The sequence below is a fragment of the Anolis sagrei genome, chromosome 4, assembly GCF_037176765.1.
Source record: "Anolis sagrei isolate rAnoSag1 chromosome 4, rAnoSag1.mat, whole genome shotgun sequence".
In the NCBI taxonomy this organism is placed as follows: domain Eukaryota; kingdom Metazoa; phylum Chordata; class Lepidosauria; order Squamata; family Dactyloidae; genus Anolis; species Anolis sagrei.
Window position 1 is genome coordinate 211,003,652 of NC_090024.1, and position 52,869 is coordinate 211,056,520.

Consider the following 52,869-nt stretch of genomic DNA (forward strand, 5'->3'; position numbering starts at 1 on the left):
AAATAGACAAATTTAACTAAAAGTAGCACAATTTCACTGTAATATAAAACTGATTTTATTTTATTATAACATTGATTTTTATTTTTATTTAATGTATTATTTCTTTGATTTTTTTTGCCAGTCGCTTGCAAATTATGGTTAACTGAGAGTCTACTGAAAAAATTAGGGCAAGGGACATAATCTACATCTTTCTGAAGCCTAATACATTTCTTATGTTGCACTCTGTGCTGAATCTGAAGAAGTGTGCTGAATCCACTTAATCTCATGATAATTTTTTTTAAAAATAGTCTTAAAAGTGCTGCAGCATTACTTTGTCTCCTTTCTTTCTATACCAGAAGAGTGTGTTTGATAAATTGGCAACGGAGATCTTCAACAGCAGTCACTACTATGATTTTTAGCAACAATTGTGCTTCAGCCTTCCCTGTGCTGCAGAATTCTTCTCTAATGTTAGGTCCCCATAGTAATGGGGGAAAAAAAAGATAAAATGGTGTTCAAGATACCATATAGAAAACTACCTTGGGAATTCCAAATATGTCAACATTTTAGATTAGGAAAGAGGCAAGGGAATTCAGAATCCATCCAGTTAAAACTCAAGCAAGGTTCTCTCCATAAGGCAGTTTTACTGCAAAGTTCCTCTTTCATGTTAGATTAAGATTTTAAAAACAGTCTATTCCAAGAAGATGTCAGTCCTAAGCATACCCATGTAGACAAAAATGAATATATAAAATTTTATTTAGACAACATCTATATTTATGATTCATAAGTGTGCTAAACTAGCGTACAGTCAATGTCATTATCTTTGATATCATTATTTAATAATCACAAAGATCAAAACTGAAACTCTAGGTCAACGTACTCTCAGCTCTGGAAGAGTCATAGAAGACAATAGCTGCCTCAATTAATCTATGCTATGTTTCAGTTTCAGAAACCTATCAAGGTCCCCAAATAACTGAGTTCTGAAATACATTTTAAATTAGTTTGTGCATTTAGACTATTGAACTCTGAGGTAGGCACTGAATTAGTTGGCTGTTAAGGTGTTTCTAAATCACTGTGACTGTTCTGCAAGTTCAACAGTCAAGCCAGGTAAGACTAGCATTTTTCATTAAGAAGTCAACATCCCAAGTTTCAGAAACAATCGGATTATGTTTGTAATACTGTACACAACCCAAATCTGAGAAATCCTCAAGGAACCCATTAAAATATTAATACTTAATACAATCAATTAAATCAGATCAATTCTTTAATTTTCTTAAAACAGAGACAACCATCAAACCTATGCTAGATAATAAATTCTGTGGATTTATTTTCCTCCCAAAGGTCCCATGATGTTACAGTTTTTAAAACTGTATCTAGCAAATGGAAGACAAGTCAAAATTTAAATACAGCTCATTCAGAGGACGGTATGACGGGCTCAAATTAATTGACATGGTCACCTTTTTAGGACATCAAATTTTGTTGTTGCCATACTGGATAGTCACAGAAAGGACCAAAAGATTGAATAGTCTTGTATTGTCTGCAAAATATTTGATGGCTTTTTGTGTTCTGGAAAAGCAACATTTTTTAAAATAATCAAGACTGACTCAATTTCTCTTCTCAGAAGGCATATGACTTGACCCATATCCTTGGACCGCAGGTATAAAAGCCATCATATTTTACCTCCCCCCAGTTCAAAGGCTGCATCTTAAAGTGTTCTTCAATCTATTAAGACAATTGATTTGGCTGACTCGGTCAATCATAATGGATGGCAGTGTAGAAGATTATCCAGACGACCTAAAAAAGAACACACAAGAAAGGACATCAACAAGAGACTAGACGTACTAGCTACTAAATCCAGACTGAGAAAATATTTTGTTTTCCTCTTTTTGAATACTAACATACTCAATAGCTATAATCAACTTTTAAGAAGAGTCTATTTGAAACCCACATTTTAGTTAGAAAGAGTGGGACAGTGTAGACTTGTCCCTCTCCACCAGTTTCTGTAATATGAAGTACATACAACAACTCAGGGTAAAAGAGATGGGGTACCAGAAATGTGCTGTTTTATGTATGAAAAAAGTAAAAGGGTATATTTAAAGCTACACAGAGCCACCCGAGTTTAGGGATTAGCTTCTGTTTTAATAAGTGTGAAAAAACATCTAGTTTCAATTATCTTACTAATTTTGTATTTCTGCAGACCAAGAATGGCATTTTGAAAGCAATGCTGGTCCCAATAGGAAACCAAAAGGGAAAAAATGTCAGGGAGCAGACTAAGCCAGGTTTTTCATATGTAGGTAGATTTCGTTATTGGGGGATAGTAATGGCAGTAGAGGAATATTCAGTCTCAAGTCTCTCTCACACACATCATCTTCAATAAGATGCAGTACAGAGAATTAAAGATCTTACTATTTGATCAGTGAGAAAGACACTTCAGTACTCCAATAATAAATGTTTTCAATTTCCAATCTCCATTGTTCCCTGCCATTGACCATTCTCGTTGAAAATGGGAAATGAAGCATTTAGCGGACAAGTTACCACTACCTTTGGGATGGCAGCAGGGACCACAAAAATCACCTTGTAGCATTTTCCCAGATAAAGATTTGTCTATATCTTGAACCTCTTAATGTATGGTAACAACACTCTATAAACAATTAGGATAAATACCAAAAACAGTGCAAAAGATGTCATGAATCCTTCCTTTGTTAGCTCCCATGTTCCGCCATATTCTTCTTCATCTATCTGCTGAAAGCTGCTAAAATAAAGATACAGCACTCCAGCATTTATAAGACAGAATCTGTGGAGGTGAGGAAGAAATAGTATCAGAATGTGTTATCATCATGCCTTTCTCCAAAGATGGGGTTTAAGGCAGTTTACAAAATTTTAAACTGTTCAAGCTTAATAATAATAATAATAATAATAATAATAATAATAATATAAAACTTTATTTATACCCCACCATCTCTCCCCAAGGGACTCGGAACGGCTTATGTGAGGCCAAGACCAACAACACATCAGTAAAAACAACAAGCAATAAGCAAATAGACAATGCAATTAATATAACTCATATATAGATAATAATACACAAAGATTTAAAGGATTTAAAGCATTTACAAAAGCTGAAAAAGAACAACAACGTTATTTTTAACATATCCAAAACAGTTGAAAACACTTCAAAAGAATTTCAAAACCACAATTTCCAGTAAGGACTACACAAAAAGTCTTCAACTACCAATAAAAAGAAAGCAACAAGGGGGCCAACTGGAAACAAGTCCTCACCAATCATAACTGTGAAGGTTGTGAGATTGAGAAAAAGTCCTCCCTACTGATCTTAAAGCTCACACTGGCTTATATGAGGAAATAATGTCTTTCAGATAGTCTGAACCAAGCCATGTTAAGGTTTTAAAGGTTAAAAGTAGTACAGTACTTTGAATTATGTATGGAAACAAACTGGGAACCAACAGACATGTTTCAACAGGTGAGACACATGAACTCAGTTCCAGTCAGCAGCAGCATTTTGGACCTAATGATATTTTAAACTACTTTTCGTTTTAAATCAAAAGCTCTTCTTTTGCTCTAGAAAGTTTCAGAGTATTTGTGAGTACGTCTGTCTGTTTGCATTATTTTACTCCCTCTCCACAGAAACCAAGAGATAAGTCTCTCTTTTTACCACAAATTGTACTTCTGCAGCACCGCAGATTCACAATTTAAAATCTGCTGACACACATCAATGTATAATGCAAATTACATGAGGACTTAATGTCAATATTGAGACACACTCAACTTATGACAACTATTTCAACTTCAACCTGCACCAACTTTTCAGTGTTCAATAGAAGACAAGGAGAAGGAGAACAACAAAAACAACTTACATTGCTATGCCCACAAATCCCTTCAATGGAACAATGCCCCAGATCACTCCCAAAATAACAGCAATGATCTGCCGGAACCAGTAAATCACATCTAGAAATTCATCCTGCAGAAAGGAGGCAAAATCAAAGTTCATAAGATCCATAAATCTAATTCAACATATTTAGCAAAATGCCATTTGTGATCATAGGAAATCTGGACTCGGTTGCTTTGTTCAATAGGAACTTGGAAGCGTTTGAGAGAATAGCCCAAAAAATTGAAAGAAGCAAAAAAGGGAACAGAAGCAGGGAGTGAAAGGTATCACTACTGCAAACTGAGCTGTAATTTTGTACTTTCAAAATGTGAATGTGTATTTCAATATTGTTATGTGTCTTCAATTTGTTTCTGAGTTATGATGACTCTATCACAGGTTTTTCTAGGCAAGACTTGTTCAGAAGGCTGAGACTGTGACTTGCCCAAGGTCACCCAGTGGTGTTCAGTGGCCGAGCAGGGATTTGAACACCAGCCTTCAGAGTTGTAGTCCAAGACTCGACAAACTACATCTTGTTGGCTCTTGTGTACTTTAAGACTTCTGTCCAAAGCTCCCTCAAGAAGCTATTTTCAATCTTCGAGGCTGACATTCAGACAGTCCAATACGGCCTCTCTCTCAGATTGAGAGCCAATACTGGATTCTGCTATCCAGGTTCAAAACTAATCACTGTACCACACTGCATTTCATAGATAACTAGACATAATGTAAAGGGAAAACTTTACCTTTACCTTTTATTGCTTATATATTATGTCTTGTCTTTTTGGTTTCTGCTTATGTATTGTAATTTGATTCTGTTGTGAGCCACCTGAGTCCTTGTGGAGAGGGGCGAGATATAAATTAAGTTGTTTATAGTTGTCATTGTTATTATTATGAGCCCCGGTAGTAAAGTGGGTTAAACCCTTGTGCTGGCAGGACTACTGACTGACAGATCAGTGGTTTGAATCCAGGGAGAGCGGGTTGAGCTCCCTCTGTCAGCTCTAGTTCCCCATGCGGGGACATGAGAAAAGCCTCCCACAAAAGTGGTAAAAAATCAAACATCCAGGTGTCTCCTGGACAATGTCCTTGAACAGCTAACTCTCTCACACCAGAAGTGACTTGCAGTTTCTCAAGATGCTCCTGACACACACACAAAATTATTATTATCATTAATAATACTGCCTGGTGGTACAGTAGGTTAAAATGCTGAGCTGCTGAACTTGCTGATTGAAAAGTCGCAGGTTTGAATCTGGGTAGCGGCATGAGCTCCCACTGTTAGCCCCAGCTTCTGCCAACCTAGCAGTTCAAAAACATGCAAATGTGAGATCAATAGGTACTGCTCCGGCAGGAAGGTAAGGATGCTCCATGCAGTCATGTCAGCCACATGACCTTGGAGGTGTCTACAGACAATGCCGGCTCTTCGGCTTTGAAATGGAGATGAGCACCAACCCCCAGAGTCGGACACGACTGGACTTAACCTTTACCTTTACCTACCTATTATTGTTATTATTATTATTTGTTGTGTTAAAAGCGTCTTGAGAAACTGCAAGTCGCTTCTGGTGTGAGAGAATTGGCCATCTGCAAGGATGCTGCTCAGGCATGTAGCTGGGGGGGGGGCTTGAGGGGCTTCAGCCCCCCCCCCCCTGAAATTCTTATGGTGGTTCGCGAAAAGGCCTTATTGGTGCATTATGTAAACTGTTATGTTTATTCATATCATGATCTGATCAGCATACTCAATATATCCCATATGCATGGGGGTATTGGGGTAATGATATAAAAGGTTTGCTAAGGTAGACCCTCTTTCACTCAGACTCAGCCCCCCCCCCCCGAAACTCACCCCCGCCTGAAAAAACTCAGCCCCCCCCCCCCAAAACGAAATCCTGGCTACGGGCCTGACTCAGATGTTTTGATGTTTTTACCATCCTTTTGGGAGGCTTCTCTCATGTCCCTGCATGAGGAGCTGGAGCTGATAGAGGGAGCTCATCCGCACTCTCCCCAGATTTGAACCTGCGACCTGTCGGTCTTCAGTCCTGCTAGCACAGGGATTATTATTATTATTACTGACACAAAAACACAGTATGTCACAGCTAACGAGATACATATGCTGGATTCCGTATCACAAAATCGAACACGTCCCAAGTGTCTAGGACTGTGTGATGTATTTTCGAAAGATGCGCGCAGATTCAAGTAAGGTGGCCTTTTGATGTTGACAGATTGTGATGATGATGATGATGATTATTATTAAGGCAGCCACAAGTAGGTCTAGCTCAGTCATTCCCAAACTTTGGTCTTGGCGCTGTTTTGGACTTCAGCTCCCAGAATCCTTCATCATTGGCCCAAAAAGCAGAGGCTGCTTGGAGTTGAAGTTCAGAACTTAGCCCAGCGTTTCCCTCTTTGGTCTCCCAGGTTTTTTGGACTTCACTTCCCAGAATCCCTCGTCATTGGCAGAGGCAGCTGGGAATTGGGAGTCCAATAATAATAATAATAATAAAAAATAAACCCAGAGAGAATCGTGGGGGGGGGGGGGGGGGTGGGCGCCTCGCCACTCCTTCATGACCTTTATGACAGTGGGCCTGATGGCGATGTGGCGCTCGGCCTTACCTTGTCCTCCCAGGAGGAGTCGCTCCGCAGCGCTTTGCTCCACAGCGAGGCCCGCAAGGCGCCGCCGCCGCCGCCCCCACCGTTGGCCACCGGGTGATGGTGCTGGTGCGGCTGCGAGGGCGACGTCGGCTCGTCCTTCCGCCGGTGGCCGCCGCTCATCGTCCCCGCAACCAGGCCGCCCACCAGCCGAGCGCGCCGTCGCCACTGGGCACGCGGGCACGCACGCACGCACGCGCCCACCTGAGCCGCTCGGCCAATGGCCTCGCCGCCGCCAGATGCTCTACGGAGCGCGGAAAGAGACAATCCGGAAACGCGTCGCGGATTTTTTCTCCCTGTTTTCTTTTCCAACAGCGCAGACTAGAGGTTGGCAGAGGAGAGACTCCAGAGAGAGAAAAAGAAAGAGAGACACACACACACATACACACAGAGAAAGGATTTTTTTTTTTTTGGGGGGGGGGGGGGGGAACACGGGACTGGATGCTCCTTTCCTATTTGGAGTCAAGGGATACCTCTATACCAGGCCTGGGCAAACTTGGGCCCTCCAGGTGTTTTGGACTTCAACTCCCACAATTCCTAACAGCCTCAAGCCCCAGTTTCCATTCCTCTTGGAGGGCCGGTATATAAATGTAGTAAATAAATAAATAAAATAAATAATAGTATGATAACTGGGTCTGGAAGCTCCGAGTGTTACAGAGATGCCGCATCGCTCCTTCGGGAGCACAGTTTACACAAGAGAAACATAGCTAATGTAGGCCAGGCCGGAGACAGATAATATAGAAGGAATGTAAGAGTTCTTTAATGGTGAAACCCTAACCTAAACTGTAAGCCTAAGCCTAACCCCTTACCCTAACCCAAATCCTAAACCTTACCCAAACCCTAACCATAACCTCTAACCCAAAATGAAACCCTAAACTTTGCCCTTACCCTAACCCTTACCCTAACCGTGAACCGTATCGTAAGCCTAAGCCTAACCCCTTACCCTAACCCAAAGCCTAAACCTTACCCTTACGCTAACCCAAACCGAAACCCTAAACCTTACCCTAACCCTAAACTATACCCTAACCGTAACCCCTAACCCAAATCGAAACCCTAAACCTTGCCCTAACCATTACCCTAACCCTGAACCATACCATAAGCCTAAGCCTAACCCCTTACCCAAACCCTTACCCTAACCCTTATGCTAACCCAAACCGAAACCCTAAACCTTACCCTAAATCATACCCTAACTGTAACCCCTAACCCTTACCCTAACCCTGAACTGTACCATAAGCCTATGCCTAACCCCTTACCCAAACCCTTACCCTAACCCTGAACCGTACCATAAGCTTAAGCCTAACTCCTTACCCTAACCCTTACACTAACCCAAACCGAAACCCTAAACCATACCCTACCCGTAACCCCTAACCCAAACTGAAACCCTAAACCTTGCCCTAACCCTTACCCTAACCCTTACCCTTACCCTGAACCATAAGCCTAAGCCTAACTCCTTACCCAAACCCTCAACTTTGCCCTAATCCTTACCCTAAGCATCCTCTCCTCTCTATCCTTCCTTCGCTCTCACTCTGCTCCCTCTCTTCCCTTATTCACAGCCGCCTTTGCGGCATCTCCGTTACGCTCGGAGCTTCTGGACCCAGCTATCATACTATCACCTTCCTCTTCGTGATTTCCCCATTTTCAGTTCTTGTACAAAGTACATGTCCCTTTTAAATCTTAGCTCAGTTGAAAATTCTTTTGACACTTACTTACTTACTTTGCTTAGATGATCCCTCATTGTCTGAGTAAGATTGTCCTCCACGTTCGGTGTCCTGGCGGTGGGTATGTAGGTAACTGTGGAGCCCTATTCAGTGATGCCCCGTTTTAAAGGTTGGCTTTGAGCCCATCTTTAAAACTCTTTTCCTGTCCTCCAGCATTCTATGTTCCATTCTTGAGTTTGGAGTAGAGCAACAGCTTTGGGAGACAGTGGTTAGGCATTTGGACAATGTGGCCGGTCCAGCTAAGTTGATTGCAGAGGATCATTGCTTCAATGCTGGTGGTCTTTGCTTCTCCCAGCACGCTCACATTTGTCTGCCTGTCTTCCCAAAGATTTGCAGGATTTTTCGGAAGCAACGCTGATGGAATTGTTCCAGGAGTTGCATGTGACATCTGTAGATAGTCCATGTTTCACAGGCATATAGCAGGGTTGGGTAGACAATAGCTTTATAAACAAGAACCTTGGTATCTCTACAGATGTCCCGGTCCTCAAACACTCTGCTTCATTCAGAAAAATGTTTAAACACATAACCCTCTTGTTTAAGATATTTCCCATTTCCCTTCTTCATTGGAAGTTTGAAATTGTGCTTTCAATGTCTCACTTTGAAGAAACTCCCATCTGTAATTAACTCTTTCCTCTTTGAGCATTTCTGACCACAGGATCACCACTGAGATCGAAATTCTTAAAGTCTAGAACATGTATTCTAGCCTTTAAGGAGCCCTTGGTGGTGCAGTGGGTTAAAGTGCTGAGCTGCTGAGCTGCTGACCGAAAGGTTGGCGGTTCAAATCCAGAGAGTGGGGTGAGCTCTCGCTGTTTGCCCCAGCTTCTGCCAACCTAGCAGTTCAAAAACATGCAAATGTGAGTAGATCAATAGATACTGCTCAGGTGGGGAGGTAACGGGCACTCCATGCAGTCATGCTGGCCTCATGACCTTGGAGGTGTCTACAGACAACGTCAGACCTTCAGCTTAGAAATGGACATGAGCACCAACCCCCAGAGTTGGACACAACTAGACTTAATGTTAGGGGAAACCTTTACCTTTAGAACATGTATCTGACTATGCTTGGCTTTCCTTTCTACTGTATAGAACGCACACCAGGGAAACATGGTCATGCCTACCTAAGGTTCCTGTCACTTTCATCCCATTGACCAAATCAGATCTAAAATAACTGACCCCTTGCTGCCTCTTCTACCTTCTGGAGAATGAAACTGTTTGCAAGACAAGTCAGGACTTTGTCAGCTAACAACAACAACCCCCACTTTTGTCCTTGAGTGGCCTGAAGCCAGAACAGAATGGCAAGGGAGAGAAAATGTAACAGAATTTGAAAAATGTGATAAATGCTACCTTATCGTTCTACTAGGGCTTACAGTGTGGGAATGTAGACCTTGTACTCCAAAACATCTAGGCAGACAAAATTCCCATACCTCTGGCCAATTTTATGCACAAATGCTTAAAAGTAATTCTGGTAATAATTTAGGACAGGATGGGAATGGTACATTCTATAGAGGGCCTATTTGACAAAAGTATCCCATGTATCAATATAAAACCTTGTTTAGTATAACCAATTTAAGGAGTTTTACTCTGTCCTTTAGTTCTATTCCAAGGTGATTTACCAAAATAGTTTTAGTACAACATAACCAGCTGATAGCCATAGTATCATAAAAAAGGAACACAAACCAGTCAGCAAGATTAAAATTTTGTCTTTAAAGCAAATAAAATAAAATAAACAGGGAAGCTTTTATCTGACACTAAAACATCCATATCTCCATCACTGCATTTGCAATACTGAGAATCTCCAGTAGTCTGTGCTTCAAAGAAAAAGAAGGCTTTGTATTCTGTCCTTCAAAGTAACAAAGACTAAACCATTTCTGATTTTTGTATGTTACATTTGTTATAAATAGATACTAGAACCAAAACTGTAGATCCGACAAAAGATGTTTTGAAACAATTGTATCATATTGGCACAGAGTTGCAGACTGTGTACAGTTTCCTGCTGAGCATACTGTCAATCTACATTGGTGGGTGATGCATAACGGACTTTAGGCTATTGCCAGAGTCTGGGTATACAAGTATGTTGTATTGATGTAGACGTTTCCAAAGCAGATAGTTTAGTACAAGAAGCAGAAGTACATAGAAGGAAGAGAAATAGATCTTTAAACCACTATAAAAGAGAACAGTAGTTCAAAATGTTTGAGCAGGCTTCTTCCCAAAAACCAATATGCCACATAAAATGAAACAGCCAAGCCATGTAAGGAAAAAATTATGAATCTTCTAGGGACCATTTGAAAACTTCTTCCACAAGTGTTGATTTTTCTTCCTTTTCCAAGACTCCACTTTTCTTATAATTTCCATTTTAGTGATGTACATGTGAACTAAGCTTATTTATTTGCCCTATTTCTGTTTGCTTGTTCAGTCATACTCAGTAAAGGATCATGGAGGCAGCTGCTGTTTATCTTGCCCGTTGAAGGTGAGATGCTCACCACTACAGTAAGATTGGCTAGAATTCTATTCTTTCCAAGCCCAATAGTTATTGTATTTTTTTATTACAGACATCCTACTGTGTTTCTCTAATACTTGTTGAGCATTCTTTTAAAATCTTTCTAAAAACATTTCAGCTAGACAGAAGACAAAAATTAAAGGGCACAGCTGGTCAGACTTTAAAAATGACTGTCTTTGTCAGAGGATCCATGGAACCAGGAACACCACAGTTTATATGACTCCACAAGAGTTTTTGGGTTTTTTTTAGCTCCTTAGATGTTTCCTGGACCCCGTGTCCACTCTCCTCTCTGTAGAACAAAGCCATGTTTTCCATAACATCTTGTCCTGCACCCCCATCCCACTGGCATTGCTAAAGCGAGTTTGACAATTTAACAGGAAAAGTTCTGATTAATCTTTTCCAGCTGCTTTTAAAATGGCCCAGTTTTTTCCCCTCCCCACTCCATTGTCCTCAGCTTCCTTCAGTTGCTGCCAACGGAGTTCAGAAGTCTCGTTTGCACTCAACTAATTCTGTAAGGAGGAAATTAGAGGAGGTGGAAAAATCTTGGTCATCTCAGTGGGCTCAAAAAAAAAACCCCAAAACAAACAAACTTCTCCATCTGTGCCTAGCTTGAATGTTTAATTATTTTTGCCATCTTGACCATATTGTGATGTTGTTTGGCCATACCTGTTCCAGTTTGTATCTCTGAAATGCAGTCAACTTCTGCTAATGGAATGAAGTATCTTGTTTCAGATAGCAAATGTCTTAGCCCTGTTTGCCGCTATTAAAAAAGGATGGGAAAATATGGGAGTTGCATCTCCCAGCAGCTTTCCAAATTGTTTTGGGCCAGCTATCACTGCTGGTAGTTGCGAGTCAATAACATCTGAAGAGCCACAAGATTCCCACTCTGCATTAAGCCTAGAAATCTGTTTCCTACTGAATGTAGGCAGTTCCCTAATTCTGAATGGGGCTCTTCCATTATGTTCCTTTACCACAAGATGGCAGAAAGGTCTCATCTTCTGCTGCATTTACAGTAGTCTGTTTATCCTGTCTTACTCTGACTGGGAGGCTGTCTAAGGACTGCAAATACTGCCATTAGGAATATAAGAAAAAGCACTGGTGGTTTACAATAGTTGCTTGATCCACTTCTCTCTCAGTGGAAACATCACTCCAAAAATTCTCAATGTGTTTCAGCCCTGATCTGTAGTGAAATATGAAAGCTATGAAACTTGTAACTGTAATTACAAAGGGCCAAAGTCAAAACTTCATGGGGGGTTCAACACAAAAGTAATGACACAAAAAATCTGGGCTGTGGATTGTTTTCTCCACATTTGGGGTGGGGGGGACACACCTGAAAAATCAGTTACTGCTAACTGCCACCAAGTCAATTTTGAAAGATCTCCAAGTCACCAGGAGTGCATCTTCGCTGCAAAATTAATGCAATTTGACATAACTTTAACTGCCATGAAAACAAAACTATGGAATTCTGAGGTTAATCATTTGTAATTAGACAGAAAAGGCTAAAAGTTCTTTTAAAACAACAACTTCCATAGCATTGATCCATGGCAGTTAATGAGATGTTTGTTGTTGTTGTTGTTCCTTCGTTCAGTCATTTCCGACTCTTTGTGACCTCATGGACCAGCCCACGCCAGAGCTCCCTGTCAGCCGTCACTACCCCCAGCTCCTTCAAGGTCAATCCAGTCACTTCAAGGATCCCATCCATCCATCTTGTCCTTGGTCGGCCCCTCTTCCTTCCTCCTTCCATTTTCCCCAGCATAATTGTCTTCAGCCGAATCTCTTTCTCTGCTATTTTAAAACCATTGCTCTCTTGCGCTCTGGTCTCTAGACCAGCAGAAAGTCAGCCCCCCACCCCCTGCTTCCTCCTCAATGGGACACCCTTTTAAATCTTGAAACATGGTTTTTGTGTTCCCTCTCTACCTTCTATTCTCCCAGCTAAACATCCCTGAGGAGGAAAGAAGGGAGAAAAGGGGGAGGAGAGAGGGAAGGGGGAACAAAAGAAGGAAGGAAGGAAGGATGAAAGGGTGGAAGGGAAGGAAGGGTGAAAGGAGAATGAAAGAGATAAGGAAGGATGGGGAGGAAGGAGGAAGGAAAGAGAGAAGGAAGAAAGGATAGGATGGCGTGAGAAAGGGGGGTGTGTGTGAAAAAAGAGCCCAAGGGGCCACATCTGGGCCCTGGTTTCCCTATCATTAGCAGTCCTGTTCAGATCTTGCAGACTTGGGACCATAGGACTGCCCCCTTCCCCAAAATCAGCTTTCTTCACTGTTTTGCTTCTATTCATAGAAATTAGAAATATGATGGCACAATAATTACTTTGGTAAATAGTTTTACACTTCAGGATCATGATTTCTATATTGACCATTGGGTGATATTTTTATACTGGTGATTATGGGCAAAATCTTTATTGACTTAACATGATGAATTTATATTCGATGTCAAGTGAGATCTAAATTGGTCCTCAGGTGATTTCTCATAAAAATTTATAAAGAAAGTAAGAGTGACTACTCTTAATGGTTATTTAGATATGAATTACACAAAGCATCCCTGTTGAAAAGAGGTAGTTTCTCAGTGGGTTTACGAACTGATACCTAGTGAATTCTATATAATGGTACTTATGACTGCCATAAGTTGGAAACAATTTAAAGGTATACAACCACAGTAATAGCAGCTCAAAAATAATCACAAACTCATTTTCAGTCCTACAGCTTCAGTTAGACTAATAGCCCAATTCCCATGCATTTTCTCCCATTATTGACATTCTGAATAGAAAGTTGGTGGTATCATAATTTTTAGGAGATTCAGGAAGTGACTGGAGAAGAAGAGGAAACAATCTACACCTTTACCCCTTAGCAGTGTGAAGGGTCTGGAGCAATGGCTGCACGTGAGCCTATCTGGATGAACAAGTTTAAAGTTTTACACAAAGAGCTCAAGCAGAGCAGCGTTATTTTTGAAACTTGATATAATTTGCCCTTTGTCTGGGTTCTGATGAAGCACACTGTTTCTTTAGATTCAAGGCTGCAGAGTTCAGACTAGGAGCTTAAAGATAAGGTGTCTTTGATCCCACCCACCACTGGTATGCGCCCCCAACCCCACCTCTTAGCCAGGAGGGAACGCAACCCTCCTACTGAAAAATGATCCCACCATCCTGTTGAAGCTCTAATAAATAAGTTGTGAATGGATGAGACAACCCAGGCAAACCTACAGAAACAAGAAAACATATCCTCCCACATTGCACAGAAGAAAACTGGAACTTAAGTGACCGAGCAGCATCAAAGTGTAGTCAAGATGGAAAAAGTTATAGTTAAGTATTGGCTTTATAGACATAACAAATAAACCAAATAATTAACATGACACAGGTAAACAAGGAAGACAATAACAAATCAGGCTTCCTGTGGCTGTGTCCTGCTTGAAAAATTAACATGCAAAGTAAGATTAATGAGAGGAGAAACAAAAGAGAATTTATTTGAAACTAAATGGAACCCATTTATTAGTTTTATAGGTCATTGGCATTGGTGCAACTGAGATTCTGGGTAAATGAGTAGGGGAAGATATGACTATTAAAATAGACAATTAAGTAGAGGAAAATGTGTAAGTAAAAGAATAGACAAAGGATTGACAGGGAAGAATTCTGTATAAGTTTCTGATTGGGGGAAGGGGAGGGCAAATGAGATAGAAGCAAGATTTGAGATCATGGTTTATTTTTACACTGTTGTATTGAAAATATTCCTGGAAATGGCAAAAATTGTTAATGAGGAAGAACACGCAAATGAGCACCGGTTTGCTTTCACCTGGGAAGGGCAAAATGCTGCCCCCTTCTTTCCTCTTCCCCTGAATTAATTGATGTGAAGCACTTTTGCACTTCAAACTCCATTTGCAGTAAGGAAAGTAGACAAAGAAGAAATGGGGACATTTTAAAAACAGCTGAAAAAAGTGGGATAATAGAGGATTAATTTGGGACAGTTAGAGGATATGAAAAAGATGACACAGAGCTTCTCTTTGATTTAATTCACACTTTCTGAAATTTAATGTTTTGGCTACCTGCCGACTATCCAGCCAACATGGCCAATGCTACCTGGGGATCTGGACCTTCCAAAACAAATGTCATGGGATACTGATGACAGGAGTCAGTCTCCTTCATGACAATGCGCGTCCGCACACCACTCATGCAACATAAGAGTTGTTGACTTCATTTGGTTGGGATGTTTTAAGCTACCACTCTCGCACCCAGTGACTATCATCTGTTCACTAAATTGAAGGAACATCTTGGTGAAAAACACTTTTCTGATGACGATAGGGTGAAAATCACAGTGTCAAATTTGCTGAAAAAGGCAGAGGGAAACTTCTATGACACAGGCATCAAAAACTCATCCCATGGATGACAAAATGTATTGAAACAAATGGTGATTATGTGGAAAAATAATGTAAAACCTATGCTACAATCTTGGTAAGTTTTATTAAAATATATTCATTCTTTGTATTAAAAAAAATTGTAACCTTCCTTTCTGGATAACCCTCGTACTTGTAAGTTTGTGATGTTTAAAGATGTTCTTCATTTTAAATATTGGATTGTTCTTTTATTTATTTATTGCATTACAAATAAGATCAGTGCAGGAATACAGGGAACATACCACCCCTCTGTTATGTGAGCTCCACTGGCTGCCAGTCCACTTCTGAGGACAATTCAAAGTGCTGGTCTTGGCCTATAAAGCCCTATATAGTTCTGGCCCAGCTTACCTGTCTGAATGTACCCCCCTCTACATCCTGTCTCTGCATCTAAGATTGTCCAGGGAGGCCCTGCTCTCAGCCCCACCCTCTTTGCAAGCGCATTTGGTGGGGATGAGAGACAGGGCCTTCTCGGTGGTGGTCCCCCACCTATGGAAAGCTCTCCTTAGCGAAATTAGGTCAACTTCATCCCTCCTCTCTTTTAGAAAGAAGCTCAAAACATGGTTTTGGGTCCAGGCTTTGGACAGTAGGTTTGGCAGTATTCACAATGCTTGAACTCTGACAATGAAACGCTTTGGTCTGAGTCATCAGTTGCTAAATCAGATTTGGACTTGGCTATATGATGAATAATAATGCTTTAATGTATTTTAATCCAATGGATTTTAACGTATTTTAATCTAATGCTTTTTCTCATTTATAATGTTGTTGTGATGTGTTTTATATGTTGTCGGCATCGAATTGCTGCTGTGGTAAGCCACCCTGAGTCCCCCTATGGGGGTTGAGAAAGATGGGGTAAAAATGTTGGAAATAAATAAATAAAAAATTCAAACTATTGTCTGACCCATCAACAGTCTTAGGAATTGTGAACCTGCTCTCTGCTTAAAAAGTTTGAGTACTCCTGAGCTAAGAATTTAAAAGCAGTGCTATTGGACAGGCATGGGCAAACTTTGGCCCTCCGGGTGACCACCAATTACAATGCAGCCTGAGCCCTGCCACATGCACAATGGAGGACCTTCTTATAGCAACACCAGAGGCACTCCCAGTGGCCAGCTACTGGTCAAAGGACATTTAATATAATGCCAAGTTTTCAAACTGTGTTTTGTTGTTGTTGTTGTTGTTTGCTTTTTAAATACACTACACTGTAGTAGTAGTAATAATAATAATAATAATAACAACAACAACTTTATTTTTATACCCCACCACTATCTCCCCTAAGAGCCGCCGCAAACTAGGTTCCTGCGGGAGAAAACCTTGCTAGGTCGTCCCTGACGTCATGAGCCTGCGCCTCTCGCCCCGCCCCTTTCTCCGCCCCTTTCTCTTTGCCAGCGTGGTTTTTCCTTTGCTAGGGCAGCATTGCCCGCATTTTCTCTCAGTTGAATTCTGCCAACTGAGAGAGTATGCTGGCAATGCTGCCCTAGCAAAGGAAAAACCACACTCGCACGGAGAAAGGGGCGGAGAAAGGGGCGTGGTGAGAGACGGAGTCTCGTGATGTCAGGGACGTGCTAGCAAGGTTTTCTCCCACAGGAACCTAGTTTGCGACGGGTCTTAGGGACTTGGGGCGGCTTACAAGGGCAAGTCCAACAGTGAGTGCCTGTCTGATCTCCCTAGGGAGTGAGTTCCAGAGCCAGGGGGCCACCACCGAGAAGGCCTTCTCCCTCGACCCCACCAACCGCACTTGGGACGGTGGCAGAAGAGAAAGCAGAGCCTCCCCAGATGATCTCAGGGTGCACATTGTTTTGTAAGGGAAGATGGGATCACGAAGATAGGTTCACTCCTGATATGGCTGTTAGGAATTGTAAGAGTTTAAGTCCAAAAAACCTGGAGGACCGAAGTTTGCCCATACCTGCTATAGATGGTTGACTCCATGGATATGGAGACCCAGTTATAATACAAAAAAATAAAAGATTCCCTGATACTTGCAGTACCTCTCCCCGCCAGAAGGGGAGCCCCGTGCGATGGGTGCAAAGATGGTCCCAGCTGGCTCTTGTGAAACAAAAACAAAACTTTGGCCAACTATAGTTGTATCTTATACCAGGGAACTGCGGGGAAGGCAATAGTGTTAGGAATTGGAAGATATTTCTGTTAGGAATGAAATGCAAAGATACAGAATGGGGGGATGCATGGCTTGAGAGCAGTAAGTGTGAAAAAGATCTTGGGGTCGTTGTGGACAACAAGTTAAACATGAGCCAACAATGTGATGCGGTGGCAAAAAAGCCAATGGGATTTTAGCCTGCATCAATAGGAGTATAGTGTCTAGATCCAGGGAAATCATGCTACCCCCCTATTCTGCCTTGGTTAGACCACACCTGGAATATTGTGTCCAATTCTGGGCAACACAGTTGAAGAGAGATGCTGACAAGCTGGAATGTGTCCAGAGGAGAGTGACTAAAATGATCAAGGGTTTGGAGAACAAGCCCTATGAGGAGCGGCTTAAAGATCTGGGCATGTTTAGCCTGTAGAAGAGAAGGCTGAGAGGAGATATGATAGCCATGTATAAATATGTGAGAGGAAGTCATAGGGAGGAGGGAGCAAGCTTGTTTTCCGCTGCCCTGGAGACTAGGACGCTAAACAATGGCTTCAAACTACAATAAAGGAGATTCCATCTGAACATTAGGAAGAACTTGCTGACTGTGAGAGCTGTTCAGCAGTGGAACTCTCTGCCCTGGAGTGTGGTGGAGGCTCCTTCTTTGGAAGCTTTTAAACAGAGGCTGGATGGCCATCTGTCGGGGGTGCTTTGAATGCAATTTTCCTGCTTCTTGGCAGGGGGTTGGACTGGATGGCCCATGAGGTCTCTTCCAACTCTTTGATTCTATGAATTGTACGAGTTGAACTCCAAAAGACCTGGAGGGCCAAAGTTTGTCTATGCCTGCTATAGATGTTTGAATCCATGGATATGGAGGCCCAACTATAATACAAAAAGTAAGAGTCCCGGATACTTGCAGTACCTCTCCCCGCCAGAAGGGGAGCCCGTGCGATGGGTGCAAAGATGGTCCCAGCTGGCTCTTGTGAAACAAAAACAAAACTTTGGCCAACTATAGCTATACACCAGGGAACTGCAGGGAAGGCAATAGCGGGTGGGTTGGGGGAAAAATGCCACCCATGCCATTGCCCTCCCTGTTTTTCCCTGTTTCCAAATGCCATGGTTGGAACTCCATCGGGAGGGAGCTTGGCCCTTGGCTTGTAGCCTTATAAAGGAAGGGGCCGGGGCCGTGGGCTTGGGATGCTTCCTGGGCTCTGCTCTCGCAAGCCCTCCCCGGAGACCTTTGCATCTATATAAGGCCAAAGCCGCTCTCCCCGCCTCCCGCGGGCTTGTTCCTGGGCGCGGATGCTCTCGGCTCCATCCTCCCGCATCCGACGCGCCACAGCTGGGCTGCTGCCACCACCGCCGGGCTCCGCATTCCTTCGCCTTCTATGGCCAAATCCTTCGGGGTGGGAGGGATCCGCTCGCTCGGGGAGAAGCGCTCCTCTCCATTGGCCGCTCCTGCCCAAACTCCGGGAGGCTCAGCCCGCTCTTGGTGCCTCGTCCTCTCTCCGACGCTCCTTCTCGGCTCCCCGAGGGATCCCCCCAGTTTGCCTCTGGCTCAGGTAAGAGGGTCTCCTTTCCCCTTAAGACGCTCCAAACCTTCTTGGGCTAAAGGAAGCGAGGATGGAGGTCAGAACCTCTTGTTGCCCCAGCACAGTGGGTCTCAACTCTCCTAATGCCGCCACCCCTTCCTACAGCTCCTCATGTTGTGGTGACGCACAACCATAACATTGGGTTGTTGTAGGTTTTTTGGGCTATATGGCCATATTCTGGAAGCATTCTCTCCTGACGCTTCGCCTGCAACTATAGCAAGCATCCTCACAACCTCTGAGGATGCTTGCCATAGATGCAGGCGAAACGTCAGGAGAGAATGCTTCTAGAACATGGCCATATAGCCCGAAAAACCTACAACAACCCAGTGATTCCAGCCATGAAAGCCTTCGACTACCATTATTTTTGTTGCTACTTCACAACTGTAATTTTTGCTATTATTATGAATCATAATGTAAATATCTGATATGCAAGATGTATTTTCACCCACTGGGAATTGTAGTTGCGCACAGTGAATGCAAACAGTGATGGATCTGGACCAAACTTAGCATGTGTACTTGATATGCCCAAATTTGAATACTGGTGGGTTTTGAGGGGAATTAGCCTGGATATTTTGGAGTTGTAGGTACTGGGATTTATAGTTCATCTACAAACAAAGAGCATTCTGAACTCCACCAATGGTGGAACTGAACCAAACTTCGCACACACAGCTCCCATGGCCAACAGAAAATACTGGAAGGGTTTGGTGGGCACTGACCTTGACTTTTGGAGTTGTAGTTCACCTACATCCAGAGAGCACTGTGGACTCAAACAATGATGGATCTGGACCAAACTTTGCACAAATCCTCAATATGTCCAAATGTGAACACTGGTGGAGTTTGGGGAAAATAGATGTTGACATTTGGGAGTTGTCGTTGCTGGGAATTATCATTCACTTATAATCAAAGAGCATTCTGAACCCCACCAATGATAGAATTGGGCCAAATTTCCCACACAGAACCCCTAAGACCAGCAGAAAATACTGTGTTTTCTGATGGTCTTTGGCAACCCCTCTGACACTTCCTCATGACCCCCCCCCCCCAGGGTCCCAACCCCCAGATTGATAAACACTGCCCTAGCAGATCTTTCAGTCTAAAAGATGCTCTCCACCCTGGCTTGTATGACCTATTGCTTTCATTAGTCCCCAACATAGGAAACTCCCTTATACTAAGCTTCCCTTCCTTTATTTCTAACTTAAGGCACATCCACACTGTGGAATTAACACAGTTTGATACCACTTGAAACTGCAGTGGCTCAAGGCTATGGAATCCTGGGAGTTCTAATCTTCCACAAAACCTTTTGCCTTCTCTTTCAAAGAGTGTTGGTGCCTCACTACAACTCTCAGGATTCCATAGCATTGAGGCACTGAAGTTAAAGTGGTGTCAAAGTGCATTAATTCTGCGCTGTAGATGCACCCCATAGTGTTGTTTACAGTAGAGTTTTTGGAGCGCACATCTCATCACCATTCATCATATGGTCTGTGCCTCATGGGAACATTGGTCTAAAATGGGCCTGGGCAAACTGTGGCCCTCCAAGTGATTTGGATGCCAACTCCCATGATTCGTAACAGCCTCGGGCCCTTTCCTTTCCCCCCTTGACTGTTTAAGGTCGTTTTAGACCAGGCCTGGGCAAACTTGGGCCCTCCAGGTGTTTTGGATTCCCAACTCCCACAATTCCCAACAGCCTCAGTCCCTTTCCTTAAGCAGCTGAGCAGGGAAAGGAAAGGGTCTGAGGCTGTTAGGAATTGTGGGAGTTGGAGTCCAAAACACCTGGAGGGCCCAAGTTTGCCCAGGCCTAGTCTAAAACATTGAAAATGCAATCTGGTGTTCTTTGCATGTTTTTAATTATGGTTGCTGTTATTGTTGCCAGTCATACGCAGCGTGGGCTAAGCTGATAGGAACTGTAGTCCAAAGGATCTGCTGGGTGTCACACTACCTACTTTTCAGTTTCTGACTTGCTGGAATATCCACAACTGGGCTGAAGCTTTAGAAACAGGACTACAATTAGGATCAAAACAATGATGTGTATCTCTGGTTTGAGAACAGTGGGTCTTTTAAAAGGGGACATAATCTGTCCTATATGGTCTGTTCTCTTACTTTTAAAAATAAGACATTTTTTGAAAGAATCACTGCAAACTTTCATACTCTCTCGCCCTATGATTCCATTTTAACTGCCATGGCTGCTTCCCATGGAATGGGCTTTATAGTTTAGTGAGGCACTGGAACTTTCTGGCAGATAATTCCAAATCCCCCTCTTTGAGCTGCAAATCCCAAGTTTCCATGCGATACTATCTGCCATATAATTGTGCTATAATTATGTCCTATGTAAAGGCCCTCAGCTAAGCCTTGTGCTTAAAGTTATACATGCAAGAGCTTTTCACTCACATTCAAGTAAACGAATGCCTTATCCAGAGCCCCCCCCCCGCCCCCGGTGGCGCAGTGGGTTAAACTGCTGAGCTACTGAATTTGCTTACCGAAAGGTTGAGCTCCCGCTGTTAGCCTTAGCTTCTGCCAACTTAGCAGTTCAAAAACATGTGGCATGAACTCCCACTGTTAGCCCCAGCTTCTGCCAACCTAGCAGTTCGAAAACATGCAAATGTGAGTAGATCAATACGTACCGCTTCGGCAGGAAGGTAACGGCACTCCATACTGGCCACATGACCTTGGAAGTGTCTATAGACAATGCCAGCTCTTCATCTTAGAAATGGAGATGAGCACTAACCCCCAGAGTTGGACATGACTTGACTTAATGTCAGGGGAAAACCTTTACCTTTACCTAATGCCCTATCCAGAATTAAACCAAACAGGCATCCAGTCTGTTCTTCAAGTTTTCCAATGAAGGATATCCTCTCTCCATCAACTTCTAGCATCAAACCGCTCCTACCATTAAGGTAAAGGTTTCCCCTTGACGTTAAGTCCAGTCGTGTCTGACTCTGGGGTGTGGTGTTCATCTCCATTTCTAAGCCGAAGAACTGCTGTGTGGCCGGCATGCCTGCATGGAGTGCCGTTACCTTTCTGCTGGAGGGGTACCAATTGATCCACTCACATGTGTATGCTTTCAAACTGCTAGATTGGCAGAAGCTGGAGCTAACAGCGGGAGTTCACTCCACACCTTGGATTTGAACCACCAACCTTTCCGACAACAAGTTCAGCAGCTCAGTGGTTTAACCTGCTGCAGCACCAGGGGCTGGAATAAGAAAAACAAATGGAAGTCCTCTGAAGAAGCAGATCCCTTTATTACATGCTTCATCCAGGCCAGACATCTGTCGGTTTTACCTTTGGAACCTCGTGGCTCAATGCTGCGAAATCATGGGACTTGTAGTTTTGTGGGGCATCAGCATTCTTTGACAGAGAAGGTTAAAACTACAACTCCCATAATTCCACAACATTCAGTCTTAAAGTGGCATCAGACTGCATTAATTCACCCTGTAGATCAGGCATGGGAAAACTTGGGCCCTCCAGGTGTTTTGGACTTCAACTCCCACAATTCCTAATAGCTGGTAGGAATTATTGGGAATTGCATTAGGTAGGCTGTTAGGAATTGTGGGAGTTGAAGTCCAAAACACCTGGAGCGCCCAAGTTTGCCCATGTCTACTGTAGATGCATCTCTGGTTTTTTGTAGACATAAATAGGATTGCACTCCACATTCAGATATACAAAATGCTTCAGATTCCTTGACCAATGTGGATTTCATGAGAAGCAATAGTTTTCAAATGCTGTGTCCAATGCTCAAACCACTGCATCATGATGGGTCAACAGAACACTTCTTAATTCTGAACATTCTCAAAAATTGTATCTTTAATAGCACTAGAAAGGTTCCAAAGTTGACAGAAGCCTGGAAAAGCTGAGCTGAGCCCTGTTATATGCAGTTGATGTTTTGTGTACTTGATGTGGTTCTGGGGGTGGGAAAATGAATTTGCTCCCTATTGGTTGCTTCTCCTGCCTCCATTTCAAAGCTTGGAAAGCGTACCTTCTGGACGACAGTTCCTAGAATAATCCAGCCTGCATGGCTAACCTCCAAAAGTTGTTTTTCCAAACCGTGTTCCTATTGCATTTCATTGGATTAATTATAACTCATCTTTCCCCTAAAGCTAGAACTCAAGGCATCTTAAAAAGCAAAGTAGAAATGCATATAATAGATTACAATCCTTAATGATGGGTGCTATGGATGATAGGAGTTGTAGTCCAAGAACGGAGGGGGAGGCAGTGATTCTTTAGGATATTGTTATTCAAAAATACATTTCTTGTTGCTGTGTGCATCTAACACATTTCTGGAAATAATTGCAGGTTTTTCTTGGGAAGATTTATTCAAAGGGGGGGGGGGTTGCCTTTGTCTTTCTCTGAGGTTGAGAGAGTGTGACTTATCCAAGGTCATATATTGAGCCAAGCAAGGATTTGAACCCTAGTCTCCAGTGTCATAGTCCAGCACTCAGGTCACTATACCATTCTGGCTCTCAAATGCATTTAAAGCAGTGTTTCTCAACCTGAGGATTGCAAGGGAGTATCAGAGGGTCACCAAAGACCATATTTTCTGACCATATTTTCTGTTGGTCTTGGGGAATCTGGGTGGGAAGTTTGGCCTAATTCTATCGTTGGTGGGGTTCAGAATGCTCTTTAATTGTAAGTAAACTATAAATCCCAGCAACTACACCTCCCAAATGTCAAGGTCTGTTTTCCTCAAACTCCACCAGTGTTCACATTTGGGCATATTGAGTATTTGTGCCAAGTTTGGTCCAGATCTATCATTGTTTGAGTCCACAGTGCTCTCTGGATGTTGGTGAACTACCACTCCAAAAGTCATGGACAATGCCCACCAAACCCAGTATTTTCTGTTGGTCATGGGAGTTCTGTGTGCCAAGATTGGTTCAATTCCATCATTGGTAGAATTCAGAATGCTCTTTGATTGTAGGTGAACTATAAATCCCAACAACTACAACTCCCAAATGAAAAACTCAATCCCCCCCACAACCCCACCAGTATTCAAATTTGGGCATATCGGGTATTTGTGCCAAATTTGGTCCGGTGAATAAAAATACATCCTGCATATCAGATATTTACATTATGATTCATTACAGTAGTGAAATGTGAAGTAGCAACTAAAATAATAGTATGGTTGGGAGTCACCACAAACTGAGGAACTGTGTTAAGGGGCTGTAGCACAGGAAGGTTGAGAAACACGGATTTAAAGTGTCTTAAAAACTATTTGAATCATATCCATGAGAAAATAACACATACATGGTTACACAATGCACTAAAGAAAGCCCTTTTCTTGAAAAACAATCAGGTTCTTAATCTCCAACTCCCCCCCTCCAAAAACAAACAAACATATAGGGAGGCTCCGATGAAATGAGGAGTGAAAAAGCAAACATTGATGCCAACCTGATGGATTCAATGTGACAGATCCTTGCCTTACTGGGAAATATTTATCTCCAGTGATTAAAATAGGTGTGTGTTTATGTATGGAGGGGAGTGGAAAGGGAGAAATAAATTGGATCTAGAAAATATGCAGCAGACTTTGAACATTCCCAGTAGCAATATCCACTGCACCATCAAGCATGAAACCCGTTTCTTATTGATGAATTGCTGTCATTTCATGTATTTCAATTTAAAAGAGTGTGTCCCTGGAGAGGAGAATGTGTGAAATATGATGATCAGAAAGCCAGGCAAAGGTTTAGCTCTTTGTGACATTCCTCTCCAATCTGGTGCCTTTCCCATCACAAGGTCTCAGACTACAATCCTTAATGAAGTGTGCTATGGATGATAGGTGTTGTAGTCCAAGAAATGAGGGGGAGGCAGTGGTTCTTTAGGAGACTGCTGTTCAAATGGCATATCTTGGGCTAGGGCTGGTCTATAAAAAAAATGGCTGCTAGTTCACAGAGGGTTTCCAGGAAAGGAAGAACCTAAATCACAAAATCTCATTTGAATATATGAGGCTTAGGCAGCAGCAATTTTTAATGAACTGGGTGCTGAATCTGCTATGAAGAACTGTTGAAAGCTGAGGCCTCCTTGGATCAATAAACAATGCTGTGCCTCTTTCTTCAAGTAGAAGGAACGACAACCATTTAAGGAGGCATAAGGAAAGCAGGCACTGGACAGCTAGCTTAAAGCAAAGAAAGGGACTGGGCCAGTCTTGACTGTCAAAAATCCAGCCCATACCTCATCCATTTCAGATAACAAGGAAGGCTGCCACCTTCCCTGGCGAGATAGTGCTAGAGCTCTAAAAAGTTATCTTTTGGACTACATAATCCCTATTCACACGGGCCAGATTCCAGGAGTTATAGTCCAACAATAACTTGGCTAAGCTCTTTGTTGTTTCCTTGTTTTTTTAAAAGACTACACATATTCCACAGGGTGCATCTGTAATCCAAAAAATATGCAATTTGACACCACTTTAACTGCTGTGGCTCAATGCTATGGAGTCATAGGAGTTGTAGTTTTGCAAGATCTTTTGCCTTCCTCGCCAAAGAGCGCTGGTGTCCCAACAAACTAAAAATCTCAGGGTTCTATAGCATTGAGTGGTAGCAGTTAAAGTAGTGCCAAACTGCATTGAATATACAGTGTAGATTCACCCATAGATTCTGTATGCCTGTATCACATATGCATGTACAGGTTAGCTTTTGGCTATTATTATAAACTAGCTTGAGTACCTGATGATGTGTGGGTTATTTGAAAAAGGCATTTTTTGTTTTTGGATGTTATGAATGGATCCATTAGAAGTTGCTGCAGATCCATGGCCGATTTGGTTTGCAGTAGTCTCTGGATGTGGGTGAAGGTACTGCAGATACCACCATCCATGGTCCATCCTTTCCCAAACATCACCAGGATGTAAAGAGGGTCACTCCGGAGGGGGGGGGTTGGGGTTGGGGTGTCCTTTGTCCCAAGTTTGGTCCAGATCCATGGCTGATAAGGTTAGCAGTAGTCTCTGGAAGTGGGTGAAGGTAATGGAAATCCTATTGCCCATGGTCCATCCTCCCCCAAACCTCACTCTGATGTAAAGTAGGTCATGGGAGGGGGGGGGGGTGTCTGTGTGCCACGTTAGGTCTAGATCCCTGGCTGATGGAGGTAGCACTAGTCTCTGGATGTGGGTAAAGGTACTGCAAATCCCATCCTCCATGGTACACCCTCCCCTAAACCTCACCCTGATGTAAAGCAGGCCATACTTTGGGGATGGGGAGGTCTGTGTCCCAAGTTTGGTCCAAATCCATAATTGGTGGGGGTCGCAGTAGTGTCTGGAAGTGGCAGCCAATAGGAAGTCTTTTGGAAACCTATGCGCATACATGCATACAAACATTCACATTATTACTGTTTATAGATATAGATAGATGAGCTGTGGTTCCAGATAACAACCTTGGCTGTTAGTAAGTAGCTGCAGTTCCTGCAAAAGTTCATAGTGTATCACTTGATTCACACTACCCCAGAGAAGATACTGTGTTGTATAGAATCAGTGTTTGTAAAAGTGTACAGGATCAAAATTATGTCCACTCGACTTCACTCCCAATCTTTCCCACTTGAAATCTGAACTTCTGAATGGAGTCAACATGGGAATAAGCTCTATGCTTGCGTGCTCTCTCCATGCCACCCGTACTGTGCCTTTTTGCAAGGTTCTGCTTGTATGGATCTACTTGTCTTTATCTCATACACTTAGACAGTTCTTGAAGGAGTCAGATCAGAGGATATAATTTCCCATACTGTTTCCCTAGGCAAGGAGGGAAGTGAGATCATGTCCATCAGGATCTCTTTGTACTGCTCCAACTTTCCTGGATGCCCATATAGGGCTGTAACATTCAAAGGTGCCCTGTGGGCATAAAATCCAGTGTGTGCTGGCTAACTGCAAGCGGTTGCTTGCCCATATAAAATCCTTCAATTCATTTTGTGCCATGTCCATTGGACTGTATGCATGAATGTCACATTGAAAGCTATGAAGGTTATGTTGGGGGTGTAGGAAGACAGCCAACTACAAGAACAAGGAGTTCTCACTTTACTTCTTGTTCCTGGGATGTTTTTATGGGGAGGTACCATCTCAAAAAAGTAAGGTAACTTTTTATTACAGTTCTCACAGTCTCTAGACAGCATGTATATTGAGCAAGAAAATTAAAAATTAGTATCTGAATAAGGTAGGGGAGAGGTTGAGGCTACCTAAGTGTGTCAATGGGTTTGTTGACTTATGGTGACCCTATGAATTTCACAAGGGTTTTCTTAGGCAATGAATAGTCAGAGGTTATTTTGCCAGTTCCTTCTTCTGAAATATAGTCTTGGCAATCATTTGTGGTCTCCCATCCTAGCATTTAACAGGGCTGATCCTACTTAGCTTCCAAAATCAGACAGGATCTATTACCTTTAGGGCAGTGGTTCTCAACCTGGGGTCCCCAGATATTTTTGGCCTTCGACTCCCAGAAATCCTAACAGCTAGTTATTTATTTATTTATTGTGTCAGGAGCAGGCCAAACAGTTACATTGCATTTTTAAACAAACAGACAAACAAACAAAACAAAGTTTGCAAGCTTGGTAGTTGACTAAATGTCCTTTGACCAGTAGCTGGCCACTTGGAGTGCCTCTGGTGTTGCTACAAGAAGGTCCTCCATAATGAGCAACTGCATACCCAACATTTTTTATCCCCATTTACAGCTTCTCATTCCAGATAGCAAGGAATAGCCAAGTGTCACAAAATGATTTCCTCTATCACCAGCCTCTATGGATCATCAGGATGGATGGAGTCCCTGGTCGTGCAATGGGTTAAACCCTTGTGCCGGCAGGACTGCTGACCAAAAGGATGGTGGTTTGAATCTGTTTATAAAGTCTGTTTATAAAGTTTATAAAGCCTTTGATCCCCTGTGTTGAATTAATCATTGCGTGACAAGGGCTGCTCTTAGTCTGCTGATACAGTCAAACTGTATTCTCATTGCAGACTTACATCTTTGACTAACTCAGTGTATGGTAGGTTCTCTCCCCCCCCCCCCCCTCCCATCTGAACTACAAAAACAACAGGTCAAATTCCTAACATCCCAGTCCTATGACCTCACTTTAGTAATGGGAGTGCTGAACAATCATGGCTTGCAACACCACTGCAAAATCAGCATTTAACCTGGCAAGAGAGACTGAATCTAAAGCAAAGCTGGTCATTGAGTTCCTGCCTCCTCCTCCTCCCCTGCAAGCACCATAAAGACTTTGCAGTGCCAACACAAGACTTTTGAAACAGAGCCCAGATGCCAATTCTTTTTGCAAAAGTCTTGCTGCCCTGTATGGACATTACATTTTACCGTTATCTATGCCATCACCTACATGATGTCTCCTGAAAAATTACACTTTGCTACCTTTAAGTGTTGTGGAGTCTGGATGGCTATCTCTTGGGAATGCCTTAGTTATGTGTTCCAGCATGGCAGGGATTTCAATTGGATAGTCTTGTATTTTCCATTTGTAACATCCTATGACTCTACCTTCCCTTATACCTTAAAGGCACCAGATCCTCCTGATGTTGGAAGCTATGTAGGGCCAGCCTTGATTAGTACTTGGATGGGACACCACCAATGAGAGCAGGCGCTATAAGGAACATTTCAGGGGAAGGAACTGGCAAAACCATCTGAGTATCCCTTGTCTAAGAAAGCCTTATAACATTCATGGGGTCATCATAAGTTGATCTACATCCCAAAACTAGTCCTGGTATCTTTTGAGATAGGTCATGCAGTAAGCATTGCTGTTCTATGGAAAGATCTTCTTGCTACTGATACATTCACCATAGATATTATGTGGCCCTTTGGATAGTGTTGGACTGCCGAACACATCTTGTATCAGCAGTGGGTATGCAAACTAAAGTTACAGGTTAACTAAATCCTGGGAATATTTATTTTTGTACTATAGCTCCAAGAATCCCTGATCCATTATGGTCACTGGGTCAGGAGGTCCATGTTAACATGGGCATCCTGGGAATTATTATCCAAAAACCCCACAAAAATTTCCCAAATGCTAGGCCCAACCTCTTTTGGAGAGACATACATTCCTCCCCATGTGCTACTGTAAGGAATGCAGCCATAAAAAGTGATGTATTACAAATAATGTTAAGACAAGTTGCAATTTACTTTCTGAGGGAATAGTGGTAATTGGGGTAGTTTGTAAGGTAACAGAAAGGCTATTACAGTCATTTACTAATGTCACGTGTAACATTTACTTCTTTAGGACATTGTTGGGGGTACATTTGGGAAGAGAGAGAAATGAATAATTAGGACACTTAAAAATAATGCATTAGTAACTTGAGTCAGAATGGTGTAGCTGATATGACCAAATATGAACACTGGTGGGATTGGGGGAGATTCATTTTGCCATTTGGGAGTTGTAGTTGCTGGGATTTATAGTTAACCTACAATCAAAAGCATTCTGAAGTCCACCAATGAGGGAATTGAACCAAACTTGGCACCCAGAACTCCCATGACCAACAGAAAATACTGGAAGGGTATGATGGGCATTGCCATTGAGTTTTGGAGCTTTAGTTCACCAACATCCAGAGAGCACTGTGGACTCAAACAATGATAGATCTGGACCAACCTTGGCACAAATACTCAATATGCCCAAATGTGAACATGGTGGGGTTTGTGGAAAATAGACCATGACATTTGAGAGTTGTAGTTGCTGGGATTTATAGTTCACCTAAAATCAAAGAGCATTCTGAATCCCACCAACAATAGAATTGGGCCAAATTTCTCATACAGAGCTCCCATTCCTTGAAGGGAGTCACTGGCCGGAGCCTCCCTCCAGCCTCGCACACCCTCCCTCACCCCACATGCACACCACACTGTGATGCACCAAGCATGCCTGCTCTCTCCTTGCTGCTTGGAGTCTCAGAAACAGCCCTCCTCTTGGCTAAGAAGCTGGCTAAGAGGTCGGCCAATCATACCTGAGGAGGGCTTTTGGTGAGAAGATTCACTGTCTGTTTCCAAAAAGGAAGAGAAGTACAGGTGGAGGGATCTTTAGCCTTCTCTGCCAAAGGTGTTTCTAGGACCATAAGAAATATATGTTTCCTGATGGTCTTTGGTGACCCATCTGAAATTCCCTCGCAACCCCCACAGAGGTTCAGACCCCCAGGTTGAGAAATGCTGGAGTAAAGGTTTATGTGTACAGGTCAATGACTGGCTTAGAAAATGGTGTCAGGAGGAACGCTTTGGCTTCCTCGACCATGGCCTGCTATTCCAGGAGGATGGCCTACTGGCAAGGGATGGGGTGCATCTCACACAAGTAGGAAAACACCTTTTTGCTCACAGACTCGCAAACCTCATTAGACACACTTTAAACTAGGTCCACCGGGGGAGGGGGACAACAGCCTTGCGAACACTACTTTACCCATAATGTCTGGGAATCGCCAGAAGGCTAAACGGAGGGCTGCACAAACACAACAAGGACCAAGTACCAAAAGCACAATAATCCCAATTAAACAGCTCAAGGGAAGATCCCAGGGGCTCACATGTCTTTACACTAATGCACAGAGCATGGGAAATAAACAAGACGAACTCCAACTTCTAGCACTACACCACAAATATGATATCATAGCCATCACTGAAACCTGGTGGGATGACTCCTATCGCTGGAATGTAGATATCAAGGGGTATAACCTCTTTCACAGAAACCGAACAAAGGGGAGAGGAGGCGGAGTAGCCTTATATGTCAAAAACTCTTATGCTGCAGAAGAAATTCAAGACAGCAATCTGGGAAACCAGCTTGAAATCATCTGGATAAGAATCAAGGGAACTGGGACTCAAAAAGATGTCGTTGTAGGCGTCTACTACAGACCCCCAAGCCAGGAGGAAGATCTTGATGAAGTCTTCTGCCAACAGTTGACCAAACAGGCACAGAAAAGAGATGTAGTAGTCATGGGCGATTTCAACTATCCCGATATTTGCTGGAAAAATAAACTCGGCCAAGAGTACAAGGTCCAACAAATTCCTCGCTTGCCTTGCAGACAATTTCATGGTCCAGATGGTAGAAGAGGCAACAAGGGGATTGGCTACTCTTGATCTCATCCTAACAAATGCGGAGGACCTGATCGATGCGGTCGAAGTGGTAGGATCCTTAGGGGCAAGTGACCTTGTGCTCCTGCAATTTGAGGTACAAAGGAAGGCCGAAACTAAGACAAGTCAAACCCGCATTTTGGACTTTAGGAGAGCTGATTTCCAAAAAATGAAGGAAACGCTGAGCAGCATTCCGTGGACACAGATACTAAAAGACAAGGGAGCTACGGATGGATGGGAATTTCTCAAGAGTGAAATACTCAAGGCGCAATTGCAAACCGTGCCAACAAAGAGAAAAAATAGGACAAGTGCAAAGAAGCCAGAATGGATGTCCAAAGAACTTCTAACTGTGCTAAGACACAAAAGAGACATGCACAAGAAGTGGAAAAAGGGAGAAATCACCAAAGAAGAATTCAAACAAATAGCCAACACCTGTAGGGAAAAGGTCTGCAAAGCTAAAGCAAAAAACGAGCTCAGACTTGCCAGGGACATTAAAAACAATAAAAAGGGCTTCTATTCTTATGTCAGTAGAAAAAGGAAAAACAAGGAGGCGATAGGACCTCTTCGAGGAGAAGATGGGGCAATGCTGACAGGGGACAGGGAAAGGGCAGAACTACTTAATGCCTTCTTTGCCTCGGTCTTCTCACAAAAAGAGAGTCTTCAACCTCAGCAAGATGGAGTGGATGAGGGATTGGAGGACATCCAACCCCAAATTGGGAAAGAAGTCGTCCAGGAATACCTGGCCGCTCTTAATGAGTTCAAGTCCCCAGGGCCAGATCAACTACACCCAAGAGTACTGAAGGAACTAGCGGAAGTCATTTCGGAACCATTGGCAACCATCTTTGAGAGTTCTTGGAGAACGGGAGAAGTTCCAGCAGATTGGAGGAGGGCCAATGTGGTCCCAATCTTCAAGAAGGGAAAAAAGGACGACCCAAACAACTACTGTCTGGTCAGCCTCACGTCGATACCGGGCAAGATTCTGGAAAAGATTGTTAAGGAAGCGGTCTGCAAACACTTAGAAACAAATGCAGTCATCGCTAATAGTCAACATGGATTTCTCAAAAACAAGTCATGCCAGACTAATCTGATCTCTTTCTTCGATAGAGCTACAAGCTGGGTAGATGCGGGGAATGCCGTGGATGTAGCGTACCTGGATTTCAGTAAGGCCTTCGACAAGGTCCCCCATGACCTTCTGGCAAGGAAACTAGTCCAATGTGGGCTAGGCAAAACTACGGTGAGGTGGATCTGTAATTGGTTAAGTGGACGAACACAGAGAGTGCTCACTAATGCTTCCTCTTCATCTTGGAAAGAAGTGACAAGTGGAGTGCCGCAGGGTTCCGTCCTGGGCCCGGTCCTGTTCAACATCTTTATTAATGACTTAGATGAAGGGCTAGAAGGCATGATCATCAAGTTTGCAGATGACACCAAATTGGGAGGGATAGCCAATAGTCCAGAGGACAGGAGCAGAATTCAAAACGATCTTGACAGATTAGAGAGATGGGCCAAAACTAACAAAATGAAGTTCAACAGTGACAAATGCAAGATACTCCACTTTGGCAGAAAAAATGAAATGCAAAGATACAGAATGGGGGACGCCTGGCTCGAGAGCAGTACGTGTGAAAAAGATCTTGGAGTCCTCGTGGACAACAAGTTAAACATGAGCCAACAATGTGATGTGGCAGCAAAAAAAGCCAATGGGATTTTGGCCTGCATCAATAGGAGCATAGTGTCTAGATCTAAGGAAGTAATGCTACCCCTCTATTCTGCTTTGGTTAGACCACATCTGGAATACTGTGTCCAATTCTGGGCACCACAATTCAAGAGAGATATTGACAAGCTGGAATGTGTCCAGAGGAGGGCGACTAAAATGATCAAGGGTCTGGAGAACAAGCCCTATGAGGAGCGGCTTAGGGAACTGGGCATGTTTAGCCTGCAGAAGAGAAGGCTGAGAGGAGATATGATAGCCATGTATAAATATGTGAGAGGAAGCCACAGGGAGGAGGGAGCAAGCTTGTTTTCTGCTTCCTTGGAGACTAGGATGCGGAACAATGGCTTCAAACTACAAGAGAGGAGATTCCATCTGAACATTAGGAAGAACTTCCTGACTGTGAGAGCCGTTCAGCAGTGGAACTCTCTGCCCCGGAGTGTGGTGGAGGCTCCTTCTTTGGAAGCTTTTAAGCAGAGGCTGGATGGCCATTTGTCAGGGGTGATTTGAATGCAATATTCCTGCTTCTTGGCAGGGGGTTGGACTGGATGGCCCATGAGGTCTCTTCCAACTCTTTGATTCTATGATTCTATGATTCTATGGTTAGGACAGTGGGAGACCTCCTAATCCAGTGGTTCTCAACCTGTTGGTCCCCAGATGTTTTGGCCTTCAACTCCCAGAAATCCTAACAGCTAATAAACTGGCTGGGATTTCTGGGAGTTGTAGGCCAAAGCACCTGGGGACCCACAGGTTGAGAATCACTGCCCTAATCCAACACACTCAAATCACCCATTCAGCCATGGAAAGCCACCAAACATTTTTGGATAAGTCACGCTCTCTTAGCTGAAGACAATGGTGTGATTTGTTCCAAACATAATGGCTTTGTTATTGGGATAAATCATGATAACAAAACCATATGATGGAATCACTTAAGTAGTAGTTGACCTGAAGATACATAATAACACCATGTTACTTATGAGTCGTGCTATCTATAAGTCATATGTAACGTATCACTTTAAAAAAAGAGAGATAAAACTGGTATGTTAGATTTTGCAATAAGGTTTTCAAGATCAGTCTCCGTGCAATTAGAGATCCCTCCACCTTGCATGAAAGCTGATATTCCTGATGAAACTCCTGTTTCAGTGTGTTTCTGAAAGCTGAGCTTGTTTTCCAAGAGTGATTGTAAGGATGCAGAGCTCTGAAGCCCATTGTACAAGGGGTTGGAACTTGAGCATCATGTATTGGCTCTTGGCTTCGGCCAGTTGTAACCTCTTTTGCGATAAGGCTAATGGAAAGGGAGGCAGCTGGTGACAACTATAATATTGGGCAAAGTCCCACTAGAGGCAGCAGGACAAAGAAGCTTTTATCCTCTTTGTAGTGGGAGGTGTATTCCAACCTTGAACTAATCATCCCCGTCCCCCATCCCTCCTCCCCATTTTCCTGGGTCTGGCAGAGAAGGGCTTCTTTTCTAGCCTGTTCTAACAAGCCAGCCTTTGAGCTCTGCAATTATTGTCCGGCTACAGGTTTATACTCCCTTCTCCCTTGCTAAGCAGCAGTTCCCTCCTCCCACAGCTGTGTAACTGCTGGGCATGTTCTTATCGGCTACAGAAGGGAGGTGTGTATGTGTAAGAGAACAAGGAACTGGACAAGTTTTAGTTCCTATGGCTGCCCAACAAAGTCTCCAAACGGAAAGTCTTTTGCACAGGAAGAAAACTGAGAGTTGTGTTGAGACTTAACATGGGGGATCCTTGGCCAAAAGAATGGATGGAAAATATCCTAAAATATTTAATGGCAATGAAATTGCACATTAAGCTACTGCAATTTTTAAAGAAGGATGCATATGCCACTTTTAGAGTGATAGCAAGTAATTCCCATTTTAATTGTTGTGGATCTACCAGTATCCTGGGATTTCTACTTCAGTGAAGTAGACTTCTGTATGACTCTAGCAAAGTTATTTGGAAACCACAATTCCCAGGAATCCAAGGATAAGACTAATACATTTAAAATGGTATTAAAATGCTGTAACTCTGTATATGTACTCTTAGAAGTTGGATGTGCTAAGTTGCATAGCTTCTTGCAATGAGGTATTTCACATTTCAAAAGTAGCAGTCATAGCACCACTAACAGAAATAATTGTTATCCATCTCTCCTCATCTCTCCTCCTTTTGTTTTGTTAATGCTAAAAATAATAAGAATTATTTAAAAGCAACTCTGAGTTCTGGAAGCTTTACAGTCTAAAAAAGGTGAGATCTTATAATTATAACAACAACATCAACAACTGGAAAAGTTGACACTATATGAGTATTTAAAGATCGAGCTGCAAAGACTCTGGCACAAGCCAGTAAAGGAGGTCCCAGTGGTGATTGGCACACTGGGAGCAGTGCCTAAAGACCTTGGCCTGCACTTAAACACAATCAGCACTGACAAAATTACCATCTGTCAGCTGCACAAGGCCACCTTACTGGGATCTGCACACATTATTCACCGAAACATCACACAGACGTAGACACTTGGGAAGTGTCCGACGTGTGATCCAATACAACAGCCAACAGAGTAATCTTTTCTGCTGTGGACTCATCTTGTTGTGTTTCAAATTATTATTATTATTATTATTATTTTATTTTTTATCTCACCTAATTAAAAATTTGAGAGATACAAAGTAACATAGAGAAACAAAACGAGAAAATGATGGGAAAAAGCAAAAAAAACATAAACAGGATGGTATGCTTATATCTATTATTTTACCATCATGAAGCTGTGTCTGAAGTGTTTTGAAAACAGTACTTTTGAGTGTAAATATAACAAATATAATTTGTTGGCAAAATTATCTCTATACTATTATTAAAAGTATAAGACTCTGTCTTTTCCATGTGGTGATGTTACTCATCATTGAAAGGAAGATCATACCCCACAACTCTTCCAATTTGGCAAGGACAGTTCCAATTCATCCTCTATTGTCCCGCTTTTTCAGCCGCTTTACAAATGTCCCAGTTCCTCGCAGCTCCTCTCACATTCCTTTTTGTACTATTTGAATGTAGTTTGCATTCCGTTAATTCAGTAGGGGAATAAAAGAGTGTGAAAGAGGGAGCAAAATCTTGCTCTATCTAGTAGGCTCAGGCAAAAAAAAAATCCTGCTTGCTCTCTCTCCTAGCTTGGGTCCTTCCTCACACTCTGCTATTGTTTGCCCACACTAGCTTCATCACACTAGAGAAAAATAATCCACCTAAAATTTGGTTTCTGCCTTCTGCAGAATTCTGGGGTTTGTAGTTTAGGGAGGAGCCTTTAACAGCCTCACTAAACTACAAATCCCAGAATTCTGGCGGAGGCAGAAACTGGATTTTAAGTGGATTTTATCTCTAGTGTGATGAATCCTATAGGGATTCTGTAAAATGATGGAACGTATAGGGGATTATGAGCAGATGACCTGTGTGCTTGCTGTCAACAGGAATAGGGACAAGAAACACAGTAAGTCACTCCTTCTTGTGTGCTGGGGTTTGTGAACAGGACTGCCTATCATCCTCTTTCCTTGATGAGCTGCAAGCCTCTAATTAATCCCTATTAGCAAATTGTTATTAGGAACGTAGTCGTAGTCGTTCAAGGAAAGAACACAGATCCACGTGCAGCACTTTGCCCAGCTAGACAAAGACTGTCAAGGGGGAAGGGGGAGGAATGCTTGGAATCTGCAAGGAACAGATAACTAATTTCCTGAGTTTTCCTGAGTAGGCCCAGAGCTTGGGCTCATTTGTAAGCTTTTCTTTGTTCAAAGAAAGTTGGTTAACTGAGGGTTGTTCATTCACAGAGAAGGCTCAAGGGGTGGGAATAGTGAGAAGGGTTGCCAGCTTCTTTTCCCTTCCACTAGTCTGTGTTTTTTAAGTTGCCTGAAAACTGCAGTTGAACAAAAGTTTCACCTGGCCTTGTAGCCTCTTGCTTCCCCACCTGTTGACTCTGCTGATGAATTTATCTCCATCCGGTATCAGACTTATTTGCAAAATGATTAGGTTGTGATAGGAGGCAAGACAGAACAAGTTCTTAAAAATCTCATATGGGAGGTTGACCACCTCCAAAGATTGGGAAAGTTACTTTTTTTAGACTTTCTATTCCAGTTTCACCAAACTTTAGTCCAAAAAATGTGACTTTCCTGTGCTCTGTCTGTCTCAGGGTTTTGTATCTAGAGGGCCAACTGATGAACAGGAATCAAAGTGACCTAACCTTACAGATTTGTTGTCAAGTTTGACACAGTTAAGGTTTGTAATTGCATTATCAGGCACACTAGAGATTGCTGAGTTAATACCATAGCAAATTTGTTAACCACCTCCAGAGAGAGCTTCCAAAAGTTATTTTGGTGAACCAAAACCATCTCAGAGGTTAAGATCGTCCAGGGAGGCCCTGCTCTTGATCCCACCCCCTTCGTAGGCATGACTGGTGGGAACGAGAGACAGGGCCTTTTCAGTGGTGGCCCCTTGGATCTGGAACTCCCTCCCTAGTGGAATTAGATCAGTTCCCTCCTGTCCTTCAGAAAAAAGCTAAAAATGTGGTTGTGGGACCAAGCTTTCAGATAGCAATCTCCCAGTGCAATAAATGAATATGGAATAGTGCAATGACAATTGGAATTGCCTTTGACTATGGTATTAGATTATGTGATTTGCATAAGTAGTTTTAATGTTAGATATGCTTTTAGTAATTGGTTTTAATGTCTTTATTTTCTATGATGTATAATTGTGTGGCATCGAATTGTGCCTTATATGTGAGCTGCTCAGAGTCCCCTTCAGGGTGAGAAGGACAGGGTATAAATATGGCAAATTAATCAGTCTGGGTTGTTGTAGGTTTTTTGGGCTATATGGCCATGTTATAGAAGCATTCTCTCCTGACCTTTTGCCTACATCTATGGCAAGCATCCTCAGGTTGTGGGGTCTCACAACCTCTGAGGATGCTTGCCACAGATGCAGGCAAAATGTCAGGAGAGAATGCTTCTAGAACATGGCCATATAGCCTGAAAAACCTACAACAACCCAGTGATTCCGGCCATGAAAGCCTTCAACAATACATCAGTCAAACTCCCAGAATCCTCCAGCTAGCATGGCTGGTGGAATACATGGCATGTTGTTGCAGCTGGAGGATTCTGGGAGAAGGTAATAGACCACAACAGTGATTTTCTCAAGTTTCAAAGATAGGACTGCATTGTAGGTTGCACACACTGGAAAGCAGTGCTCCAAAGCTTTGTAAAAGCATGGGATGAGGAAACTGTTGGGAGCGGGACTCCTAGTTGCCAACAGTTGGTCTCCTTGAACTTTGAACATAGCAATCAAGTTATTATTCCTCTCTCCAGGTCAAACCAAATCCGCCAAGATGTCCAGCAAGCGAGCCAAGGCGAAGACCACCAAGAAGCGTCCTCAGCGTGCCACCTCCAATGTCTTTGCCATGTTTGACCAGTCACAGATCCAGGAATTCAAGGAGGCCTTCAACATGATAGACCAAAATCGTGATGGGTTCATTGACAAGGAAGATCTGCATGACATGTTGGCATCTCTTGGTAATAAAGCAACTTTGTGTTCCATGCTCTTTCAATGGGTTTCATGTCCAAGAAGAGTTTTGAACCCTAGTCTCTAGAGTTGTAGTCCAACCTCAAACTACTATACCACACTAGCTCTCTGGGAGGATTTTAGTTAAACTCAAAGGGAATAAGAAAGTTAAAACAGCTAGTCTTCAGATGATGACTTTCTGGGTCCTGATTTTGCTAAGCACTATTACATATCCCTTCTTCCCATCAATTCTGTGGCCAACTCACAACAGATGGAAATGTTCTGGGATTTTCAGGGCTAGAAAATTTATACAGATTATAAATAAATGTTGTGGAGAAATAAGTCAACTGAAACAACAGTTGGGTGAAGTAAACAACTGAACGAATGAAAAGGCATAGGACAGTATAGTTGAAAAGTAGGCCTGGGTAACAACGGAAAAATTTGTTTCTAAAATCGATTCGTTTTTTGGGGGGTTTTGCGTTTCGATATTTAAAAGAATTCCAAAAATTTTCTTTTAAAAAGTTCGATATTTACAAAATTTCGTAAATGTAAAAAAAAATACGAAACATTAACGAAACAAATACGAAACAATAACGAATCAATTCATTAATGGCGGACGCGACCGCGCAATATGCTAAAAAACCTCCAAATGGGACAGGGGAAACTTCTGAAGCTTCCCTCTCCCTCTGTTGTTGACTGTTGGTGTGATATTATAATTTTTTTTCACTAATTAAACAAAAAACAACTATAAAACTTGCCCAGACATGCGGAAATAATAACGAAACGACCTCAAACCGATAACGAAACGAATACATAACAAATCCGAAGCATTTACGAAACGAATTTAAAAATTCGTTTCGTTTTTAAGTTGCTCCAGAATGGTTCGTTATCGCTTTGTTATAAAAAAAATAACGAATTTTTAACGAATTACGAATTAACGAAACGAAACCGCCCAGCCCTATTGAAAAGTATTAAGTTAATACGAAGCATGGAATAGAAGAACTGCATTTTTATAGAGGACCACTAGAGGGCAGCTTGTGGCTGTACACTTGGAAATAAGCATATGGATTCTTTTTCCTCCTGGTTTAAAGTTGAATTACTGAGAAGTAATTCAGTCAGAAATGGGGATCCTGCAGACATGCACTCAGTCATGTAGAGCAGACTGGGATTTCCTCCTGGTTTATTTGCAAGTCATACTGACTTGGCCGTTTTTCTCCCCCAGGGTTGCTTTGGTTCCCCTTCAGCCTGCCATTCCTGATTTGCTACTTTGCAGATTTCTGACTAATCATGTTAATTTCCTCTGCCATATCCCCAGGATCTACTTTTATGGGCAATTTATGGGGAAGGCTTTTAGCAAGAGGAGCATTCACCTTTGTTTGAGAGGACAAGCTCACAGGGGCATTTTATTGCCTTCGCTTAGCTGGGCTACAGTGTGATGTTTATATTCTGGTTTCTATTACCGATCCCCTTGTAGATAGAAAGGAACAAATCTCACACTGCTAGGATATGTGTGGGTATGCTTTGAAGTCACCTTTCAACTTATGGCAACCCTATGAATTTCACAACATTTTCTTAAGCAACAAATAGCTGTTTTTGCCAGTTCCACTGAAATATAGCCCATGGCACCTGGTATTCTTTAGGGCAGTGGTTCTCAACTTGTGGGTCCCCAGGTGTTTTGGCCTACAACTCCCAGAAATCCTAGTCAGTTTACCAGCTGTTAGGATTTCTGGGAGTTGAAGGCCAAAACAGCTGAGTACCCACCAGTTGAGAATCACAGTTCTAGGGGTTCCCCATCTGAGTACTAACCAGTAGCCAGACCTTGAAGCTGAAAGGCTATTCAATGCTAACCAAGGTGGCCAATCGCAATATTCACACCTCAAACAGACAAGAGTTCTTCCTCCCACCCTAAACATTCCACAGATATATAAACCCTAATTGCCTAGTTTCCAACAGATCTCACAACCTCTGAGGATGCCTGCCATCGATCCAGGCAAAACATCAGGAAAGAATGCTTCTGGAACATGGCCATACAGCCCAGAAAACTCACAGCAACCCAGTGATTCTGGCCACGAAAGCCTTCAACAACACAGCTTAGCTTAGTTTCCAGGATCACAGGGAATTTATGCCTTTAGGATATTTAGACATTCACTTCTAGGATATAGGTAGCCACATTGAGCTGAGCTAAACATGCTATCAAATTTTAATATATATATTCCCCTAATCCTTTGGATTTTTTTTTCTGGTAAGCAAAAATGTTATCCAATAACTGCATTCTGTGAGCCTAAGCCAAACCTATCCCAGAGTTTTGTTGACATGATTTGCTCAGAGGAGGTTTGCAACTGAGAAAGTGTGACTTGCCCAAGGTAATCTGGTAGGTTTCATGGTTGAGTGGGGATCCATATCCTGATCCTCCAGAGTCATACTCCAATGCTGAAAATGCTACATTTTTATTAGTCAGGGGTGATTGCATGCCTGGTGTAAATATCTTCCTGTTGGCTTTATCAGTACTGTTGTATGTAGTTTCATCTTCTCCAGTCACAATCTGAGAAGGTAATGCAATAAATCTTCAGCAGGGATTGTAAGACTGAGCCCTCAAGAACCAAGGGCATGGAAGCCAAAAGCTAATTCACCTACTTGCATTTTTCAGGGAAGAACCCCACTGATGAATACTTGGAAGGCATGATGAGTGAAGCACCTGGACCCATCAACTTCACCATGTTCCTCACCATGTTTGGAGAAAAGCTGAATGGAACTGATCCAGAAGATGTCATCCGCAATGCTTTTGCCTGTTTTGATGAGGAGGCCACAGGTATGCATGCCATCCCTCTATGAAAATGTTAGTTTTTTGGACTGTACCTTTCAGAATTCCTCAACTGCCATATAGGAGATATTGTTGAAACAGTAAGATTTCCCAATCTCTGTTCCTTTGCAACTCAAGTTCTCATATCAGCTGTGTTGGTGAAGAATGCATCTACCTGGTGCATCAAGTCATCAGTTACTATAAATCTGCCAACCAGCTAGTGGTATTAACTGGAAGCAGAGAACATTAAGATGTTTTTGGCTTGAGAAATTACAGTCCAAATAAAAAGTTCAATTATGTATCAAGGAATCAAACAGAACCAATTATTAAAAAATCTAAAAATTAAAAAGACTAAAATAGTGAGTTGCTGTAGGTTTTTCGGGCTATATGGCCATGTTGTAGAAGCATTCTCTCCAGACGTTTCGCCTGCATCTATGGCAAGCATCCGCTTGACAGAGATGCAGGCAAAATGTCTGGAGAGAATGCTTCTATAACATGGCCATATAGCCCGAAAAACCTACAACAACCCAGTGATTCCAGCCATGAAAACCTTCGACAATGGACTAAAATAGTGTTTTGGAATAATGTTAATTCTAAACATTTTTCCCTTGCCACATTTAAGTTTTACATTGTAACCTTGTTGTTTAAGAAAAGCCATACAACAGTAAAGGAAAAAATGAAAATGATATTTTTACACAAATTGTTTTTAAAAGCTGTGTTTCTGTATTATTTCATAGCTGGACAGTTGTGAGATAAGCTCTTATTTTCAAAGTTTATTTTCCTGAGAAAATGTTTCGACTATTGTGTTATCTTCAAACTTTCCTCATTAATTCCAGCCCAAAGGAGTAAGTCATTCTTATCCCATCTCTTATCTACCATCCTCAAGGATGCATCCTCGCTCCTCATTAAGTTCAGTTCAGCTGCAAAAATACATCATGGCATTTGTGAACCAAGGGTGTTTTTCTTTTCCTCACAAGATCTCCAGGTGTTGGCAGGCCTCTTCCTTGTTCACTATACTCCAGAATCTAAAATGGAAGGTGCAATTGTTCTTGTGTTTTGATGATGTCGCATAAGCAACTATGGGTTGCATAGAATGTTAAACTAAAATAGGGCTTTTCTTTGACCCAGCATAGTCCTTATTATTGTCTTTGAAAATGAGTCCAAGTAGCACTTGGGCAAAAAACTTTTTCATTCAACACTGCCTGCTTAACTCCAATCTCCAATGTGTAAATTATGGGTGCACAAACACTACAGAATTCATGTCATTTGATACTCAGTTGCTATAGCTCCATGGTATGGAATCATTGGTGTTGTAGTTTTACAAGGTCTTTAGCCATCTCTGCCAAAGAGAACTGGTATCTCACCAAACTAAAACATGGCAATTAATGTAGTGTCTAGTTGCATCAATTCTGCAGGTGTAGATGCACCCTGAGAATCTATTTAATGCTCAGGCAACATTAGCCTCTTTCATGATACTTATCCATAGGTCCAGGGGGGTAATGTCTACGAATTTGTGACTGTGGATCAAGTTGTACCTAAAGCTATGTAGAAGCCATTCCACAGCCAGGAATTGGATTACCTTCCCCCTTTTGGTTGTACAATTCTTTACAAGGAACTATGCATTATTGCTGGGATGACATAAACATGGGTGATAATCACATAGTCCTTCAGATTTTCTTGGTCTCCAGTTCCTACCAGCCTTGTACAGGAGTCCCTGGTGGTGCAATGGGTTAAACTCTTGTGCCAGCAGGACTGCAGACCAAAAGGTCAGCGGTTTGAATTCAGGGAATGTGGTGAGCTCCCATCTGTCAGCTCCAGCTTTCCATGTGGGGACATGAGAAGAAGCCTCCCATAGGATGGTAAAACATCTGCGCATTCCCTGAGCAACGTCCTTGCAGACAGCCAATTCTCTTACACCAGAAGCAACTTGCAGTATCTCAACATGCTCCTGACACACACACACACAAACCCAAACAAACCCAACCTTGTCCAGAATAGCAAATAGTGAAGAATGATGGAAATTCTTAAAAAAAATATAAAAATCTGATGAAACACAGTTGCCTACCCCTGATATGAACAAAAGAACAGTACAAGATGAAGGTTGTCTCTCTGCTCTAGCTACTCCCACTGCTTCTCATAGAAATTACATCCTCCGAAGCTACTTTTCAGGGTTTCCAGAACTCTTAATCAGACAAGGTGGTAAACACAGGAAAAGCAGAGGAGTGACTCCTCTTCAAGATTGAATTCATTGCACTTTTAAGATGGAACATGAGAAGACACTATGCAGACATTCAAATTAGAATCTGCCAGATGCTGAGAAGTTCTCAGGTTGCATTTAGGACATTCCTAAGGCTTATTGAGGAAGAAAAAAGGAGGGTGCAGGTTGGATGGTTGAGCCCCCCTCCCCGCTACTATAAAATCCAGGCATTACTCATTATAGTGGATTCCGTTAAAAATTGGTAGAAGAAAACTGGGAGTTTGGAAGTGAATGATATGAGCTCATTGGTTTTGCTAGTGGGTTATATTTTTAAAAAGCAAACTAACCATATTTTGTGTAGTGCACGCATTGGTTAAAAGGTGCTTTAGTGCCACAAAGAGAGAATGATTCAGGTTGGAAATCAGTTTAGTTCTGGGGAGAAAGTCTATTTTTCTAGAGTATGTCTCCCAAAATCCACTTGGCTAGCTTGGCAGTTGTCTATTCTGGTTGTGAAATCGTAATTCAAAAAAGTAAGTTACAGTTCTAAATACATTAATGTGTTTGATCACAAAGCATAGATGAAGATCTGAGACAAGAGTGAAAGCTTTGAGTGACTATGCTGTAGCCCTGAGCTGTCTCTTCTATCTCCCCAGAAGCTGGTAGATGCCCATTCCAATTATTTTGGACTATTGGCCATGCTGTCTGGGACTGCTCAGAGTTGGAGCCCAATGATAACTATAAGTCCAGTGATTTTTCACTTCTATTCTCAATGCTAAATTCCAAAATTAGAGCAAGCATATCACTTCTTGTCTAAAAGCAAGGAGATTTTTTGGCAACTCCTAACTAAAAGTCCTAATTAAAATGTCCTAAGTGTATAAACTTCTCTAGACATTTGTGTTGTGTATCCTGTTTAATACAGTATCCTGTATTTTGCTCATTACTGATAACAAAGAATCCACACATCACTGAGACCTTGAACATTAGTTTTCTAGCTTTGTTCCTCATCTATTTATTGGTGCCAAGGGAGGAAGCTTTATCTTTCTATGCTTTTCATTCATATAGTTCAGATATTACCCAGAACACTTTGCCAAAAGCATTTTCAGTTGCTTTCCTATCATCTTCCAGAATAAGATATTGCTGAAGGAATAAAAGTTAACAGTTTCCCAATAGCCTTCCAAGTAATTCTGATAAACTAATAATTTCCCCAAAATCCAGGAAACCCCTTTTCACAAAGCTGTGATCCTGTGTGGAAAATTTGTCTGCCAAATTGGACAAGGAGAAAAAGCCAGCAAGAAACAGAGTTTGGAAAAATTAACTCTTTTTTAATTTCCCCAATCAACATTGCAACAATCCATATCAGTTAGGGGATTTAAGGAGTCAAAAGAAATACATTGCCATGCTCTATCAATGGTGGGTTTCAGAATGCTCTTTGATTGTAGGTGAACTATAAATCCCAGCAACTACAACTCCCAAATGTCAAGGTCTATTTCCCCCAAACTCTCCTAGTGTTCACATTTCAGCGTATCGATATTCATGCCAAGTTTGGTCTTTGAATCCACAGTACTCTCTGGATATAGGTGAACTACAACTCCAAAACTCAATGTCAATGTCCACCAAACCCTTCTGTTGGTCGTGGAAGTTCTGTATGCCAAGTTTGGTTCAATTCCATTGTTGGTGGAGTTCAGAATGCGCTTTGATAGTAGGTGAACTATAAATCCCAGCAACTACAACTTCCAAATGATAAAATCAACCCCCCACCCCACCAGTATTCAAATTAGGGTAATTGTGCCAAATGTGATCTAGTGAATAAAAATACATCCTGCATATCAGATATTTACATGACAATTCATAACAATAGCAAAATTACAGTTATGAAGTAGCAACAAAAATAATTTTATGGTTGGGGGTCACCACAATATGAAGAACTGTATTAATGGGTCGCAGCATTAGGAAGGTTGAGAATCACTACTCTAGTATGAAATGATTCATGGCACCTAAGAAGGAACCACCTCAGTTTATCTTATAATATACCATTCTTGAAAATAAATGCTCACCAGATCTATCTAATGCATGTTTTTGAGCTGTCTTTCCTTCTTCTTTTTCCTTCTTTCTGAATATCATCTCTCATACAGGTTTCATTCATGAAGACCATCTGCGTGAACTTCTCACTACTATGGGTGACCGGTTCACAGATGAAGAGGTTGATGAGATGTACCGAGAGGCCCCCATTGACAAGAAAGGCAACTTCAACTATGTGGAGTTCACCCGTATCTTGAAGCATGGAGCCAAGGACAAAGATGATTAAAACCAAAAGAGATTCCAACTTCTGGGTCACCCTTTTAAGATCTTAATCCCCTTGCTCTGCCTTAAAAATGCCTATGTCAGAATGGGCTAACCTGAAAGGGATATGTTTATAAACATGAAGCCAAGCCCTGATCTAAATGAAGGAAAGGCTTGCCACACATTCACATATGTTACACATGGATCTGAGCTGATCCTTTTTTAAGCTACTCCTCAATTCTGTACATACAGAGTAAATTACAAGTAACCTCACTTTTCCAAAGTGTAGCTGCAGATATGATTGCAGTGGAATGGAGAAACTATCTGGCACTGCCACCAGACCATTCAACACTGTCCAGCTGCTTCATATAACTACATAGGAATGGATCCAAGGGCTGGTGGGAGGCACTATAGAGATGGCCATTTGAGGCTTTACGTAGATGACTAATGTCTCTGTTGTTGACAATATATATTACAAATACAGCACTTATAAACTTGCAATGTGACTTATGATCTGTACACAGTTGTTATTACTATCACTACTACCATCACAAATCTATTAGATAAGGCATTGTTCTTCCCATTCTTATATTTGTCCTACAGAAGTCAAAATCAAGACCACACTCTTCAGATCCCAAATCAAACTCTTAATATATGTGCTGGATGATGCTGGCCTTCACCTTCCCTGAATGTACTGAATCCATTCAAACATCAATAGGCTATCAACTTTGGTTCCCTAGGGGTATCCAGCTTGGTTGAGATGAATAACTCCATTTTGCACTTGCATATTTTGGAGAAAAGAACATCTCTCCATTAGAATATCTGCAGAAATTCTCTTGTGCTGTTGAAGGCTTTCATGGCCAGAATCACTGGGTTGCTGTGAGTTTTCCAGGCTGTATGGCCATATTCCAGAAGCATTCTCTGCTGGCCTTTCACCCACATCTATGGCAGGCATCCTCAGAGGTTGTGAGGTATACTGGAAAATAAGCAAACACCTCCCAACAAAAGATTCCCCCAGGCAGGAATCAGCCAGGTCTTGAAGCTGCAAGGCTTTGCAATGACAATCAAGGTTATTAATTGCATCATTCACACTTGCCTCCAACAGACAAGAATTCTTTCTCCCACCCTGGTCCTTCCACAGCTATATAAGCCTCCCTTACTTAGTTTCCAATATACTTCACAACCAGTGAGGATGCCAGCTGTAGATGTGGGCAAAACATCAGGAGAGAATGCTTCTGGAACATGGATATACAGCCCAGAAAACTCACAGCAACCCAGAAATTCTCATTCTCCCTCCTTCCCACATGCATCACACACCATTATCCTTTTACCTATGAAACAATGATCCTCTTGTCCTAAATTCTTGTTGGCCATACATTTGGATCATATAGTGTTAGAATTAGATTATGGATCCATGAAATTCAAAGTCCTCACTCACCTGATCTACTTAGGTCCTAAATAGAGTGATTTTATTTCTTTTTGGTTAGCTGAAAAAAAATTGGGCAGGAAGTGCATAAGAAGTAAAATTGCACTTACATTGATCCCAAAAAGAAGGTTATTCAGCATTTTAAAAGTACACATTTTTGCTATTTCAGAGGACCTTTTATACCTATCCCTGCTGGTATCTCCACTTGTGAAATCAGAATGTAGCCTCAGCCATACAGTTGTTTTTTGACAGTTAAATCAAAGATTTTTGACACAAGGAGCAAAGAAATTAATCTGAATATAAAGAATATAATAAAATATGTTCTCGTTCTATATGTGGCTTCTTTCATCATTATTTGCCATTTTATATATTTATTACATTTTCAAATCACTCAATGACAACAGTGTTTGCAGGTGGTGTACAAACTACAAACATAAAATATAGAGCAATTATAAAGCAGGGGTGGCCCTTGTGGTCTCTTCCAATTGTATGTTTCTATGAAATGTTAAAGCCCTGTGCTTTAAACTACTAGCCTTCCTCTGGGTCCTTCTGCACAGCCCTATAGCCCAGAATGTTGTTGTTCATTCGTTCAGTCATCTCCGACTCTTCGTGACCTCATGGACCAGCCCACGCCAGAGCTCCCTGTCAGCCGTCACCACCCCCAGCTCCTTCAAGGTCAGTCCAGTCACTTCAAGGATGCCATCCATCCATCTTGCCCTTGGTCGGCCCCTCTTCCTTTTACCTTCCACTTTCCACAGCATAATTGTCTTCTCTAAGCTTTGGTGTCTCCTCATGATGTGGCCAAAGTACTTCAACTTTGTCTCTAGTATCCTTCCCTCCAATGAGCAGCCGGGCTTTATTTCCTGGAGGATGGACTAGTTGGATCTTCTCACAGTCCAAGGCACTCTCAGAACTTTCCTCCAACACCACAGTTCAAAAGCATCTATCTTCCTTCACTCAGCCTTCCCTAAGGTCCAGCTCTCACATCCATAGGTTACTACAGGGAATACCATGGCTTTGACTATGTGGATCTTTGTTGCCAGTGTAGCCTAGAACAGTGGTTCTCAACCTGGGGTCCCCAGATGTTTTTGGCCTACAACTCCCAGAAATCCTAACAGATGATAAACTGGCTGAGATTTCTGGGAGTTGTAGGCCAAAAACATCTGGGGACCCCGGGTTGAGAACCACTGGCCTAGAATATCATGGCAGAAATCCCACAATATCTGCATTGAAATAGGTTTTCCAAGTTCAAACTGCCATATATTCCAGTTCAAAGCAGAAATTGTGGGATTTTGTTCAGATGTGTAAAAGGGGCCTTAGTCTCATATGTGTAGAACTGCACGGTGTAAACCAAAGGTAGCAAAACGTGGTTTTTCAAATATTGCTAGTTTGTAACTCCCATACCCAGGATTGAGGAGTTATAGGTACTACAGTCCAACAGCATTTGAAGAACTGCAGTTTTCTACCTCTTTTGTGATCCAATACAACAGGAAATTATCAGGTTAGGGAAGGCTGTTTTGTCCCACCAAAAACCCATCGAAGAGGAAGGCATACAGCTCTATACCTTGATCCTGAAAGCTAAGGAAGGCAGACCAGTTTAGCACTAGAATGGGAGAACAATTCCAGCAAATACCAGGTGCTATGGGCAATATTCCAGAGGAAGGAATTGACAAGATGATCTCTGCGTAGTCCTTGCCTAAGAAAATCCTGTGCAGGGCTGGCATAAATAAAAAAGAAACTTGCACATACATGTATACATAAAAATAAACTCTTCTGCCTGGTCACTGATTTATGATGACCCAAAGGCATACCTATATGTGGTTAAACAACTGAGCTGCTGAACTTGCTGACCGAAATTTCAGCAGTTCGAATCTGGGGAATGGGGTGAGTTCCTACTATTAGCCCCAGCTTCTTCCAACCTAGCAGTTCGAAAACATGCAGATGTGAGTAGATCAATAGGTAATCTGACTCACATAGCCATATAGTGTTAAAAGATAGCGAGGTTGGTTCAACTATGCAGCTACCTCTAGCTGGTTGGTGTAGAAAAGAGTTAATCTCAGGGCTCCAAGTTCAGAAGGATATAGAGTAGCACATCTGGATTCAACATCAAACACAATCAGACTGTTGATGGATGAACAAAGCAAAGGCCGCAACAGAAATGCATTTTAAAGCAAGGCAAGCAACTATAGGTACAACTCTGATTTTCTTCTTTTGGATTATGAATGTTACTGACTTATAAGTGGCACAGATACATACAATTGCATGTTTTGTAGATTTGTATTACTATCAAGCAAAAATACATAGTTTCTAGAACTAAAATATGTGTGTGTTGTGTGTGTGAGAAAGATTACTCTAGCTAACAAAATTTGAAAAAAAATTGTGTTACTGTTTTGAAAGTGTTATTTCCTGTTTAATTGTGCGGTACCTCTTTTGAAAATAGGAGCCCCTGGTGGCGTAAAGGATTAAACCCTTGTGCCAGCAGGACTGCTGACTGAAAGGTCGTCGGTTTGAATCAGGGGAGCAGGGTGAGCTCCTGTCTGTCAGCTCTAGCTTCTCATGAAGGCACATGAGAAAAGCCTCCCACAGGATGGTAACACATCCAGGCATTCCCTGGGCAACATCCTTGCAGGCACCCAATTCTCTCACACCAGAAGCAACTTGCAGTTTCTTAAGTTGCTCCTGGCCCGAAAAAAAAACTTTGAAAATAATTGTTATACTCCAGAAACTTTGTTTTTGTTGCTGCCACAAACTATTTTGAATTGGTTGAGACTCTATAAGATATTCATTGACAATTATAGCAATATATACTTCAGTATGTCCCACAAAAACAAAGTTTTTGCAGTTTAATAACCCTTTCCCTTGTTTTATGATAGAACCAATTAGGAAATTACATTTATAACCCAGGAAACAAAAATCGTGTTGCACAGTATTGTAATAATTTTTTCCTTCAAGATTAAAAAAATTAATCTTTCCCAAATTTTATTTTAATGGGTGCTGTTTGATTGAAGAGAGGAAAAAGTTGAGTATGAGGAAAGCATGGAGTTTGGTGAGCTGATGCTTAATGCTAAAATTACTTTACATTGAATTTAAGATTTAACTTTAATAATTTGTCAGTACTTGTCTTGATTTTAAAAATGAAAATAAAACTTTGCTAGTTTTCAAAACTCTACTTACCCAACAAACCAAGATCTCTGTAAAACTCCACAGAACAATTGCAATAGTTTTCCTGGATTCATTCTTTTTTCATGGGAAATTCTTTTGTAAGGACTGCAAATGGAGAATTAACATGTAGTAAGTTGGTGAATTCATTCCTCCTTGAATTCAGTCCATCTCAGCAGCTGATTTGCTTGGGGAAGCTGTGGTTGAATCAAGATGTAAATGCCCTTCAGGGTTTCAAGTGAAACTTTACAAAAGGCGCTATCTGCAAACCATTTACTGAGAGGCACATGATGTGACTGTGACTTCACAAAAGGAATGCAGAGACTATGGTTCCCCAAATAGATAAGTTTGAAGTGGGCGTATGCAGGCAAGCGGCTGAAGCATTTTGAAACATTTCGTGGGAGGAACTCATACTGCCTGTTAGAAACCAAAGTCATACTTTTGGGGGATTTAGGGTGTTGTAGTCCAAAAGGTAATTGATTTTAATCGTGGTGCTACATGGGGCTGTTTTCTGATCACTTGGCTGTAGCTGCTGGTCAAAATTACTTTGCTCGTAAGCATTTAATAGAATTTTTACAGGCCATACCTAGGAGCCTCCTAGGTCATGTGGCCGGCATGACTGCATAGGAGCCCTTGGTGGAGCAGCAGGTTAAACCGCTGAACTGCTAAACTTGCTGACCGAAAGGTCACAGGTTCAAATCTGAGGAGCGGGGTGAGCTCCCACTGGTGGACCCAGCTTCTGCCAACTTAGTAATTCGAAAACATGCAGATGTGAGTAGATCAACCACCTTGGTGCTCCATGCAGTCATGCTGGCCACATGACTTTGGAGGTGTCTATGGACAACACTGGCTCTTCATCTTAGAAATGGAGATGAGCACCAACTCCCAGAGTTGGACACAACTAGACTAAATGTCAGGGGGAACCTTTACCTTTTGAATGTTGAAATCATTTGGGCTGAATGGGCTTAGAAGCAAACACTAGCATTTGTAGACTTGAGTAGATTTAATCAAATACATGATAAAGTATTCAATTAAATCTACTCAAGTCCTCAAATACTAGTGCTATAAATCAAACTGGGACAAAATTACTTTTTCCAACTACAAGTCGCACAAATTCTCCAGCTAATCCTGTCACCTTAACAGACCTGAATGAGGTCTGTTAAGGTGCAGTGTTGGCCCCAGGCTTTGGAACTTGATTGGGATTGGGATGGGTCCTTCTTCATTTCCTATCTGTCATCATATTAATACTTTTTGATTATGATAGGCACTTAGGAATCGACTGTAAGGGCTTTAAATAAGGTTTGTCGCATGCAATTTTTGTCTTTGACTTTTTAATAGGTTTGTTTTTAAAGGTTTTTAATTCTAAAGATAGATTGCTTGCTCTTTAACAAAACTTCTTTCACCTTTTCAATCATGCATTTTTTTAAAAATCTGTATTTCACTTGCAAATCATCTTGGGAGAAAGATGGGATTTAAGGAAAATATGAACCACCATAATTTTGATGCCATATTATGCCAATTACAACTCATTGATTCCTAGTTTTTGGGCAGAATACCAAATTGTTGACAGTTCAAATCATCAAGTGTGCATCTACATTGTAGAATTAATCCAGTCTGACATCACTTTAACTGACAAAATGCTATGCTGTAGAATCCTGGGAGTTGTAGTTTTACAAGGTCTCTGCCAAACTGTGCCTCACCAAACTACAACTCCCATTATTTCACTGTATTGATCCTACAGTATAGATTCACCCCTTATCAGTAGACAGTACAGATTATGATAATTGTAGTGACTAAGAAATAACATTTTCAATGTGTTAAAATCTGTTAATGTGCCAGAAGATTCCTTTGTTATTTTGGGGACAAATTATGGGGCTCATGATGAACTGGAATAATGACCTTATGATTTAAAGTGTTTTGAGAGACATATTATTTCTCTTTGTGGAAGAACACACATAGAATTATAGAAACATAGATCAATAGAGCTGGAAGAGACCACATGAGCCATCTACTCCAACCCTCTGCCATGCAGGTAAAGCACAATCAAAGCAGCCTTAACAGATGGCCATCTAGCAAACAAGTTCTGCAGAGTATGTTTTGAACTTCAGGCACCCATTATAACACCCCTAGAGCCAAGCCCACCAGGTGAATCCAGACATTTAACCAGACCTGTGTCAACAGACGCATTTTAGCATTTTCTGGCTTCTGTCAAATTTGTAAAGATAATGGGTCCTAATTGCTTCTTTGAGACTAAATCAATCTCAAATACTTTGCATTGCAACACTGTTACTGGAAAATCAAGCACTTCCTCATCAAGATTTCAACTAACCTCATAGGGACTGGGGAATTTAGAGAATCAGAAAGTCCCAGGACTTTGATCCTGTCCTAGCAGCTGTAGCTCCAGGACAATTAACCCGGTGTTGCAGAAAATAGAGAGTTGGTCATTTATGGGGGGGGGGGGGGGGGGTCGTCACATAGAGTGTTTTTAAAATGAGGAAATCTAGAAGCTTCAGGGGACTAAAATGCCGTTCTAAGGGTAGTTGGCAGCCTGTAAAGTATACTTTCCCCATTCTTAATCAATGCCTTCCAACTGTCCTGATTTGACAGGGAAGCCCAATTAATTCTCTACTACCCCACATTTCAGCTGCTTTTTAAATGACCAAGTTTCTCCTCCCCTTCCTCCTTTGTTTACTTCCATTGTTGTCAACTGAGGGCCCTTCCACACAGCAGTATAATCCAGAATATCAAGACAGAAAATTCACACATTATCTGCTTTGAACTGGAATATATGGCAGTGTGGACTCAGGGCCCTTCCACACAGCCCTATATCCCAGAATATCAAGGCAGAAAATCCCACAATATTTGCTTTGAACTGGGTTATCTGAGTCCACACTCAGATAATGTAAGATTTTCTGCCTTTATATATTGTATATATAAAGCAGATATTGTGGGTTTTATTCAGCTTTGTGGAAGTAGCCTGAGTTCAAACTGTGCACTTAGGCCCCTTCTACATTGCCATATAATCCAGATTATCAAAGC

The 52,869-nt window shown here is 42.0% G+C and overlaps 2 protein-coding genes across 2 annotated transcripts; one reads left to right on the forward strand and one right to left on the reverse strand.

The window, feature by feature from the left end:
* Positions 1-284: 284 nt before the first annotated feature.
* RAB5IF (RAB5 interacting factor) lies at positions 285-6,679 on the reverse strand. Its single transcript, XM_060772319.2, has 4 exons — positions 6,452-6,679; positions 3,846-3,949; positions 2,641-2,770; positions 285-1,770 (listed from the first exon to the last, which is right to left on the reverse strand). The coding sequence occupies exons 1-4, from the start codon at positions 6,608-6,610 to the stop codon at positions 1,729-1,731; spliced, it is 435 nt and encodes a 144-aa protein (XP_060628302.2). The 5' UTR covers positions 6,611-6,679; the 3' UTR covers positions 285-1,728.
* Positions 6,680-18,507: 11,828 nt separating this feature from the next.
* MYL9 (myosin light chain 9) lies at positions 18,508-47,003 on the forward strand. The gene is made up of 4 exons (XM_060772318.2): positions 18,508-18,724; positions 37,776-37,979; positions 40,616-40,777; positions 45,098-47,003. The coding sequence occupies exons 2-4, from the start codon at positions 37,796-37,798 to the stop codon at positions 45,268-45,270; spliced, it is 519 nt and encodes a 172-aa protein (XP_060628301.1). The 5' UTR covers positions 18,508-18,724; positions 37,776-37,795; the 3' UTR covers positions 45,271-47,003.
* The last annotated feature ends 5,866 nt before the right edge of the window (positions 47,004-52,869 follow it).

What these genes read in the sequence shown, in the direction of transcription:
- MYL9 (XM_060772318.2), top strand. Translation starts at nt 37,796, where the DNA reads ATGTCCAGCAAGCGAGCCAAGGCGAAGACCACCAAGAAGCGTCCTCAG. An exon ending in TGACATGTTGGCATCTCTTG is followed by an intron (nt 37,980 to 40,615) that starts GTAATAAAGCAA and finishes TGCATTTTTCAG; the next exon opens with GGAAGAACCCCACTGATGAA. An exon ending in TTTTGATGAGGAGGCCACAG is followed by an intron (nt 40,778 to 45,097) that starts GTATGCATGCCA and finishes TCTCTCATACAG; the next exon opens with GTTTCATTCATGAAGACCAT.
- RAB5IF (XM_060772319.2), bottom strand. Translation starts at nt 6,610, where the DNA reads ATGAGCGGCGGCCACCGGCGGAAGGACGAGCCGACGTCGCCCTCGCAG. An exon ending in ACTCCTCCTGGGAGGACAAG is followed by an intron (nt 3,950 to 6,451) that starts GTAAGGCCGAGC and finishes TCCTTTCTGCAG; the next exon opens with GATGAATTTCTAGATGTGAT. An exon ending in CATCTTTTGCACTGTTTTTG is followed by an intron (nt 1,771 to 2,640) that starts GTATTTATCCTA and finishes GTTCTTTTTTAG; the next exon opens with GTCGTCTGGATAATCTTCTA.